This window comes from Lagenorhynchus albirostris, chromosome 9 (assembly GCF_949774975.1).
Source record: "Lagenorhynchus albirostris chromosome 9, mLagAlb1.1, whole genome shotgun sequence".
Taxonomy (NCBI): domain Eukaryota; kingdom Metazoa; phylum Chordata; class Mammalia; order Artiodactyla; family Delphinidae; genus Lagenorhynchus; species Lagenorhynchus albirostris.
In genome coordinates, this window is record NC_083103.1 from 23961800 (window position 1) to 24032942 (window position 71143).

Consider the following 71143-nt stretch of genomic DNA (forward strand, 5'->3'; position numbering starts at 1 on the left):
GTCCAGTGGGTCCCACAGCTATGTTTTTGTTTTTTTGCTTGTGTTTTGAGGTTTTGTTTTGTTTCTTATTTTGAATTAGTTGCCTTATTTAAAAATCAGGAGATTTACAGACAAATCCAGATTACCAATTTCTTTTTGAAAATCCCATCTGGTACCACTAGTTTCTCAGTGCCTGTCACAGTAATTTCCTGGACCTGTGTGGAAGAGCATTTGGTCACCACTTCATGCTGCCTCACACGCTGAACTTTGTTCTTGCACTGTTGTGGTTGGTTTGAGGGTTTTCTTTGTTGTTTTCTTTTTAATACAATTTTTAAAGGTTACACTCCATTTACAGTTATTACAAACTATTGGCTATATTCCCCATACTGTACGGTACATCCTTGTGGCCTATTTTACACCCAATAGTGTGTGCCTTCCCCTCCCCCATCCCTACCTTGCCCCTCTCCAACCAGCAACCACCAGTTTGTTCTCCACATCTCTGAGTCTGCTTCTTTTTAGTTATATTCACCAGTTGGTTGTGTTTTTTAGATTCCACATATAAGGGTATCATACAGTATTTGTTGTTCTCTGACTTATTTCACTAAGGATAATTACCTCCAAGTCCATCCACATGGCGGCTAATGGCAAAATTTCATTCTCTTTTATGGCTGAGCAATATTCCATTGTATATATGTACCACATATTCTTTATCCATTCATCTGTCGATGGACACTTAGGTGGCTTCCATATCTTGGCAATTGTAAATAATGCTTCTTTGAACACTGCAGTGTATGTATCTTTTTTTTAACATTTTTATTGGAGTATAATTGCTTTATGATGTTGTGTTAGTTTCTGCTGTATAACAAAGTGAATCAGCTATATACATACATATATCCCCATATACCCTCCCTCTTGCATCTCCCTCCCACCCTCCTTATCCCACCCCTCTAGGCGGTCACAAAGCACCGAGCTCATCTCCCTGTGCTATGCGGCTGCTTTCTACTAGCTATCTATTTTACATTTGGTAGTGTATATATGTCCATGCCACTCTCTCACTTCATCCCAGCTTACCCTTCCCCCTACCCGTGTCCTCAAGTCCATTCTCTACGTCTGCGTTTTTATTCTTGTCCTGCCCCTAGGTTCCTCAGAACCATTTTTTTTTTTTTAGATTCGATATATATGTGTTAGCATACAGTATTTTTTCTCTTTCTGACTTATTTCACTCGTATGATAGGATCTAAGTCCATCCACCTCACTATAAATAACTCAATTTCGTTTTTTATTTATGGCTGAGTAATATTCCCTTGTATATATGTGCTACAACTTCTTTATCCATTCATCTGTCAATGGATACTTAGGTTGCTTCCATGTCCTGGCTATTGTAAGTAGTGCTGCAATGAACATTGTGGTACATGACTCTTTTTGAATTATGGTTTCCTCAGGGTATATGCCCAGTAGTGGGATTGCTGGGTCATATGGTAGTTCTATTTTTAGTTTTGTAAGGAACCTCCATACTGTTCTCCATAGTAGCTGTATCAATTTACATTCCCACCAACAGTGCAAGAGGGTTCCCTTTTCTCCACACCCTCTCCAGCATTCACTGATTGTAGATTCTTTGATGCTGGCCATTCTGAATGGTGTGAAGTGATACCTCATTGTAGTTTTGATTTGCATTTCTCTAATGATTAGTGATGTTGAGCATCCTTTCACGTGTTTGTTGGCAATCTGTACATCTTCTTTGGAGAAATGTCTATTTAGGTCTTCTGCCCATTTTTGGATTGGCTTGGTTTATTTTTTTGATATTGAGCTGCATGTGCTGGTTGTATAATTTGGAGATTAATCCTTTGTCAGTTGCTTCATTTGCAAATATTTTCTCTCATTCTGAGGGTTGTCTTTTGGTCTTGTTTATGGTTTCCTTTGCTGTGCAAAAGCTTTTAAATTTCATTAGGTGCCATTTGTTTATTTTTGTTTTTATTTCCATTTCTCTAGGAGGTGGGTCAAAAAGGATCTTGCTGTGATTTATGTCATAGAGTGTTCTGCCTATGTTTTCCTCTAAAAGTTTGATAGTGTCTGGCCTTACATTTGGGTCTTTAATCCTTTTTTTTTTTTTTTTTTTTTGCGGTACGCGGGCCTCTCACTGTTGTGGTCTCTCCCGTTGCAGAGCACAGGCTCCGGACGCGCAGGCTCAGCGGCCATGGCTCACGGGCCCAGCCACTCCGCAGCATGTAGGATCTTCCAGGACGGGGGCACGAACTCGCGTTCCCTGCATCAGCAGGCGGACCCTCCACCACTGCACCACCAGGGAAGCCCCCTTAATCCATTTTGAGTTTATTTTTGTGCATGGTGTTAGGGAGTGGTCTAATTTCATTCCTTTACGTGTAGCTGTCCAGTTTTCCCAGCACCACTTATTGAAGAGGATGTCTTTTCTCCATTGTATACTCTTGCCTTCTTTATCAAAGATAAGGTGGCCATACGTGCATGGGTTTATCTCTGGGCTTTCTATCCTGTTCCAATGAGTTATATTTCTGTTTTTGTGCCAGTACCATACTGTCTTGATCACTGTAGCTTTGTAGTATAGTCTGAAGTCAGGGTGCCTGATTCCTCCAGCTCCGTTTTTCTTTCTCAAGATCACTTTGGCTATTCACAGTGTTTTGTGTTTCCACACAAATTGTGAAATTTTTGTTCTAGTTCTGTGAAAACTGAAATTTGTAGTTTGATAGGGATTGCATTGAATCTGTAGATTGCTTTGGGTAGTATAGTCATTTTTCACAATGTTGATTCTTCCAATCCAAGAACATGGTTTATCTCTCCATCTGTTTGTATCATCTTTAATTTCTTTCATCAGTGTCTTATAGTTTTCTGCATACAGGTTTTTTGTCTCCTTAGGTAAGTCTATTCCTAGGTATTTTATTTTTTTTTGTTGCAATGGTAAATGGGAGTGTTTCCTTAATTTCTCTTTCAGATTTTCATCATTAGTGTATAGGAATGCAAGAGATTTCTGTGCATTAATTTTGTATCCTGCTACTCTACCAAATTCATTGATTAGCTCTAGTAGTTTTCTGGTAGCATCTTTAGGATTGTCTATGTATAGTATCATGTCATCTGCAAACAGTGACAATTTTATTTCTTCTTTTCCGTGTGTATTCCTTTTATTTCTTTTTCTTCTCTGATTGCTGTGGCTAAAAGTTCCAAAACTATGTTGAATAATAGTGGTGAGAGTGGGCAACCTTGTCTTGTTCCTGATCTTAGAGGAAATAGTTTCAGTTTTTCACCATTGAGAATGATGTTTGCTGTGGGTTTGTCATATATGGCCTTTATTATGTTGAGATAGGTTCCCTCTATACCTACTTTCTGGAGAATTTTTATCATAATTGAGTGTTGAATTTTGTCGAAAGCTTTTTCTGCATTTATCGAGATTATCATATGGTTTTTATCCTTCAGTTTGTTAATATGGTGTATCACATTGATTGATTTGCATATATTGAAGAATCCTTGCATTCCTCGGATAAACCCAACTTGATCATGGTGTTTGATCCTTTTAATGTGCTGTTGGATTCTGTTTGTTAGTATTTTGTTGAGGATTTTTGCATCTATGGTCATCAGTAATATTGGCCTGTAGTTTTCTTTTTTTGTGACATCTTTGTCTGGTTTTGGTATCAGGGTGATGGTGGCCTCATAGAATGAGTTTTGGAGTGTTCCTCCCTCTGTTATATTTTGGAAGAGTTTGAGAAGGATCAGTGTTAGCTTTTCTCTAAATGTTTGATAGAATTCACCTGTGAAGCTACCTGGTCCTGGGCTTTTGTTTGTTGAAAGATTTTTAATCACAGTTTCAATTTCAGTGCTTGTGTTTGGTCTGTTTATATTTTCTATTTCTTCCTGGTTCAGTCTCGGAAGGTTGTACTTTTCTAAGAATTTGTCCATTTCTTCCAGGTTGTCCATATTATTGACATAGAGTTGCTTGTAATAATCTCTCATGATCCTTAGTATTTCTGCAGTGTCAGTTGTTACTTCTCCTTTTTCATTTCTAATTCTGTTGATTTGAGTCTTCTCCCTTTTTTTCTTGATGAGTCTGGCTAATGATTTATCAATTTTGTTTATCTTCTCAAAGAACCAGCTTTTAGTTTTATTGATCTTTGCTATTGTTTCCTCCATTTCTTTTTCATTTTTTTCTGATCTTATCTTTATGATTTCTTTCCTTCTGCTAACTTTGGGAATTTTTTGTTCTTCTTTCTCTAATTGCTTTAGGTGTAAGGTTAGGTTGTTTATTTGAGATGTTTCTAGTTTCTTGAGACAGGATTATATTGCTATAAATTTCCCTCTTAGAACTGCTTTTGCTGCATCCCATAGGTTTTGTGTCATCGTGTTTTCATTGTCATTTCTTTCTAGGTATTTTTTGATTTCATCTTTAATTTCTTCGGTGATCTCTTTGTTATTTAATATGTGTAGTTTAGCTTCCATGTGTTTGTATTTTTTACAGTTTTTTTTCCTGTAATTGATATCTAGTCTCATAGCGTTGTGGTCGGAAAAGATACTTGATACCATTTCAATTTTCTTAAATTTACCAAGGCTCGATTTGTGACCCAAGATATGGTCTATCCTTGAGAATGTTCCATGTGCACTTGAAAGTGTATTCTGCTGTTTTTGGATGGGATGTCCTATATATATCAATTAAGTCCATCTTGTTTAATGTGTCATTTAAAGCTTGTGTTTCCTTATTTATTTTCATTTTGGATGATTTGTCCATTGGTGAAAGTGGGGTGTTAAAGTCCCCTACTACGATTGTGTTACTGTCGATTTCCCCTTTTATGGCTGTTAGCATTTGCCTTATGTATTGAGGTGCTCCTATGTTGGGTGCATAAATATTTTCAATTGTTATATCTTCTTCTTGGATTGATCCCTTGATCATTATGTAGTGCCCTTCTTTGTCTCTTGTAATAGTCTTTATTTTAAAGTCTATTTTGTCTGATATAAGAATTGCTACTCCAGCTTTTTTTTTTAAACGTCTTTATTGGAGTATAATTGCTTTACAATGGTGTGTTAGTTTCTGCTTTATAACAAAGTGAATCAGTTATACATATACATATATCCCCATGTCTCTTCCCTCTTGCATCTCCCTCCCTATCCCACCCCTCTAGGTGGTCACAACTCCAGCTTTCTTTTGATTTCTATTTGCATAGAATAGCTTTTTCCGTCCCCTCCCTTTCAGTCTGTATGTGTCCCTAGGTCTGAAGTGGGTCTCTTGTAGACAGCATATATACAGGTCTTGTTTTTGTATCCTTTCAGCCAGTCTATGTCTTTTGGTTGGAGCATTTAATCCATTTATATTTAAGGTAATTATCAATATGTATGTAAGAAAATTACCATTTTCTTAATTGTTTTGGGTTTATTTTTTTAGGTCTTTTCCTTCTCTTGTCTTTCCTGCCTAGAGAAGTTCCTTTAGCATTTGTTGTAAAGCTGGTTTGGTGGTGCTGAATTCTCTTAGCGTTTGCTTGTCTGAAAAGCTTTTGACTTCTCCATCGAATCTGAATGAGATCTTTGCTGGGTAGAGTAATCTTGGTTGTAGGTTTTTCCCTTTCATCACTTTAAATATATCCTGCCACTCCCTTCTGGCTTGTAGAATTTCTGCTGAAAGATCAGCTGTTAACCTTATGGTTATTCCCTTGTATGTTATTTGTTCTTTTTCCCTTGCTGCTTTTAATACTTTTTCATTGAATTTAATTTTTGATAGTTTGATTAATATGTGTCTTGGCATGTTTCTCCTTAGATTTATCCTGTATGGGACTCTCTGCGCTTCCTGGACTTGACTATTTCCTTTCCCATATTAGGGAAGTTTTCAACTATAATCTTTTCAAATATTTTCTCAGTCCCTTTCTTTTTCTCTTCTTCTTCTGGGACCCCTATAATCCGAATGTTGGTGCATTTAATGTTGTTCCAGAGGTCTCTGAGACTGTCCTCAATTCTTTTCATTCTTTTTTCTTTATTTTTCTCTGTGGTAGTTATTTCCACTATTTTATCTTCCAGGTCACTTAATCGTTCTTCTGCCTCAGTTATTCTGCTATTGATTCCTTCTAGAGAATTTTAAATTTCATTTATTGTGTTGTTCATCATTGTTTGTTTGCTCTTTAGTTGTTCTAGGTCCTTGTTTCTTGTATTTTCTCCATTCTATTTCCAAGATTTTGGATCATCTTTACTATCATTACTCTGGATTCTTTTTCAGGTAAACTGCCTATTTCCTCTTCGTTTGTTTGGTCTGATGGGTTCTTACCTTGCTCCTTCATCTGCTGTGTGTTTCTCTGTCTTCTCATTTTGCTTAACTTACTGTGTTTGGGGTCTCCTTTTCATAGGCTGCAGGTTTGTAGTTTCCGTTGTTTTTGGTGTCTGCTCCCAGTGGCTAAGATTGTTTCAGTGGGTTATGTAGGCTTCCTGGTGGAGGGGACTAGTGCCTGTGTTCTGGTGGATGACGCTGGATGTTGTCTTTCTGGTATGCAGGACCGCGTCCAGTGGTGTGTTTTGGGCTGCCTGTGACCTTGTTATGATTTTAGGCAACATCCCTGCTAATGCGTGGGGTTGTGTTCCTGTCTTTCTAGTTGTTTGGCATAGGTGTCCAACACTGTAGCTTGCTGGTCGTTGAGTGGAGCTGGGTCTTAGTGTTGAGCTGGAAATCTCTGGGAGAGCTTTTGCTGTTTGATACTATGTGGAGCCAGAAGGTCTCTGGTGGACCAATGTCACGAACTTAGCTCTCCCACCTCAGAGGCACAGGCCTGACACCCTGCCAGAGCACCAAGACCCTGTCAACCACACAGCTCAGAAGAAAAGGGAGAAAAAAAGAAAAAGATAAAGAAAATAATAAAGTTATTAAAGTAAAAGTATTTTTTAAATTATTAAAAATAAAAAAATTAAAAGTAATAAAAAAAGAAAAAACAAAAACAACAAAAAACAGGCAGACAGACCCTAGGGCAAATGGTAAAAGCAAAGCTACACAGACAAAAATCACATGAAGACGCATACACATACCCACTCAGAAAAAGAGAAAAAGGAAACATACATATATATATATATATACACATATAAAAATACATATATATACACATATAAAAATACATATATATATATACATATAAAAAGAGGTAGATTGCCTATTTCATCTTCATTTATTGGGTCTTGTAGGTTTTTACCTTGCTCCTTTGCCTGTAACATTTTTTTTTTTGTCATTTCATTCTTTTTTTTTTTTTTTTTTGATGGGTAGGGCTGTATTCCTGTCTTACTGGTTGTTTGGCCTGAGGCATCCAGCACTGGAGTTTGCAGGCAGTTGGATAAAGCTGGGTCTTGGTGCTGAGATTAGGACCTTCAGGAGGTCTCACTCCAATTAATATTCCCTGGGGTCTGAGGTTCTCTGTTAGTCCAGCAGTTTGGACTTGGAGCTCCCACCACAGGAGTGCAGGCTCGACCTCCAGCCTGGGAACCAAGATCCTGCAATCTGTGTGGTGTGGCACAAAAAAAAAAAAAAAGGAAATAAAGAAAGAAAGAAAAAGAGGAGCAGTACAATATCAAAGAAGAAAAAACAAAATAAAATTAGAAAGATAAAAAATATATTAGGAAAAATAAAAATATAATTGAAACAATTGCAACAAGGTAAAATAAAACCACAATAGAGAAAAGAAAAAAAAGGGGGGAGGGGTGCAGAGGGAACAAAAGGAGAGAACAATAACAAAGTATAAAGAATAAAATAAAATTAGAAAAATAAAGATTTATTAGGAAAAATAAAAATATAAATGAATCAACAACAATGTAAAACAGAACCCCAGTGTAAAAGAGGGAAAAAAAAGCCTTGCAGGCAGAGTTTAGGTGGAAGGGGAACTTAGGCAGGGGTGGGGTTTAGGGTGGGGCGGGACCTAGGCGAGTGGGGGGTGACGTTTGAGCATGGGGCGGGGCCTCTGCTTAGGACCTGTGCAGAAGGGGAGGGGCAGCAGGTGGAAAGGAGGTGCTCTGGAGTGTGGAGTTTGGAGGCGAGGCCCTGAGTGAGCATGTGTGGTCGGGGTTAGGCCCATTGTGTTGGAGGGGGTCTCAGAGGGGGTCTCCAAGGGTAGAGATTGGGCCCTGGCCGGGGTGTGGGGTGGGGCCTGGGCTCTGCATGGCAGCAGGGAGGCTCCGAGGGCAGAGGATTAGGCCTGGGAGCCCAACTGGCTCCCCGGTGCCTAAGTGGACAGGGAAAGCCCTGGTCCTTTTCCCTTCTGTTCCTTCGTGCCCCTCCCCCACCGTCTCCCCCAGGGTCTCCCCCGTCCCTGCTGGACCCCTAACTGTGGGTGGGTCCTGCTGGGTGTAGGAACTCCTCCCCTCCCCCAGCCACCCCTCAGGGATACGGTCCCGCAGGTCCGGCCTTTACTTTCGCTCCCCCTTCCCTCCCTCCCACTCCCTCAGGACCCGCGTGGCTGGAGGGGGCCTAGGTGGGCAGAGCATCAGGCCCGGGATCTCAGCAGGTTCCTGGGGACCCAAGTGGGCAGGGGAAACCTGGCCGCACTCCCTTTTGATCCTCTGTCCTCCCAGTGGTCCCCAATCTCCCCCTTTGGGCATGGAATCCCTTCCCCTCCCCCAGCCGCCCTTCAGGGGCTCCATTCTCGTCCCACCTCCACTTCTCCTCCCCCTTCACTCCCCCCATGCCCCACGTCCTACGTGGTCATGGGGGTTCCTCCTGTCCCCTTAGGTGTCCGTGGTCCCCCACCGGTGCCTGGTAGGTGCCCCGCTTGTGAGGAGACGCGAATTCCGTGTCATCCTAGTATGCCACGTTGACTCCGCCCTCCACGTGTATCTTTTTGAATTACTGTTTTTGTTTTTTTCATATCTATATGTAGGAGTGGAATTGCTGGGTCACATGGTAGTTCTATTTTTCGTCATTTTGGGAAACTTCCATACTGTTTTCCACAGTGGCTGCACCAATCTACTTTCTGTTTGGGGTTTTTTGTTCTTGTTTTTCATGCATCCAGAATGCTTCTACATTGTGAAATGGGGACCCCTGTCCCGGCCAGGTGAAGAGGGAAGTACCATGTTGATGGACTGGATCAAAGCTCACAGTCCAGCTGAAAGAAGAGACTGTCCAGGAAACTGGAAATTAGCTAACAGGAGGGGAGCTGGGAGCTTTCAGGCAACGAGCTTGGCAGTGAAGAACCAGAACCAAGAAGTTCCGGGGGATGGCAGGGACTGAGGTGGGGGCAGGGCAGGCAGCGGTGGACGGTGATGAGGAGTCACTCACTACCTAAGAGAAGCTGCCCCCGACCCAGAGAGGGCCATCAGGCGATTCAGAGAACAAAAAAATTAATCCCTCTGCTACTCAAAAAGTTTTCATTTTATAAAACCATTAAACTAGCATCCTCTTTCTATGAGTTTCCAGGGCTGCCCAAGTCACCAAATGTGGTGGCTTAAAACAATGGAAATTCATTCTCTCACAATTCTGGAGGCTGAGTCCAAAATCAAGGTATTCCAGGGCCATGCTCCCTCCACAGGCTCTAGGGGAGAATCCTTCCTTGCTGCTTCTAGCTTCTGGAGGCTCCAGGTGTTCCTTAGCTTGTGGCTGTAAAATTCCAATCTCTGCCTCAATCTTCATATGAGCTGCCCCTCCTCCCCGCCTTTGGTCTCTTAGAAGCACACTGATCTTTGATCATCCCAGATGGTCTCATCTGGAGACACTTGCAGAAAACTTTTTTCCAAATAAAGTCAACTTCACAGCTTCCTGAGGTTAGGACATGGACATATTCTTTTAGGGACCATCATTCAACCCACTATACTCTTTAAAATGTGAGTTTTACTTAAACATATAGTTTCATAATGCAATTCATTCCAGAGCAGAAAATACAAGGACAATTTAAAATAGCATACTTTAAGCAAACAATAACAAAGCAAAACAAAAATAAAGACGACAATGCAAAATTCACTTAACAGTCAATGAGAGAATAAGTATTTCCTTTGCAAAGAGTGTCATAGTCGAGCTTTCCACATGTGATTGATTAAAATTTTCAAAAACTCAAAAGTAGGGCTTCCCTGGTGGCGCAGTGGTTGAGTCCACCTGCTGATACGGGGACATGGGTTTGTGCCCCAGTCCGGGAAGATCCCACATGCCGCGGAGCGGCTGGGCCCGTGAGCCATGGCCGCTGAGCCTGCGCGTCCAGAGCCTGTGCTCCGCAACGGGAGAGGCCACAACAGTGAGAGGCCCGCGTAGCGCAAAAAAAAAAAAAAAGTATACGTAACTTTTTGAGTTCACCTCCACCAACCTTTCACATCTTTAAAACTCTGATAAGGATTTTAAAGCCTTCAATTTGTCTTATCAGATCACTGAAAATAGAATTTGGCCCTTTGCCTTTATCATGAACTAAGAGGCAAAGACATGGCCAAGCAGTTTGCCCATTGTTTTTCTTTCAGAATAGCAAGTGCTAAGAAATTCTTAAAAGTCATTTCTGTAGCAGAGATTACAAATTAGAGTGATGCCCCTTTATATGGGAAAGGAAAAAATTAATGTTTTTAAACTGAAATTCTACATTGAATTTGAAAGCAACAAGGTAATCTCTCAGTGTTTCTCTAAGCCCAGACCAAGCCCTCATTTTAGAAGAATAGTAGATTTTAAAACACCAGGAGTCGATTCTTACAGAGCAGTGTGCCAGAAGATGCGTGAAGACGCATTTTAAGAAGGTGAGAATGTGAGAAATGAAAAGACATGTGCACACAAGAACACGCACACAAATACTCACAGCAGCATTATTCACAATAGCCAAAAAAGTAGAAACAACCCAAACATCTACCAACTGATGAATGGATCAATAAAAAAGCTTATTCATACAGTGGAATATTATTTGGCAATAAAAGGAAATGGAGTACTGATCCATGATACAACATGTAAGAATCTTGATAACATTATACTAAGTGAAAGAAGCCAGTCACAAAAGATCACATGGTGTATGATTTCATTTAAATAAAATGTGTAACATAGGCAAATCTATAGACAGATTCGTGATGGCCGAGGTTTGCAGGGCAAGATTAAGGTGGGGGAATGGTGAGTGCTGCTAATGGGTACAAGGTTTTTTGGGGGGTGACAGAGATGTTCTAAAATTTATTGTGGTGTTGATTGCACAACTCTGTGCCTATACTAAAAACCACTGAATTATACACTTTAAATGGGTGTATTTTATGGTATGTGAATTCTATCTCAAAAAAAAGCTGGGTTGTTGTTTTTTTTAAAAAAGGTGCCAATGATCAAGTGTTTTAAACACTGCTAAGAGGCCAAGCAAGGTGAGTATGAGAATGGACCACTGGGCTTTGTGTGTGTGTGTGTGTGTGTGTGTGTGTGTGTGTGTGTGTGTGTGTGTGTGTGTGTGTGTGTGTGTGTGTGTGTGATGTGTGGTAAATTATACATAAAATTTACCACTTTAACCATTCTGAAGTGTACAGCTCAGTGGCAAATACATTCATGCTGTTGTGCGACCATCACCACCATCCATCTCCATAATTTTTTCACCTTCCCAAACTGAAACTCTGCACCCATTATATAAGAATTCCTCATTTCTCCCTTCCTCCCACCCCTGGCAACCACCATTCTACTTTCTGTATTTGTGTATTTGACTATTCTAGGTACCTCATAGAAGTAGAATCATACCATAGTTGTCCTTCTGTGTCAGACTCATTTCACTTAGCATAATGTCTTCAAGGTTCATCCATGTTGTAGTGTGTGTCAGAATCTCCTTCCTTTTTAAGGCTTAATAATACTCCACTGTCTGGATATACATTTTGTTTATCCATTCATCCATCAATGGACCCTTAAGTTGTTTTCACCTTTTGGCCCTCGTGAATAATGCTACACATTGTACACATATCTCTTCAAGTGTCTGCTTCCACTCCTTTTGGGGATATACCCAGAAGTGGGATTGCTGGATGGAACCATTGGATTTTAGTGGCATGGAAGTCATTGGTGACCTTGGCAAGGGCAGTCTGCTTGTAGGTTCAAGAAAGGACAGAAGAGAGTGAAGATAGCAAGTAAAGGTAATTCTTATAAGATATTGGGGAGAAGAATAAAGGGGGCAAAGAACAAGAGAGGCCTATGAGATCAAGAGAGGATTCAGGGAGACTTACAAGAGCAAGTCATTCTGAGAAGAATGATACAGAATTCCAGAGCAGGCAGAAGGGCATGGACCAGCGCACGTATAGGGGGCTAACTTTCAATATGAACCGAACTCATCTGTGTCAACGGGAAGGAAAAAAGAGCACGTGGATGTCAGTGCTGGCAAGATGGAGGACTTCGGTGGAGGAAAAGATAAGGAAGTTATCCTATCCTTGATGAACTAGGAGCAGAGGGAGTAGGAGAGTTTACTGAGGAAGGAAAGTCAGATTTCCAGGCCTGCTGAGGGCCCACTTGAGGTCGTGGTCAAATTTGTAAAAGCCCACTTCGTAGGGCTGTGTTTTGCTCCTGCCACAGTCATTTCCAGTGTAAGAAATGAATAAGTGAGAGGCCTAGTTTACCAAGGCTGGGTTCTGGAGTAATTACAAAATCTAAACAGGGGAAGTAAGGACAAGAAGAGGGTGACGACCAAGGGAAGTTGCTAGTAGTGTTGAAGAACTGATGGGAGGGGAGGCCTATGGGAAATTAGGTTAATGTCCAGATATGTTCACACACACACACACACACACACACACACACACACAATTGGCTCTGTGGGTACAGTACACTGCCTCACCCTTTGACTTGGGCTTAACCATGTGACTTGCTTTGGCCAATGAAATATTAGTGGGCATGATATGAACAAAGGCTTGAAAACGCACTTGTGCAATTTGAATTGCAATCCCGATTTCCTGAGAAAGGAAAAACAGGTTTCCTTTTCTTGCATTCTTGCACTTTTGCCGTTATTATGAGCTAGCCATCACCATGGGTCCTGTGTATCTTAATGTCACTTAAAAGTAATATCATTAGATAGTAACTCCCAGGAAGTAAAACCCAAAAGGAATAGTTAACTTCATCAGTATTTATATTTGAAAATTACAAAATAGGTCTCCAGAGTAGAACTGGGGACACTTCCATGCAGATTTTTACATATGGAAACATGTTAGATACATGTAATTTAACTACCAGCTTATTTTTAGACTACAGAATAGAACAAGCAGAAAATCAGCTCAAAAACACTGTGTTTATAACCAATATTTAAATAAATAACCTCCTTCCCATCATCAAAGTATATTAATTTTTATGACTTTATCTTATATATTTAATAAAGAGATGTAACTATATAGTAAAGTTACTATATTGAAAGTATTCACCATTGGGTACAAATGGATAAATCTGTTTTCCATGTCTACAAATATAACAGTTTTCAGGCACATTCAAACACAGGAGGGATTTAAGCAGGAGAGTTTTGACAGGAGAGTAAAGGAGTTTGAGCTAAAAGATTGAGAATTTGTATCTACTAGTGTCTAATGGTTTCCTGACGCTCAAGATCTGATTCCTAAGAGTAAGCACAAACTGGTTTTGAAGATCTGAGATGAAGGGAATAAGAATTTTCAAGGAAACAAGTTTTCAATTAGCATTCAGAACTCATTTTTAAAGTGTTCCCCTTGAGTTTCAAGCACGATAGGCAAATACGGGTTAAAAACAAATGAAAAAACTTGAGGTTCTGAGCCCTATTTTAAAAATTCATAATCATAAGACTACAATGAATTCAGTAAAATTGCAGGATACAAAATTAATGTTCAGAAATCTGTCGCATTTCTATGCACTAACAACAAACTGTCAGAAAGAGAAATTAAGAAAACTATCCCATTTACAGCTGTATCAAAAAGAATAAAATACCTAGGAATAAATCTAACTAAGGAGACAAAAAGCCTGTGCTTAGAAAACTATAAGACACTGATGAAAGAAACTGAAGATAACACAAACAGGTGGAAAGATATACCATGTTCATGAACTGGAAGAATTAATATTGTTAAAATGACCATACTACCCAAGGCAATCTATAAATTCAATGGAATCCCTATAAAATACCAATGGCATTCTTCACAGAACTAGGACAGATAATTCTAAAATTTGTGTGGAAACACTAAAGACCCAAAATAGCCAAAACAATCTTGAGAAAGAACATGGAAGCACCATACTCCCTGATTTCAAACTATACTAAGAAGCTACAGTAATCAAAACAGTATATCACAAAAACAGACTTATAGATCAATGGAACAGAACAGAAGCCCAGAAATGAACCCACACCTATCCAGGTAGTTAATATACAACAAAGGAGGTAAGAACATACAATGGGGAAAACACAGCCTCTTCAATAAATGGTGTTGGGAAAATTGGACAGCTACATGCCAAAGAATCAAACTGGACTACTCTCTCACACCATGCATAAAAATAAATTCAAAATGGATTAAAGAGTTAAATGTAAGACCTGAAAGCATAAAACTTCTAGAAGAAAACAGGCAGTAAGCTCTTTGGTATTGGTTTCGGTAATATTTTTTTCGATCTGTCTCCTCAGGCAAGGGAAACAAAAACAATAATAAATAAAATGAGACTACATCAAACTAAAAAGTTTTTGCACAGCTAAGGAAACTATCAACAAAACAAAAAGGCCCTACTCAATGGGAGAAGATATTTGTAAATGATGTATCTGATAAGCAGTTAATATCCAAAATATACAAAGAACTTACATAGCTCAATGTCAAAAAAACAAACAACTTGATTTAAAAATGAGCAGAGGACCTGAATAGACATTTTTCCAAAGAAGACATACAGATGGCAATCAGGCACATGAAAAAATGCTCAACATCACTAATTATCAGGGAAATCCAAACCACAATGAGATACACTTGTCAGCATGGCTAATGTCAAAAAGACAACAAATAACAAGCGTTGGCAAGGATGTGGAGAAAAGGGAACCTTCGTGCAGTTGATGGGAATGCAAATTGGTGCAGCCACTATGGAAAACAGTATGGAGATTCCTCAAAACTTTTTTAAAAGATTACCATATGATCCAGCAATTCCCCTCGTGTGTATTTATCTGAAGAAAATAAAAACACTAATTCAAAAAGATATACACACCCCTATGTTAACTGCAGCATTGTTTACAATAGCCAAGATATGGAAACAACCAAAGTGCCCATCAACAGACGAATGGATAAAAAGATGTGATATATAACGGAATATTACTCAATCATAAAAAAGAATAACATCTTGCCATCTGCAACAGCACAGATGGACCTAGAGGGTATTATGCTAAGTGAAATAAGTCAGAGAAAGACAAATTCTGCATGATTTCATTTACATGTGGCATCTAAAAACCAAAACGAACAATCATAACAAATTTCCCAGAGGAGAGGGTGGTAGGGGGAGGAAAGAAACAGGTGAGGGAGATTAAGAGGTACAAACTTCCAGTTGCAAAATAAATGAGTCATAGGTATGAAATGTACAGTGTGGGGAATATAGTCAATAACTACGTAATATTGTTGTATGGTATTATACATATCATAACCAGACTTATAGCGGTGATCATTTTTAAATGTACAGAAATACTGAATCACTACGTTGTATAACAGGAACTAACATCGTGTTGTAGGTTATTTATACTTCATCAACAAACTAAGAAAAAGAGATCAGGAACTTCCCTGGTGGCACAGTGGTTATGCAGGGGATCCGGAAAGATCCCACATGCTGCAGAGCACCTACGCCCGTGCGCCACAGCTACTGAGCCTGCGCTCTAGAGCCCGCGAGCCACAACTGCTGAGCCCGTGTGCCACAACTACTGAAGCCCACGCGCCTAGAGCCCACGCTCCACAAGAGAAGCCACAGCAATGAGGAGCCCGCACACAGCAACGAAGAGTAGTCCCCACTCGCCGCAACTAGAGAAAGCCCGCATGCAGCAACAAAGACCCAACGCAGCCAAAATTAATTAATTAATTTTTTTTAAAAAAGAAAAAGAGATCGGATTTGTGGTTACTATCAGGTGGGGGTAGGGGAGAGGGGAACTGGAAAAATGCAGTCAAAAGGTACAAATTTCTAGTTATAAGATAAATAAGTACTAGAGATGTCATGTACAATAAATATCATTAATGCTACTGTGTGTTACATATGAAAATTGTTAAGAGAGTAAATCCTAAAATTTTTTTTAGGATTGGAAAAATTTTTTTCCAGTTCTTTAATGTCGTACAGTATCTATATGAGATGATTAATGTTAACTAAACTTATTTTTTTTGTTTGGCCGCAACATGCAGCTTGCGGAATCTTAGCTCCCCAACCAGGGATCGAACCTGGGCCCCTGGCAGTGAGAGGACTGGGTCCTAAACACTGGACCACCAGGGCATTCCCATTAACTAAACTTATTGTGATAATCATTTCATGATATATGTGAGTCAAATTTATACAGTGCTGTATGCCAATTATGTATCAATAAAACTGGGAAGAAAAAAAGGAAAAAATTTTAATTAAAACTCATAATTAGATAAAGAAGTGAGCTAATGAACAAGAGATCTAAGCAATTTTCAAAGCTGGGAAATTTGCTGTTTTCCCAATAGAATAAAGTTCTGGTCCCCTGTATCTCAGAGGCTATGTCTAAAGGCTACTGGTTTAAATAAATAACATACTACCCTCGTGAGGCTGATATTTTCAATTAACGGGTAAGTATCTGATAACAGATGACACTCAGATTCAGAGTCTTGAGACATTCCAAGTTATATATGGAGCCTAAAGAAATCAAATACCAGTCTTCTATTTTTATTTACAGATTATTTTATTGTAAAAAGATAAGCAATTACAGATCAGCCTGTTGCAAAATCAATACTATATTAGCATAAATGTAATTCCAAGTTTTAAAAAATCTGATCAGTTCCAAGCAGGAATAAACATTAAGCCATGATGGTACTGAAGTTATTTTCAAAAGACACCACATTGTGCTTCCTATAAGGAACTTAGAAAAATTTAAATTTCTGAGTGGATTATCTTTATCTTTTCTTCTTACATAATTACAGCCATATTTTTATATAACAGGCCATGAGATGATATGTAAACATATTAATTTCACCAAGATTTCTTCTTATCAAATAAAATCGTATTTCTGCTAGAAACTTTCATTCTAGTCATTTTAAGTAAATAATCAGCTGTCAAAAGCAAATACACGTTTCTTTCAAATGATTGTTAAGCTCTAACGTTCACTTACCCCTAGGAAGATAGCATTAAAAGCCATTATTACGTTATTTGCTATAGAAAGCTGGGATTATCATTTTACAGACATAAACTTGCATCTGTATGTCTGGCGCGGAGAATCTTCCATCCAGCGATGAGTGGGCATGTGTGTCAACATTATGCTTTGCTTCATAGGCGGACGGACGACCCTCACAGATTAGCTTTCTCCCTTGCAGCCAAGTGAGACCCAGGATTTACATAGGTGTGAATCGCGCTCTGTTTCGAAAGACCAAGACCAGCAGATTACTTAACTCACTTGGGCAGCAACTCAGTATTTATCTTAGCTTTAATCTGTGCTCAAATGAAAATAAGTATTCAGAATTTGTTCACCTTCGACTGTCTTATACTGCCCAGGGCTAAAACAAGGAGCATGTGCTTTCCAGGTGAGTTCTTTATATCTCAAATGAGATTCTGAACAGCTGCTTAAGAAACGGAATAGCTGTCCCTGAGGAGAATCATCATAAAAGGAAACCCAACTACGCCCATCCACGACACACCCCCTCTGCCACAGCCAGGATGCTCTGGGCTCACCTTAGGTTTCTCAACGTTGTATTTATCCAAAAGAGCCTGGATGCGGGCCCCATAGTCAGGATGGACATCGCTGAAGTTCTTAACCTGTAACCAGGTGAAAATAATGTAAACATTAGCCTAGCCCTCACTACACCAGTCCCCAGAGTCCCCCTCACAGGGTCAACTCCAGAGGGGAGGACGGATGCTTCCACGAGAGGCAGAACCACACAGCATTTACCAACAGGGAGGAAGGCTTGCGTCCTGGACATATACTGGCTGGGCAACCTTGCCTAAGTCACTCATCTAAGCTTCAGTACCCACTCCTCATGAAATCAGTGAGATAACTAAATCTACCTCATACAGTTCATATCCGCTCCCCAGAAAAATAAGTGGGATGATTAAATCTACCTCGTAGAGTACCGTGAGAAAAACGCGTTATGAGGTGAGTTACATTTACAGCAGGTAAAGAGCTGACCTCGGAGGAACGCAAAAAGTTACAGCGATTTGCATTAAGAAACAGGCCCAGACACTGCCTGAATTTAAAGTGAGATGTACAAACACTGGCCCCTGCTGGGCAACTAAGCATACTTCAAGCAGGAATTCCTGACCGTGGGCTGATCCTGAGGTGGGACATCAAGAACCCACAGGGGGCCTTGCAGCTTCAGCATACGTGAGAGGAGAAGGCCAAGGGTTCAAGCCCAGTTCTCTACTTACAAACGGTCTTATTCATTCTTATCAGTGAGATGAGAAAATACCCACCCCACCTATCTCACAGAGCGACTGTCAGGCTCTCTGCCCCAGACAGCAAGAACTATTAGCGCCCAGGGACTTAAAGGGTTATCTTTCATACACGCCCTGGTGAAACACAGTTATAGAACCTTGCCTGCAGATAGAGCACCCAGCCTGCTGGTACATATCTCCGGGCCTTAGAACACATCCCAGACAGCTGCCCCCATGAACAGAGAAGCGGCAACCAAGAGACAAAGAAATAGCCGGGGTTCCTAAATCTACAAGAGGCTAACTCCCCTGCGGCAGGCCGGGAGACCACAGCAGAGCACACAACACGACGAGCGACCATCAGAAATACCCTGGCGCCTCAGCTCAAAAGTTCAGCCTGAGGCTTTGGAAGCAGCTCAGTTCTGACCCCAGAAAACGTGCAAGTTTCTAGTTTCTTCCGAAGGAGGGTCAGGCATCATAACATCAAGTAGTCAGGCTGACTTCAAATCACAAAAATGTAATCTGTATTTCTTATCACCTGAAGTCGAAGCAAAATTGTGGCAGGACCCACATTTTGACATTGGACATTACTCTCCTACACAGAACTTGGCTGCAGTCAGACTGAACAGCATAGGAGACCATTCACCCTAAACTCAACTAAATTATTATACACTGGACAAAGAGCTAAGGATCAATGGATATGGCATATATACTGGAGGTAAAACACAGAGAGAAAAGAATCAGAGGTTGATTGGGGATTCATACTAGTTTTTTTAAGTGTGCTTAGCTCAAGTGAAATAGAAATGACACTTCCATGGAAGGGTTTTCTCACACAGCTGCACTCTCTTCTCCTGCCAGCAGGTGTCACCCTTCGGCTTACAAAGTATCACTCACCGCTTTCTTCTGGATAAAAAGTTGTGCATCTTTCAGATGGCCCGCTATGTTCTCACACAGGCGTTTCCTCTGCTCCTCATTCAGTACGTTCAAATAGAAAGCCCGCACCTGCTCATTGAAAATAGAGTGCAGGGAATCAAATAACCACTTGAGCACCAACAAAACTCACCCAAACACCACTTTTGAAATGAAGATGCAAGATTTCTCATTGGTATAAGAATGAAAAAAGGTTTTAGAATTTAAGAATAATTTAAAATTATAGTTGAAACTGTCACGTGTTGAGTTCCTCACTTTATTTTATTTTAAGCAAAACAGGAAGATAATAGCTCATAACTTCTTTTTAATAATGTCCTTTGCAGTCACTGCTTATAAATCTCTTATAAATAGAAGGCAGTGTTACCTACAATTAAAAATGCCACCACACCTTAATACTGACAAGTGCAGAATGTGCAAACCATCATTAAATGTAAGCTTAACGCAATACAACCTTTGTTCAATTCACCCAGAACCAAAGGGGAGGAAAATACCCTAATTTATTAATTAGGTCTTTAGTTATCCAGAAGCCAAGATTTCTTGGAGAAAACAGATGTTAATAGTGATATTTTGCTTAGATTATTGGGTTTAACCTCTAAAATGACTATCAAGAAGTTAAAATAAAAAGTAAGAGCTTAGTATTAAGTATATGAGTCCTAACAGCCTCTGCTCATTCCTGAAATTAACCATTTCTAAGTTATGGCTATGATTCTATTCTACATTTCTTTCATTCACTCATTGAGCAAATACTTATTTCTCATGTACCTATAACACACCAGGCACTACTCTATGTACTGTTCTACTAATGTTTATAAAGTCCAAAAATAACCAGTTATCCAAAGTAGCAAATTCATAAAATATCAAATATTCATAATTTTTCTGTTATCAAATATCAGAATATAATAATATTTCTTAAAATCTGAGCAAAGTCTAAATATAAGGGACTTCCCTGGTGGCGCAGTGGTTAAGAATACGCCTGCCAAGGCAGGGGACACGAGTTCAAGCCCTGGTCTGGGAAGATCCCACATGCCGCAGAGCAACTAAGCCCGTGCGCCAAAACTACTGAGCCTGCGCTCTAGAGCCCACAAGCCACAACTACTGAAGCCCGCAAGCCACAACTACTGAAGCCCATGCACCTAAAGCCCGTGCTCCGCAACAAGAGAAGCCACTGCAATAAGAAGTCTGCGCACCACAGCGAAGTGTGGCCCCCGCTCGCTGCAACTAGAGAAATGAGACGGGGTCTTCTCATTGTGGTGGCTTCTCTCATTACAGAGCATAGGTTCTAGGTGCTTTACCCACTCCAACACTTTTACCACAGACCTTTAAGAGCAGGACCAAATTCCTCTAAAAGGAAAAGTGACATTTTTACTAGTCTATACAAAGTTAGAGAATGATTTTTTTCTTTTTAAGTGTAACATGCCTACAGTAAAGGGTACTAAACATAAGTGTGAAGTTCAATGATTTTTCAGTGGACACAAATGTGTCACAACCACCCAGATCAAGACAGAACATCACTCACACCCCAGAAATCCCCCTACCATACTCCCCCACCCAGTCATTATCCCCTTTCCCCAACTGCCTCCCCAAGGGCAAATTTTTTTGACTTCTAATATTATAAACATTTTTTACTTCTCTTTCAAATGTACACAAATGGAATCATACAGACTATATTCTTGTTCTTTTGCTCAATGTCATGTTTGTAAGGTTCATCTATGGTAATGTTTGTTGGAATACTTCTTTAATTTTCATTGCTGTACACTGTGGGAATATACTACGGTTTATTTATCCAAGCTTTTGTTGATGAACATTGGGTAATATGAATAAACAGTGCTGTACATGTCTTCTGCTGCTCATATGTACACATTTCTATTAAGAATCTATGTAAGAAAAAAAAAAGAATCTATGTAAGAGTGCACTTACTAGGTCAAAAGACACGTACATGTTTACCTTCAGTGGATATTGACAAACAGTTCTCCAAAACACCTGAACCAATCTACACTCAGGTAAGAGTTAGAGTTGTTTCTCGTTCTCGCAATACTTGGTACACAGTCTTTTTCAGTCTAGTCATTCTGGTGTGTATGTAGTGGTATCTCCTTTTAGTTTTATTTTGCATATCCCCGATGACTAGTGAGATAAACTACTCTGTGTGTTTTTCAGTCATTTGGATATTTTCTTTTGTGAAGTGCCTGTTCAAGTCTTTTGCCCATTTTTCTATTCATTTGTCTGTCGTTTTCTTATTGCTCTGCAGGAGTTCTTTACGTGTACTGTATATGAGTTGTTTGTTAGTTGGAACCGCTAATATATTTTCCCACTCTGTGGTTTGCCTTCTCAATCACTAATTGGTTTCTCATAAGAAAGAGAAGTTCTTTTGCTCTCTCTTCATGACTGAGTCTGATAACATCTACTGCTCTATCTGCCAATTCAGTAATCTTCTCTTCGGCCATATTTAATCTCCTTTTAAGCTCATTTACTAAATGCTTAACTTTAGTTGTTGCATTTTCCAGTTCAGTATGTCCATTCAATTCTTTTTCATTTTAATTTAATTTTATTTTATTGGCCGCATTGCACGGCATGCAGGATCTTAGTTCCCCAACTAGGGATGGAACCTGTGCCCCCTGAGTGGAAGCACAAAGTCTTAACCACTGGACCACCAGGGAAGTCCCCTCCATTCTTTTTTGACAGATTCAAGTTCTCTTATTAAATTCTCCATGTTGTCAACTGTTTTCTGTTTTCCTGAACACATTATTTGCAGTTATTTTAAAACCTATATCTGACAATTCCACTATCTGGATCTTCAGTAGGTTTGTTTCTATTGCCAGTTGTGTTTTTTTATCCCCCTCTTGCTTTTTAGGTATAAGGTCTTATGTGTTGGGTATGCCTGATAATTTATTACTGAATGCTGGGCATTTGCATATGAAAAAATACAGAGATAATTTGAGGCTCTATTTTCCTCCAAAGCCTTATGTTTGCTTCTGGAAGAGAGGATAGAGGGAGATCATCTTAATCCAGTCTGAGATTGGACTGGTATAAAACTGAGTCTCATTTTTTGTAAAGGCAAGTTGATTTCAGGTTTGCCCTTATTTCTAGGATGGCCCTTCAGGGATCCAACTGAGTGCCTGGGATGTTAACTACAGGCCCTCTTCCTTAGCAGGTCCTGAACTCCAATTTTTATTCCCTCCAGACCCATGAAAGCACTGTAAACTCTGCTCAGCATGTTGGCCAATACTTACAAAGTAATAAATGCCTCATGAGAAAAGAAGAACAAATATCAAGCTCATATCTCTGCACTTCTTTTCTGTTCAAAATCTTGGCCCCTCAAATTCTTGCTGCTTTTATAGCTCTCCACAGCCTTTTTGTATCTTATCTAGCTTTCCAATGTTCTCCATGAGAGGACAGGTCTGACACAAGCTTGTCTGTCATAAGCCAGAAGCATGAGTCCAAGTGAATCATTTTTAAGAGTATAAACCTGGATCTTCCTATTTATATTCCATGTGACTCTTACAGTTACAGGATTATGCTATGAAGCTATAAACAGAATCTTGACTGCTTAAAAACTTGAGTTCTATATAGTGATAAGAAAATCTCTCAAAATAAGAATGATCATACAGTAAATTTTAATGTGTGAGCAACAGCCTCATTATCTAAATTAATTTTTACAGAGGTTGTATTAGCTAGCTTAACACTGGAATAGACTTCAGGTAGGTAAAATTTTATGAGAAGGAGGAATTGTATTGTAATATATTGATACTTGGTAACCTACATCACCAAGAATAAGGCAGTTACTATAAAAGGCTTTTTGGAGACATTTAATTTCATCTAAAAATGGTTTATAAGGTACAATAAAGTAATTTCTTTTTTATATACTTGTATACACGTAAGGGCCTTTCAAATAACGGTATCTTCATAGTGAATTAATTTATGTATTTAAGTATATTTTACTGGGAACACACATTTACAAATTGAAAAGCTAGAATAGGTCCCATTCTAATTTAAATATTGTTTAACACCAACTACCCAAGCAGAGATCTAAGACAACTATACTTTTTAACTTTATCCTTTTCTTACGTGTGGTATAAGTTGCACTGGGCACATTAATGAGGTGGCTGCTCTTCAGAGTCAAAGGGCCTCTTCCATGGCATCTACTAAAAGAACAGCCCCCAAGCAGCCACAGGTGATTAGAAAGAGGGTGGGCACTTGACCCCGGGCAGTTAACTAGAGGCTGGCCAAAGGCCAATGAGGCAACCCACAGTGAAAACATTAGTCCATTCAATCCAATTTCCTCTCTCCAGAATCTGACTGTAGAAGTATTGAAAGAAGGAGTAAAAAAGGACCAAAAAAAAAAAGTAATACATGGAGAAAGAAGCCATAAAGAAGAAGAGTTAGGCCATGGTCATAGCAAAACCACAGCAATGTTAAAACACAAGCTATGAGGCAAAGAGGAGAAAAATAGGGAAGGACATGGTAAGAATGAGTAATTGGTATTGGAGAGCAACAGCAGACAGATGGAGAGTAGCTGAGTCACATGAATGGGGTGCCGTGCAGTGGAAACACCCACACCTTTGCTACTGGGCCTCCTAGTGCTATTCTGAATCCAGTTCTAGTCCCTTAAATCTGGACTGCCCTTCTCAGATTCTTAGATTCAGCTGTACTTAAGCTTTACTTGCCCATTTCTTAGATTTCCACGAGATCACTGCTTCCCCAATGGCTCCCACTTACATCCCGTCAATAAAATTTGGAGGAACTGAAATGAGTCTCCAAACCTTGGACTAAAAGGGCATAGTAACACAACTCTTCAACTCCATTTAATACAGGCACTGACTTATGAATAGAGATGTTGTCCCTGAATTCAAGTTAAGACATATTAGACACTTTAAACGGGGGAATATATGCAGACATTGACAAGGAGAATAACCAAGCAACTCGCACCGCAGACAAAGGAGCCATTACCTGAGTGACATTATCATCGCTGGCACTGTTGAAGCGCTGCACATCCCCAGAACAGTGGGTCCTGTGTTCCAGGGCAGAAAGCTGCTGCTCCGGAGCACCAAAGCTGTTGGGGTAATAATTTGGAGCTCCACCTTTAACAGAAAACCACACAGACTCACTCGGGGAGATGAAACATGAAGGAAGTCTACAAACAGCCAACAAAATAAGAAATAAATTCAAGTGACAATTATATTTATACATACGTGCATACACACACATACACATGCCATGCACATATCATTTTTAACACCCCATATTTAGCTACAGGCAGTACTTGGATTCTTAGAGAATATGCCATCTGCCAAACGCTTGCGGTGGCTGTCTCACTCTGCATCTTAACGAAGATATCTCAAATTCCCTTTGAACACTTCAGACGGCCTCATCTCTACAATCTCCTGATGCCTTCCGGTACGAATATATTTATATGAGCTTGGTTTGGTCCCCATAGAAGAAGAGACTCAAAGACATATTTCAGGTTGGAGGGTTTCACTGGGGCTTGGGCTCAGTTCAAAAACAGAATCACAGGGCTTCCCTGGTGGCGCAGTGGTTGAGAGTACGCCTGCCGATGCAGGGGACGCGGGTTCATGCTCCGGTCCGGGAAGATCCCACATGCCACGGCGTGGCTAGGCCCGTGAGCCATGGCCGCTGAGCCTGCGTGTCCGGAGCCTGTGCTCCGCAACGAGAGAGGTCACAACAGTGAGAGGTCCGTGTAACGCAAAAAAAAAAAAAAAAAAACAAACAAAAAAACAGAATCACAGAATTCTTGGGAGCAACTCAAAGTTCTAGCTCTGCTCCAGCTCTGCTCCTTCAATCGCCAGACAAATGAACAGAGCCCTGAGATGTTCACTGAGTGCTGCAGGGTGATGTGGTGGTCAGTGGTGGATCCGGGATCTGGGATTTTTGTCCTCTCCATTCCAGCACGTACTACACTCCTATCACAGGATTCTACTTCACTATTTATTTCTTAATGGTGTTTTAAGATTCTCGGGATATCTATCCTTCTTATTGACCAAGACTTTATTCAGTTCTAGTTTCACTTTCACTTCTCTCTACAGATAAATTTTTAAAAATTTTTTCTAAAATTTGATATTTCTAGTATGTCAGCACCCATTCATTTGGAATTAGGAAAAATAATGACAATGCGATCAAAACATTTATTAAGATTTCTGGAGTAAGTTATGAGGCTCTTTTTTCCTTTTGGCATGTTCATTTTCCCAACTATACCCTGCTTCGGCTGATGTTAGCAGAAGCTTGCATTACCTGAGTACGTGCTGCCTAAACAGAAAGGATGGCCTGGAAGCACAGTAAGTGGTTTGAACAAACCAGTCAGGATTAGAAGTTTACCCAGCTCACTGCCAGAATAGATTATTCTGGGTGGATAAGCAGGAGATGCCTGTACATTACATTGACGAAGGAGCCAAATGCATGTAGGAAGAGAGGGGGCACCCGACTACCATGGAGCCCAGTTATCCACCTAAGAAATTCATTCCAGCTCAGCCACGTCCATGCGAAAAGCAAAGTGCTCCAGTAACAAGCCATCACAGTGGTTTTCTGCACTAAGAATTAACTCTTTGAAATGTGCCAATTGAGTAATTTTAAAATTTGATTTCCAAATTATCTCTACCTTTACTCAAAGTCGCAGCTGTCTTCAAGTCATTGACTACTGGGGACAATTAAGCTCTTTCATCAAACTGCAAGGGCACAGCCCAAATGGTCTACTTTTAAAATTAGGCAAAAGGTGTGTCAAAGTAGTGTTTTTCATACATATGCCACTATAATAGTAAACAAGAATGGTAAACACAAAGCATTTACTTATTAATGACGTTCCAAAATATACATGAACTGCTCTGATACAGCCAGTCTCAATAATGAAAGGACCGAGGGAGATTAATGGAAAAAAATCACTTTAGAATGAAAACGCAGAAGACAGACACAGAAGTATCAGTTACTTTGGGCAATAACACGCTCCATACCTTTGTAAACCTCAAAGAGCAGAAATATGGCAACAACACAATACAATCATTCAGTGAGCATGTAAACTTGTTAAATACTTGGAAAAGGCTTAATGATAATGGTAACAAAATGCAAGGCACAAAACTATATATACAAACTAATATTAAATGTATAACAAGTATTCACAGAAAATACTGGAAAGAAATACAGCAAAATGCAACAGTTCTGGCCTTTGGATACTGTGACTATATATGGGTTTTTCTTCTTTCTTCTCTTCTTTCCCTTATATTTTCCAAATTTCCTTTAAGGTACATGTATTATTTTTAGCATAGAAAAATAAACTTTGTTTGAATATAGACATCTATGGCTATAAATATAAATCATCAGTAAAATTTCTGAAGGGATCATGTGTCCTTCAGACACATGTAATATGGCATGTGTATGGCAACTCTTGGCTTTTGCATTTCCAAGAGGCTAAGTCCTGGTGACTTAAGAGTGATTTCAGGAATCGTCCACTTTGTGAAGAGTCTTTAAAACCCACTCCCTAAGTTGGATGATACCCTACAACAGCCAGTGTGGAAAAACCTTTCCCCCTGCCTTTCATAGTCAGATGCACAGCAAGTAAAATCTGAGGAGGGAACTCTCCATAAAACATATAAAATAGACGAAAGTATGGAGAGTCCTCAGACAGTTTAAACCTTCATTGATGGGCAACAAATAGGAGGTTGGCAGGAGCGGCTGCGGGGCCTCCACAGAGCAGCAGATGCCTGGGGCAGCCTGACGACCCCTGGGCTGGCGGGGCCTCCCACGCCCTGCCCAGCAGTGCCCTCCACACCCGCGGGGTGAGCCACGGTCCCAGGCCTACCCTGATTGTCCAGCACGCACATGGGGCCGTCACGTTGGTAGCTGGCCACTCGAGCTCGGAAGGGACAGTTCACAGGTATCTGAAGGTAGTTGGGTCCCAGGCGGTGGCGGTGAGTGTCGGGATAGGCAAAAAGGCGGCCCTGCAGTTACAAATGAAACAGACTTTGATGGTGTGCAGTAACATACGAAAGAGGAGTGGCCCGTGAACATCACTGTAAAGTTTCAGGCACAAAGCATCACAAAGCCCTGCCTGTCCTCCCAGTAAAGAGCAAAGTCTCTTCTCTCTCATGAAATGAGTTCTCCCTAACTGAACGGTCCTTACTCTTCCACCCCTTGGGGCCAAACAGCCACATATCTTCACATCTGTTCTAGGTCATAACTCCTTTTTTCCTCAAGTAACAAGTTAGTGCCCAGGCTTGAATGATTTCCTACTCCCAAGGACACATTACATTGTGAAATAAGTTTGCTGGAACCCAACTAACTGGAATCATGAACTAATTCCACTCCTCCCTACTCTCTCACTCTAGGGGAGGGGTCAACCATTTGCTCTTAACAAAAAGAAGATTTCTACAAAACCAACCGTACGGGAAATCATTCCGAAAAAGCACCTCCCATGTTGCATTCTGGTGTATGTCAGATACACTTTGAGCTCTGAGACTTCCTAGATTTAAACAAAATACTACACAAAGAAAGCCACAGTGCAAAACGATGGCCCTACATTGCCACAAGGTCCTGAGTCAAAGATTAAATTACATATTTACCAAGGCAGGAGGTTTTGCCTCACACATATTTACCAAGGCAGGAGGTTTTGTAATTTCTTTCAGTTAGTGTTGAAACAAAAAGCTTTATGATTAACTCCCCATCAATCTTAGTATCCAATTATTTAAATATTCCCATTATTCAAAGCTCTATTACATAAGCAGAGAGAGTAGGAGTAGTTTTCTTTCATTACCTTCATTACTGGCCTTGAATCTGAATGAGTATTCTTATGTCCCTAATTCTATGGGCCAAAATACAAACCAAGTTGAACAGGACAACTGATGTGATTATTTTGTACCAAATCACGGAGGCCAACGTGCTCAATCCCGTCTCGCCATTCTGTCAATAATTTGCTCTGGGCTGAGCGACCCTGCCTCCCATAATCATTTCAGATAGCCCCTAAGGTAACGTTCAGATGACTGGTCATGCAGCCGTGCCCAAGACCACCTACACTATGGAAGCTGGTTGCCTCCTTTTACCCAAAACAGACTAACTTGTGCTCTAACTTTACCAACAGGACAGAAGATACAGCTGAGCCAAGAGCAGCTCCTGGATATAGCCTCATCATGTAATTCTGGTCTTGTGTCACCTTAGGTTTATAAGGCATCACTACCCCACCTGTAGGTGGAGACCTTCAAAGCTAAGGCTGCGAAATGGGCACAGCAAGGCCATACCCTGACCCCAACTTGAATGCAGGCCTTACCCAAGGCCCTGTGCCCAAGCTCCTTGCTGGGCCGGGGTGAGAAAGCAGAGCAAAGCTCTCCCACTCAATCAGTCAGGCCAACTTCTCCTCTCCCAGTAAACTGCAGAGTGTGGGAGTGAAGAACAGCTGCACCTGCATCACCAGGTACTCAGGGGACAGTCTCTGTGACTTGCTATTATACTACTGCCTGCTTTTCACCATGGTCTGGCTTACACTTTGGATCCCAAAGTTTTAAAAGTTAATAATCTGACCTGGTTGAAAGGCAACTGAGAACACTGTTCGTTACTGTACAACCACTACCACCTGAACATGCATTAGTTCTCATCAGGGTAATTTCCAAGCCCTCCGAACAGGCTCTCCACTTCCAATCCCTCCTCCAACGACATCCTACATATTCCTGCCGAAAGACTCCTCCTAAGGTCCCATGCGGATTCTATTACATACCTACTCAAAAAAGCTTGGACAATTCCTCACTGGTCACCAAATGGCTAAATAAGTACAACAGTCCTTCCCTACTGTATGGCCTCCTATTTTAGCAGCCAGGACAGTCTATCAATAGATAGGTATTCAATTTATAGTAAACTAAAAACTAACATAAACTTACTTTCTATAAAAGGTTCAAATGTTCCCAATGTCAAAGCAAAAAGTTGTTAGTTAAAAAACAAAGGAAACAGCTTGCCTCCACGGAGAGTGACACCTGAACTGGAATCAGACACTTACATAAGAAAACAGCTGTCAGTCACTGTGGTCTTTAAACTTTGTATCATGGTCAGTCCAAGAACATGAAAGATTGATTTACTCAATAATTATTAAGCCAGTTATTTTCCTATTAATTTCTGATCCAAATAAGAGTTTTTCTCTCTTTGTACTCCTGAAAAAGCATACTGGTGAGTGGTGAAAAAATACTGAATGCCTAGGAACATTACCAAAACAAATGGTTAAATTAACCCACTGGCTTTAATCAATGGAAACATAAATTGAGTTTGTAAAAATCATCTCTGGGGGGCTTCCCTGGTGGCGCAGTGGTTGAGAGTCCACCTGCCGATGCAGGGGACACGGGTTCGTGCCCCGGTCCGGGAAGATCCCACATGCCGTGGAGCAGCTGGGCCCGTGAGCCATGGCCGCTGAGCCTGCGTGTCCGGAGCCTGTGCTCCGCAACGGGAGAGGCCACAGCGGTGAGAGGCCCGCGGACCGCAAAAAAAAAAAAAAAAAAAAAAAATCATCTCTGGGTCTCTTTCTACATGTGGCAAAATTCAAGCATCACCATAGAAGAGGAAATGAATAAAGTTATGCTGACCAAGTGTTACAATCAATTAGTGACAGTCCTCCATCCCAATGATTACAAATTGAAAAAGAATATTTTACCCCACAAATACCTAAGGTATTTCTACTATAACTTCTTTTAAATTAAGAGCCTAAATGTCAAAGTCTTACCATATTGAGGGACCTACAATGAAATTTGTTTTACACTGTAATGCTCATTTAAGGATGTTTCAGTCAGTCCCACAGGAACTAAGGACCCAGACAAAAGTTTAAGTGATGTTCTAGTTAATTCTTCATATAAAGGTCATGCCAAATTACACTCTGCGCGTGCACATGTGCATGCGCGCACACACTCCCGCCTCAGAACCTCTCAATCGACCAGGTTTACCTGAAGCATTTTGTCAGGGCTGGGCTCAATGCCAGGCGGCATGTTGCTTGGGTCAAAAGCCAACTGTTCAACCTCAGCAAAGTAATTAACTGGATTCCGGTTTAAGACCAGTTTACCAACTGGGATAAGAGGGTAGTCATTGTGAGGCCAAACCTAAAAATAATGCCATATTCACAATTACCAGACAACCAACAGAAGGAAATTAAAGTACCCATAAAAATATCAGCTTTCAAATACAATGAAGCCAATGATGATAAGTGAAAATAACATTTTTGAATCCAACAAAATGATAAGAACTTAAGGTGAGTGCATTGGTTAAAACTTTCACAACAGTAAACAGTAAACATTGAGTCTTTCCCTGGGCAAAAGTACATCAGTTCATCAAAATTTGTTCCCTGCTAATAACAATATATCAGGCCACCCAGATGAACTTAGTAAACTCATCAAACAGGAACTGGAAGGGAAATGCTGGTGAGCCCTCATGCACAGGCTAGGAAACTCTTAAGTGGTACCACTGTGTTTTGTATACAACTTACGAATGCTTGACCACAATTTTTTTTAATTAGTTGCAAAGACACTTAAAAAAGAAAACAGTTTAGTTGTTAACTGACTCACCTTGGTAATATCAAATGGATTAAATGGGAAAGTTTCTGCCTGTTTAAATGTCATGACCTGGATGTAAAAAGTCCAGGAGGGGTAGTTGCCTGTGGCAATGGCATTAAAAAGATCCCGGAGGCCATAGTCAGGATCTTCCTGGGCAAGTCTTGCTGCATCTTCAACAGAAAGGTTTTTGATGCCCTGGTCAGTCTACAGAATGAAAGAAAAGAAGCTCAAACTGAAACTTATTAGCAAAGTTATCAAACTTTAATCAATAATTCATTGAAGGATTATGAGTAACACCAACCAAAGACTGGATTTTCCTCGTAACAGTAATCCTACTGTTCAAATCTGATACAAGTATGAATTTATCACTAAGAAATTCTACTTGATTATCCTGATTCTTCTCAATGTCCAGGGAATCTGTCTACACATTTTATATTTAAAATTAGTCTCTTTCCCTTTATGTATTCTATATTATTTGAATTTTTTAAATTGTTGACACAGTTTATTTTCAATTTTCCACTCATAGAGAATGCTACATTACTGTCTTCAGACAAGCTAAAACAATTTTTGCTATAAAATATACATAACAAAATTTATCTTTTAACCATTTTAAAGAGTCCAATTCAGTGGATTTCTTTGAGGACATATCTTAAAATGGAACTGTTGGGTCATATGGTAATTCTATGTTTAAATTCTTGAGGAATTTCAAAACTGTTTTCCAGAGCAGCTATTATTTGAATTTTTATACTCATGCTATTTTCAGATCAGAAAAAAAAATTAAAATATAATTTTTTTTTTTTTGTCTGTGTTGGGTCTTCGTTCCTGCACGCAGGCTTTCTCTAGTTGCGTCGAGCAGGGGCTACTCTTTGTTGCGGTGCGCAGGCTTCTCGTTGCGGTGGCTTTTCTTGTTGCGGAGCATAGGCTTTAGGTGCCCAGGCTTCAGTAGTTGCAGCATGCGGGCTCAGTAGTTGTGGCTCACAGGCTCTAGGGCACGCGGGCTTCAGTAGCTGTGGCACATGGGCTCAGTAGTTGTGGCGCACAGGCTCTAGAGCACAGGCTCAGTAGTTGTGGCGCAGGGGCTTAGTTGCTCTGCGGCATGTGGGATCTTCCCAGACCAGGGATCGAACCTGTGTCCCCTGCACTGGCAGGCAGATTCTTAACCACTGCGCCACCAGGGAAGTCCAAAATATATCTTAAAAATAAGCAAATGATTAATGAAATTAAAGGACTTTCCCTTTTTTTTTGCATGAAGTAATTTTTTAAATTCCGTTTTATAATAGCACAAGTCAGTTACTGAGATTGTGCTGAGCTAGTATCCCTCCACCCCAACTGTCTTCCTTTTTTCTTTTTTTTAAGAAATCACAGAGTCACAGTTTGTAGAGCTGAAAAGAACTTCAGTACAGCCGCTCTAAAGCAGTTCTCTGAGTATGAGCAACCAAAATCAGTATTCTGACCTTCTAAACAAGCCATTAAGATCCAAAGAAGTTAAGTCACTTTCACAAGCGCTCCTATTATCATCCCATTCTGCTCTTCAACAGAGTTCCCACCGGTGTCTTATTCTGAAAGATCCCCAACAATTCAGGCACCATGGAAATATTTCTTTAGCAAGTCAACTCTGGAAGGCTGGTCTACTTCTACCACAGAAATCCCAACTCTTTCTAGCCAGTGGGAAGGTTTTAACTCTTCTTACTATTAGATCTTCAGGATTAGAAAATGGAAGTCACCATCTGCAGATCACCCAGCTAATATGGTAAACTGTGCAATAATATTTCAATACCTTTCTGATTTTAACTGAATCCCCTGGGTTTAGAAAAGAATAATCTTAGGTCAGAATAATCCAGATTGATGAATCTATGTAGATCTCATGCTACCTCAGAGCCCTCTGCTGAACAGACCCATAAGGAATCCAATCTTTCCAGGACCACTGACAGCTGGGACTATTACCCAACTTTACTGTGACAGAACTGGAGCTCAGAGAACTTTTTTTTTTAATAAATTTATTTATTTATTTTTGGCTGTGTTGGGTCTTCGTTTCTGTGCGAGGGCTTTCTCTAGTTGCGGCGAGCAGGGGCCACTCTTCATCGCGGTGCGCGGGCCTCTCACTATCGTGGCCTCTCTTGTTGCAGAGCACAGGCGCCAGACGCGCAGGCTCAGTAGTTGTGGCTCACGGGCCCAGTTGCTCCGCGGCATGTGAGATCCTCCCAGGCCAGGGCTCGAACCCATGTCCCCTGCATCGGCAGGCAGACTCTCAACCACTGCGCCACCAGGGAAGCCCCCCAGAGAACTTTTAATAATATACCAAGTCACAGTTATCTAGAAGAGGGAAGATTTGAGTTCAGATTGTTTTAACTACAAAGCCACAACATGCTAGCTGTCTGAGATACAATCATTTAGTTCTGCTCTAAGTGACACTGTGCTGCTCCTTTTGGCAATTACAAGCCAATGGGTCAACTGTTTCCTGCAACCGTTCCTTGCCAAAGATTATAGATCCGAGTCATAAGTATAAAGACAGGTGACAGTTTTCCTGTTTGATATACCCACATAAGTTGTTCAGATAACAATTAAAACAGGACAGAAGAAAATAGGTCTTTGGGATATCATTAAGGGGGAGCCTATATTTGTCATGCATCCACTTCTGTCTCTGCTTATTTTAGCAGTAGTATTTGGAAACAAGTTCTTAGGCAACCAGAGGATTTTTAATAACCTTCTAGAGTTCTCTGGCAATATTACTTATTCTAACCAATGCCAAGATCATACTAGGAGAACCCTTTAAAACACCTCAGTTAATTAAAAGATTCTCAAAAACTTCCCCAAAAGTAACTGATCTGATCTGATTGTATGAAAGCACATGAAAAAAACAAATTTGGGGCGGGAGGAAAGCAGCAGCCAGGCAGGCCAGCACACCCCTCCAACCCCCCACTGCTGCCATGATGCCCAAGAGGAAGGTCAGCTCTGCAGAGGGGTCAGGGAATGAGGAGCCCAAGAGGAGATCTGCAAGGCTGTCAGCTAAACCCGCTCCTGCAAAAGTGGATATGAAGCCCAAAAAGCCAGCAGGAAAGGATAAATCTTCAGACAAAAAGTGCAAACAAAAGGCAAAAGGGGGGTTTCCCTGGTGGCGCAGTGGTTGAGAGTCTGTCTGCCGATGCAGGGGACATGGGTTCGTGCCCTGGTCGGGAAGATCCCACATGCCGCGGAGCAGCTGGGCCCGTGAGCCATGGCCGCTGAGCCTGCGCGTCTGGAGCCTGTGCTCCGCAACGGGAGAGGCCACAACAGTGAGAGGGCCGCGTACCACAAAAAAATTAAAAATAAAAAATAAATTAAAAAAATAGAAAAGGCAAAAGGGAAGCAAAGGGAAAACAGGCCAAAGTGGCTAACCAAGAGACTAAAGATGATTTACCTGCAGGAGACGGAGAAACTAAAAACGAGGAGAGCCCAGCCTCTGATGAAGCAGGAGAGAAAGAAGCCAAGACTGATTAATATCACACACCTGGTCCTATCAGTGGTCCCTGTCTCCCTTCTTGTGCAATCCAGAGGAATATTTTTATCAACTATTTTGTAAATCCAAGTTTTTTAGTAGCTTTAGAAACAGTTTTAAGAAGGAGGAAATCCCACCTCATCCCATTTTTTAAGTGTAAACGCTTTTTTTAAGAGGTGAAATCATTTGCTGGTTGTTTATTTTTTGGTACAACCAGAAAATAGTGGGATATTGAATATGGGAGGCATTGATTGTCTCAGGTGTCAGCTTAACATTCCATAAATGGGGATAGCTTTTATATCCTATAATACAAAGCATACCAAATGGCAATTTGGAGTCAGTTGTGCATTTAAACGTCTTGAACACTTTAAATTACGTCTTTTCCCATGTTGTTTTTGGTAGAATTGTTTCCTAAAGCAAACCACTCCTTGATCTTGGCTCTCCTGGTCAGAATTTTATGCACTCTGCTACATCTTTGGTCGTGGTAGTCCAGTTTTCCTAGTAACTTCATTAACATGCTATAAACAATTGAAAATTCGAGTACATAGTGTATATATGATATTAAATCGTGAATTAGTGGGACTTACGATGTAACAGCACATCAACGTTGGAAGATATTGGTACTTGATATTCCGTTAAGGAAAATTTGCCTCCAAATTTTAAGCTGGAAAGTCACTGAAATAAGTGACTCTGTGTAGTTGTGATTTTGTTTAGAAAAGAATCACAACTACATGATTTTTGTAGATTTTTTTGTACATATGTTAAAAACTGTGTACAAATTGAAATGTCTGTGTACTGATCCTCAAAACAACGAATAAAATCTCAATTATGAAAGAAAAAAGCAGAATTTTTGTTTTCTGACATTTGTAACTGATTTTTCTTTGTGCCTTGTTCATGATATATCCTCAATAAATCCTTAAAAATGGATGGATGGGACTTCCCCTGGTGGTGCAGTGGTTAAGAACCTGCCTGCCAATGCAGGGGACATGGGTTAGATCCCTGGTCCGGGAAGATCCCACGTGCCACGGAGCAACTAAGTTGTGTGCCACAACTACTGAGCCTGCGCTCTAGAGCCTGCAAGCCACAACTACTGAAGCCTGTGTGCCTAGAGCCTGTGCTCCGCAACAAGAGAAGCCACCGCAATGAGAAGCCCACGCACCGCAAGGAAGAGTAGCCCCTGCTCGCCGCAACTAGAGAAAGCATGCGCAGCAATGAAGACCCAACACAGCCAAAAGTAAAATAAATTAGAAAAAAAATTATATCAAAAAATAAAGTTCTATTTAAAAAAATGGATGGATGAATTAAAAAGTTAGGAGAAATGTTTTTGGAAAGATAGCATCAGATGTTGAAAAGGAGAGTGAGATTGGTATTACAGATAGAAATGCCCCAATTCTGTCTTAATCCCCTCCTGAACCCCAAAACCATATATGCTCAGAACAATGTACTCAGGGCTAGGAAAGGCAAAGCAATATAACACTTTACTGTTTGCTAACACTTGACTCTAAACTCCAACAAAGAATTCTAGGCTAAACCAGGTAGGAATTTCCTTTTACCTAGCTTGGAGACCTGTATTATCTCTTTTTTTTTTTTTTAAATAAATTTATTTATTTTTGGCTGCGTTGGGTCTTCATTGCTGTGAGCAGGCTTTCTCTAGCTGCGGTGAGTGGGGGCTACTCTTCGTCGGGGCGCGCGGGCTTCTCATTGTCGTGGCTTCTCTTGTGGCAGAGCACGGGCTCTAGGCGCACAGGCTTCAGTAGTTGTGGCACGTAGGCTCAGTAGTTGTGGCGCACGGGCTTAGTTGCTCCGCAGCATGTAGGATCTTCCCGGGCCAGGGCTTGAACCTGTGTCCCCTGCATTGGCAGGCGGATTCTTAACCACTGCGCCACCAGGGAAGCCTTCTCTCTTTACCTTTGATCTAAAACCTTAGATCTTCCTTCTCCAGAGAGAAAATAATATCAACGTGCACCTGCCGGCACCAAAAATATTAAACCAGAGAGCAAGCACAAAACGAGCACTTTCCCAAATATTTATGGCAGAGCTCCCAGGGTCCAGAAGAAGAAAGCTTCATTGCTGACAGTAGCTGTGAGCTATTACCCTCGAGCCACATGAAGAGACCAAAGAAAGACTACACACAGTTCTTCTAATTGGGCAGCGTGAGTCTATTCACTCAAGCTGTGGTCAACACAACAGTCATGGTCCTACTCAACCAGATCAATACTTGTCATCCTTGAGGGTAGAGGTATGGCTAACGTGGGGGAGGCCTTGATTCTTGCCCAATCCTCAGAAGAAGTAAGGATACGTGGGGGGTGGGAGCCTTCCACCACCCTGCCCAAAGGCAACATGTACCTTATAATGGAATTTGCAGTAAACAGCCTTCCCATGCGCATCAACCAGTTTGAAAGTGTGCGACCCATAACCATTCATGTGCCTGTGTCCGTCTGGGATCCCTCGGTCGCTGAACAGGAAGGAAACCTAAGGAACAGAAAAGTAAAGTGTAAAATTTTTCAGTTTAAATCAAAACATCTTGTATTTTTAAGACATTCCTAAGTTTCCATAAGAATCTCCTAATGACATGGAACATACTAGCCAAGTGCCCACAGGAAAGGTTACCATTTGTAAAAGATGACAAACAGAAGAATTTTAAAGCAGAATGATAATATAAATCATTAACCTCATGGCTCAAAATTCTATAAAGAAACGTAAAAAAAATCTGAAAACTAGCCTAACTTGCTATTCAAATTTTAATTTAATAGAAAATTTGTTTGGTATTACTTTCCCCTCATTTCCCTAATACAAAGAACTTTACTCCCTACTAGAAACTTTAATCCCTAATATTGCTAAATATCAATTGATAATGATTCTAGAATCATGTAAGGTCTAGGAATGGGGAAAGATTAAGAAAATCAATCATTATAAAACTCTTCAAGGATCAAGAAATCTGAAGAAGCCTCCCAAAAAGAAAGTCAAAAACCAATTCTGATAAAATAGCCCAAACTGGAGAAAAACGTATGAGGCATAATTAAGAGTTCCATATCAGGTGATATAACATAGTGAAAAAAGAGGTGTTCCCACCTGATGCAGAGACTCAGGACGCAGGCTCCAAAAGTCCCAGACCATGTCAGGATCCTTTAGGTGCGTTTGAGGGTTTCTCTTTTGGCTGTGGATAAAGGATGGAAACTAAATGGAAAAAGAGAGAAAAAAAATCCAAAAATTAAGTTTACAGGAATTATGGTATCTTATACATTGCTTAACGCTAGGTTTACAGATTATAATTTTGAACAATGTAATCCTAGAATTTTAAGCTGCAAAACCCTAAAATGAAATTTGCCCTCTACATGTTTCTAGGGCAAATTGCCTCTTTTTATTCATCTTCCAAGCTCTGCAAGGAAAACTGGACTATTCCCATAACATCAGTGAAGCCCGAAATGCCAAACTAAGACCAATGATAACTGTTGTTATTTGACCTTATAAAAAGATATTAAATACAGGAAAAATTTTTAAAAAGGCAATCTAGCCAAACCAAATTCTCTTCTTTCTGCTTTTCCCAGGGCTCTTCCTCAAATGCCAATCTATACAGAGTATTTGAAATCAACTTAAATCAACAAATATCTGCGGAGTGCAAAATACTTCATCACCTACCAATATGGCATCCCTGATGAAGAAAATGGGGGTGTTATTTCCAACAAGATCCCAATTTCCATCCTCCGTGTAAAATTTCACTGCAAACCCTCGAGGGTCACGAACTGTGTCAGCTGAGCCCGATTCTCCAGCTAGAAGATTCAAACGAGAAAAAGGAAGCCTCCACAAGAGTACTTTGCATCCAAGAAGCCTAAAGTCATAAAGAAACACTGGGATCTATCCTTTCCAATTCATTTTCTAGAAGTAAATTAGGTATTTAAGTGCCTGGGTTATTATTTCTACTACCCACCAGCTATCTCAGACTAAAAAGTAAACAAAAGAATTAACTGAGAGAAATGAGAGAGTGTATGTAACAACAGCTGAAAAGATTATCTACTTAACATAAAAAGATAGCTTTGTTCAAACAAGTAATTTAAATTAAGGGAAGAGAATAATTATGAAGATTAAGGTAGTGAACAAAGAGAATAAGTGAGTGTCAAAATTATGAGGTTAATACTAAGAAAATGAGTCAAAACATAAATTCTTATTCTTAATTTCATTTACTTTTGCATTCCACAGTATTTTAAAAATGCACAAATTCATGCAGAAACAGAATTAATCAGGCATTGTGGTGTGTTGAGATGCAGTTTGATATCTCTAACTCTTACTAGCTCTGTAACATGAGGAAAATCACTTACTCTCTCTGAAATAGAAAGAACCCCACCTTGCAAAGGACATCTACAGACTATAAACAATGTCAGTAAAGCACCAACCATGGATGGCATAGAGTTAATTCTCAATAAAGGGCAACTGTTATCATGGCTACTGAGTAAGATTCCCACTTCATGCAACAACTTGTAGGAAAAATTCTTTCCAAATGTCACAGAATTGCAGAGGCGGCCTCTGCATAAGTATGATTTCCTAAGACCTCAACAAACAGAATTATAAGTAACTTTCTACATGTCTTAAAATATTTTTTCTACTGTAAAACCTTGCTATCATTTGAAGAAGTGCTTGTTTTCTATTGTCTGGTAAGTTTTTTCTTGAAATTAAGTTATAAATGCCCCACATAAGATACACGGTTGAGTTAAGCAACACCAGCAATGCAAACAGACCAACTTACCAACAGTGGAGAAGCGAACTGCAATGGGCGTCCTCTTTCCAATGTGCTCAAACACCTTCGCCTTGGAGTATCTGGTAATGTCATGCGTGACCTCAAAGTAGCCAAAAGCCCCTAAGGAAAAAGACACAGAAATCCTCATCACAAGACCGTCACTCAGGCCATCAGGCCCTCAATAGGCATCTGCATGAGAGAGAAACTGGTGGCTTAGCACTGGCCTTCTGGGAGCTTCCAAGATGATGGGAGAAGGGGAGACAACCAAACACAAAATGATGAGAGCAAAATGCAAAGTCCTAGGTCACTTAGTGCTAAGCTGAGTGCTACACAGCTGGAGCCAAAGAGGAGGAGGAGATGGGTGGGATCAGAAGGAACGAGCCAAGGTTGCCACAAGGACACAGGGCCTGAGAGGCCCCTGAAGTAGAGGCAGGACCTAGGAGAGAAAGAACAGGGTGGAGAGGAGGAGAAAACACAGGGAGAGAAGGATTGAGCACGTACAAAGGTCGCCACAGAGCCAAACAACAAAATGAACAGCATATCAAAATCATGAGGGAAAAGACACGCAAAAAAAGCTGGAGAAGATGGAAGAGCAAATAAAGAAATTGGGAAATCCTAACTGGGAGTCCAAGTAAGCAGCTAAAACAAAACAACTTCTTCCTTTCTATCAAGCTTTGTTTTTCCTATTGAGTTTTTAGCTTTCTTTTAAACACCACCCCCATCTTTTGTTTCTCTAATAAAAGCAAGATAAAAGCTTTACAAAAGTTTTCAACAAAAAGGAAAAATCACCACAAACCCACCACACTAACACAACCGTCATCGATTTTGCCCAGTTTATTCCAGTGTTTATCCAGTTAAGTGCACCATCTAAATCTAATTATAATTACAGTATGTCTGTGTCGGTATTTCCACATTTTTACTTCTTCACTAAACTGCAAGATGGACTAAAAGGAAGATTACTTTTATTTTCAGTAAAAAATATTTTATATATAATGTGAAATCCAGGGAAATAACCATCATTTAATTATTGACTCCTCTATTGACAGACATTTTTTCCCTTCCCCCTGGAATGGAGATTTGGCACTTCTATTAAAGGAGCTCTGATCCTTTGAGAAGTAATTTTTAACCCAGGTGTTATGAAACAGTCCTTTTACAACAAATGAACACAGTTCTCACCTGCTCCTTTGGCGTGCACGACTCTCTCAGGAATTCTCTCCCGGTCAAAGTGAGCCATTTCATCAGTGAAAACCACATCCTGAACAAGAAGGGGCCCACGGGGCCCTGCTGTAAGAATATTGAGTTTGTCTCCTATCGGATTACCCGCTCCGGTGGTCAAGACATCAGGTTTCTAAGTGAACATAAGAGGAGAAGAGTGCAAGAGAGTCAGTACAATCACACACTTAATTTCTGCTATCACAGGGCACATCGTTTTGCATTTTTTATACCTTCTACCCAAACTCTTTACATTTCCTGTGTCAAAAGTACTGAAATACTTTTGAAATACAATTGCCTGAAATTTATAGTCAGGTCACAGAAATCCTAAGAAATCTGCTCTGAGCAGCAGGAAGATGGCTAAATAACTCGCCAGCTTGCTCCACCCCTGCTCCAGCTACAGCCGCCGGGCTCCACACAGGAAACCCCAGATACGGATCCTCCCAAACAGATCATATGTGCTGAACGTGGAACGTCCAAACTAATAGTGAGACGATGGTCCCCACAGAAGCTATGCCTGTAAATGCTTTCCTCAATCTTATAAACTCTTCCTGACTGCTGCAGAGGTCAAGGCGGGTCAGCCTGTACAATGCATTCATTTCTCTCAAGCAGTGTGTACCAGCTATTTGCAACATCTCTTTTCAATTCCAAAAAAAAAAAAGTCAGTGGCTTTTGTTGTCACTGATAATAAACAATTATTGGTAAGATGGATTATAGTACTCATTTTCTTTTAAACTTCTTTTATTAATTTATTTTATTTATTTATTTTTGGCTGCATTGGGTCTTCGTTGCTGTGCGCAGGCTTTCTCTAGTTGCGGCGAGCAGGGGCTACTCTTCCTTGTGGTGTGCAGACCTCTCATTGTGGTGGCGTCTCTTGCTGCGGAGCACGGGCTCTAGGCGCACAGGCTTCACTAGTTGTGGCGCATGGGCTCAGTAGTTGTGGCTCACGGGCTCTAGAGCGCAGGCTCAGTAGTTGTGGTGCACGGGCTTAGTTGCTCCGCAGCAAGTGGGATCTTCCCGGACCAGGGCTCGAACCCGTGTACCCTGCGCTGGCAGGCGGATCCTTAACCACTGCGCCACCAGGGAAGTCTCTATAGTATTAATTTTCTGAAGATGCCAAATGTCTCTGAGATGAGATAGGCTGTTTTACGGTAATAAAGAATTAGTTTTCATCCACCCAATTCTCCCATTTCCGTTACATCAGAAGCCTCCCAGCTGTCCCTTCTCTAGAGTGAGGACAGCACTTTTAAGCCTCACATGATCCTGGGCAGCTCCCAGCTGTGGTCACACTCTGCTTTTGACTACAGCCAACTGCCTCTCCCATGACCTCCCCTGGTCACTAGGAAATCAGGGGAGATGCAGAGCTAAGCCACCTCCAACTGGGTGGGTCCAACTCCCAGCCCTGCCAATTACCAGATGTGTGGCTACTAGCAAGTTACTTAGTATTTCTGAGGTTATTTTTCATCTGAAAAATGGACAAAAAATAACTACTTCCCAGGGTTAACACATGGATTAAGAGAACTGAATGTACACAAGATAAGGCCACACACCAGGCAAATACATGTTACTGCTGTACTGGCCATGAGAAAGTGACCTGATACCAGAAACAAAGCATTTCTGGCTTTATTTTTCTAGAAACCATGACAGATGTGTAGGTATCCATCTAGACTCTCTCACCCTATCCCCTACCCATCCGGCAACAAACCCTTCCAAACTATATGAAAGTTTACGTGTCCAGTCTGTGGTTACCACCCAATCACACCACCCTCTTTTGAAGACACACATGCGCTAATAAGTGTGACACTGTATACTTGTTTAAAATCTAAACTAGAAAATGAATCAGAAAAAGAAAGAGTGAAATTGCACAACTTCACCTTTAGTTTAAACCTAAAATCTTGATTTTTCAACCTTGGCTGTCACTGGAATCACCTGGGAACTTTAATTTTTTTTTTTAATTTATTTTATTTTATTTATTTTTGGCTGTGTTGGGTCTTCGTTGCTATGTGCAGGCCTTCTCTAGTTGGGGCGAGCGGGGGCTACTCTTCGTTGCGGTGCGCGGGCTTCTCACTGCAGTGGCTTCTCTTGCTGCGGAGCACGGGCTCTAGGCACGCAGGCTTCAGTAGTTGTGGCACGTGGGCTCAGTAGTTGTGGCACACGGTCTTAGTTGCTCCGCGGCATGTGGGATCTTCCCAGACAAGGGCTCGAACCTGTGTCCTCTGCATTGGCAGGCAGATTCTTAACCACTGTGCCACCAGGGAAGCCCACCTGGAACTTTTTAAAGCACTCGGATGCCTGGCCATGCCCCCTAGAAATTACTGATATAATTAGTCTAGGTGAGGCCCGGGCATCACTGCTATTTTTTCGAGCTCTCCAGGTGATTCCTAAGTGAGGCCAGGATTAACCACCACTAACCTAAAGCTTTTGGATGGTCTACAATTAAAATTGTAAAAAAGTCTGAGTAAACTAAGTCTGTCCACCCTTTACATGTTCTTTTCATCATATAATCAAGGAACTAAAGGAAACCTAAAAATGGCAGAGGGGGGTGGAGGGGAGGAATGTCCCATAAAGGAGAAGAGTATGAGGGAGAATACCAAGCTTGGTAAAAGGAAATGTAAACAGGTCAGAGTGTCATTTACTTTTCTGCATCCCTAATACAGGAAGGAGTTGCTGCTGAGAAACCAATGAGACCACACCACAAGACCCTTCCTCATGACCAGGTCAGTGTGATAAAGTCAAGAATAAAAACCATGCCCAAAGGAGGCAGATGCAGAGTAAGCCGGATGAGCGAATGAACGAGTGAAGAACTAAAGAATGAGATGGTTTCGCCTGGTGACACTGAATCATGGAATCTTCGCTTGGCAATGCTGGAACGTTGCCACCACTGAGCCTCCCTCCCCCCAACGCAGGAATCTCCTCCACAACACCCAGCCCCTGGAGAAATGAAACCTGGGTTTGTAAGTTACAAATGCAGCATTTGTCATCTCTTCTTATTCCCTGGTCTAATAGATCAATTGTTCTCACTTTTAACACCTTTCCTCACACATGCTAATGGATATGTAATTTGCCTTTAAAACAAGTGTGGCAGGGAAAGCTTCAACATGGTCAGCAAGACAGAAGGGAGGCCAGTGGGCAAAGACTAGGGAGGAAAAGATCCCCGACGTCAGGGGGTGCTTAGGGCAACATCAGATAAGACAAACTGACTTCGAGCACAGATAAGAGTATTTACTAGAGGAGAAGGACTCAGTATGTTCGCTGAGATGGAGAGAGTTAACGCAATGACGCTTTACTGAAAGTGAGGGTGGAGCTGGGAAACGGACCTGGAAAGCAAATTTTTAAAACTCATTTCTGAAAAAAAGCTAGCTCCATGCAGCGAGCATTGTGATCAGCCCCAGTGTAGACACAATTTGTTTTTATTTTCGTTTGAGCCAAACTTCCAGGAGTCTCAAGCATTTAGAATAATTCTGAACTTGAAGCAGAAAGCGGTGAAAATCAGCCCTCCAGGGCTGCAAGCAATGACAAAAATGTCCTGGAACGGCAAAACTTGGAAGATGATACCTCCTGCTTATACGAGTACAGTCCGATGAAGCCACTCCCTGCACAAGCTGAGAAGGGCAGAGGTGACGGGGGGGGGGGGGGGGGGGGGGGCGTGGATAAGGGAGGGAAGAAGAGAAAAAATGAAAAGTCTACAAACAGCAAAGGGAGCAACCATCTGGCAGCGATGATAAGAGCAACAGCGAGGCAGATTTCAGCCAGAGGCTGGGAGAGAAAGGGCTGGAGGGAAAAATAACTCAGAGCTTGTCTGCAGGTCAAGGACACAAAAAGCAGCCACAGCATACCTGGGTCACATTAGAAGTTCAACAGTCCCAAGGTGGACCCCTCTGCAGGCTGGATGGTGAGGAGGGCGGCGGCAGGTGGCAGGGGAGCGGGGCATGTGGATTTAGAACAAGGGCCCCTCAGGCGACTCATCTCAACACTCACTCATTCACCAGCCAGGGTCCCTGTCCTCCCCGTCGCCACAGACCACAGAGGCTGGCAAGAAGCATCCCTGTGTCCTGCACACACAATGCTATGGGTCTGCAGTCTTGGAGGAGGGTGGACAGAGGGCTCCTGAGGGCAGTGAGCGCCAGGAAAACCGTAATACAACCATGTCCTGTAGCCTGCGCCCCTGTTTTTCACAAGCATCAAACAAAAGAAACAATATCCCATGACGCAAGCTCTGGGCTTTTTCTAGGAATATGATGGAGTGTGGTTACTGCTGGTCCAAAGCTAATTAGAAAGGACAAACACAGAATCAATGCAGTTGACAGAACTGCATATGTTCTGTATATATTCCTCATTTCCCTCTGTAACTACCATTTCTCAAGCACCTGCCATACACAAGGCCTTATCCTAGCTACCTTCATTCAAGCCTCCCAAGAACCCAGTGAGATAAATGTCATCACTCCCATTTAATGGGTGATGCCACATGCTCAGAGAATTTAAGTAACTTTACACAGATTTCAACGTGGCAGCACACGCTTACCTGCAACATACAACAAGTATGGAAGGGCAAAGATGTACCTGCCTACTTGCTGATTATTGGGGGTTTTTTGTTTGTTTGTTTTTTAACTCAGTGCAAGGTCACTTTACAACTAGAATTTTTTTAAGACAGAAGAGCTTTTCTGTTGCTGGACAATTCTAAGAGCTCCCTCTCTAGAAAAGCAGCATCAGTACCTGTTAATGTGTTTACATCTTTCTGGCTGCCAATTCCTCATGACATTCATACATGCTTCTCCTGGACCGCTCTTCCTGCCCCACCCATGCCACCCCATGAGCTGGGCCAAGGGCAACTTCTTGTGCCCCACAGAATAAATATTATAATTGTCTGTGTACTTCACAGTTTTTCCTCTCTAGACAGCACACTCCTTTTGCATCTATAGCCCTGACACCTGCCACAGTGCTCGGTTACCAACAAGTGCACAACCAAGGCTGTGGATCCAACATGGGAATGAATTAAACTATGGACCAATATGAAATGGCCAAGAAGGATTATTTCTAAAAAGGAGGAGGATACAACAATAGTCTATGCCTCTCCCTGCACCTCCCCTCCAAAAAATAAAAGAGAAATATTTGAACTTATAACTTCATATTCTGATCAATCACCTTCAGACAAACTTCTTATAAAAACTGCTGCAGAAATTGGCAAAGAAGTACTTTGGCCTGGCTAAAAACTGGCACCACGATTAGAAAGAAGGACTCAAAGTTAAAGTAAGGGCTTCCCTGGTGGCGCAGTGGTTGAGAGTCTGCCTGCCGATGCAGGGGACACGGGTTCGTGCCCTGGTCCAGGAAGATCCTACATGCCGCCGTGTGGCTAGGCCCGTGCGCCATGGCCGCTGAGCCTGCGCAAAGTTAAAGTAAAATTCCACTTTGGCTTTGTTGTTTGTATTTTTTGGCTCAAACTAAGACACGGATGAAGAAATTTTCCTGGGAGGAGTCACGTTGGCTTTCTCTGATGAAATATTTTATCAACCTAGCTTCCACTGATTAGTGCCCACTGCTGACACAATTTCCAAGAACTTGCTACCCATCTTAGTTTTCCTTTTTTAAATTGAAAAACAGTGGTCATGCAAACCATCCCCAACTTTCAATCCCAACAGAGTCATAACGACAGCTTCATTTTCCCAGAGATCAAAACAGAATATACCTAGTATTTCGAGCAAATCACTGTCTATGACACACCCGTGTACAGAAAACCAAAGACAGTCCTGGTCCTCAGATTTCTTGGTGCTCCAGGCCTCTGTCCCGATCCAAAGAAGAGGGGAGACTTCCCCTGATGGGGCAGTTTGGGAAAGGGACCCAGGCCTACACAGGGCTCCACTCTCTCCCCTTTGGAAACCAATGGCTGCAGGCAGCAGCCACTCCTCTGGTCATCTTCAGAGCTGCCTAAATACAAGGGGTAAATAAATTCAGCTCAGGACAGCGGTCTCAGCAGGCCCTCTTGGCCAAAACTCCTAAGCCACGTTCTCCAGTCAAGCCTCTACCGATAATAAAGGTGATTCTGGATTCCTCTCATGCCACCGACTCCCTGCTTCTCTGTCAGCTTAGGTGTGCAACGTGTACGTGAGAGGCCTAACCTACTAGACGCGCTCAAGCCTCAAAACAACAAACAGCAGCTTGCTCTGCAGGCGTTGTTCTAAACTCTTTACTCAGTGATCACATTTAATCCATCTCTCCGAGGTAAGGACTATAATAATCTCCATTACACAGAAGAGGAAACTGAGGCACCACGAAGTTATACAACTTGCTCAAGGCCACCCACCTAGAATGGGACAGAAGCAGAATTTGAACCCAAGCAGACTGGCTCGAGGACCCAAATCTTACCGACACGCTATAGCACCTCTCAAAGCAACATAGCTAACGTCTCCTGCACATATTCTTCAGGCTGGGTAACTGACATGTATTCATCTACACACACGTTTTAGATAAATGAATTCTCACAGCAATACTGCAAAGTAAGGAGAATTATTATTCCATTTTCAATATGGGAAACCAAAGAGGAGGGAGGTGAAGTAACCTGGCCGGTGGTCAAGCCTCAATCTGAACCCTGTCTGACTATAAATCCTGACCCCTCACTTGACCCCCTAAAAGTTTAAGCCACATAAACTTCGTTTACAACCACCCTAGGGAGGAGAAAGACAGACTTAAGAGACATATCAACCAATGTAGTGTGTGAACGTTATTTGCATCTGACTTTGAACAAAGTGTTAAAAAAAGAGAGACGGACAGTGTCAGGGGTCCCCAAGACCACCCCGGGTTCAGTGATTCCCTAGAACTCACAGAACTTAGCATCTAGGCATACTCAGGCCGTTATTTATTACAGCATTTAAGTACAAAGCAAAATAAGCAAGGAGAAAAGGCACAATGAAGTCCAGAGGAAACCAGCACAAGCTTCCAAGAATCCTCTCCCAGAGTCATGCAAGACATGCCTAATTTCCCCAGCAAGCTGTGGCAACTCCCGTGAAATGCTGTCTCACAGGGAAGCTCGTTAGAGACTCGGCACCCAGGGTTTGTACTGTCAATGGGCATTTAGGTTGCTTCCATGACCTGGCTATTGGAAATAGTGTCTCATAGAGACACCCTCTGACTCCCGGAAGGAGAGCAGGTGTTCAGCATAAACCACACTGTTTGCACAAATGGCTTAGGCACTGGGAGCCACTCTTACCAGTTAGGGTGGTGGGAACCCTCCAGAAAGCCAAGGTCCAGATGCCAGCTAACCTTGCCAAGAGGCCTTTCTAAGGGCAGCAGTCTCAGGCCTGCATGGAAACTCTTTTCTGCACAGAGACAATCTGGGAAACTGATCATGCTACTTGGAAATGTGAGGATGTGAGGTATTACTGTTCATTTTGTAGATGTGACCACAGTATTATTAAAAAAAAAGTCTTATCTTTTGGAGATATATCCTAAAATATTCACAGATAAAATGATACAGTGCCTGCTATTTGCTTCAAAAATGGGGTGGGGGGGAGTTGGTGGGATAGAAATTCATTATTGAAGCTGAGAGACAAGGCACTTGGAGGTTCGCTAAACTATCCTCCCTATTCAGTTCTGGTTTGAAATTTTCCACAATATAAAGTTTTGGGTTTGTTTGTTTGTTTTTCCATGAAGAATCAAAGAGAAATGTCTAAGAAGAGAAATGAGGGAGAAGTTGAAGCAAGGGAGAGGAATAGGGGACCGCATCATACATGAGTGGTAGCCCTGAGCAGGCAGACTCAGCACTGCACTCAAAATATACAACAGACCAGGTGATGAACGCTGGCTCCTGCCCAGACAGGGCTTACTGTCACTAGAAAAAGTGGAAAACCCTAACTTCCATGTAGGCCACTTACTCCTCAACTCTTGATTAAGTCTGATGTGCTTTTCATTTTCAGCATCAGAGAGTGACTCACCTCAACACCACATCACACTGAGGGGGTTTTCTAGCACACAATCAGTGAACTGACAACACTAGGAAATTTTTCTGACTGCCTGAAAGGCTGAAAACTACGCTTTCTGGGCTCTAAGTGGACACTTCATCACTGGGATATACTTCATTTTGTAAGTTGACTTCATCATGGTTAAGCCACTAAGGGTCTCAGTATAAGTCAAGAACAGTTGGTCATTCTAAGCTCAAGAGGCGAGAAGGAGTTTTCACTCTACTTTACTAATTGCCTAAGTTATTCTATACCATCTGCCTGGAGAACTGCCATTCAGTAAAATACTAAGTAATACATAATGGAAAAAGTGAAATCCAATAAATGTAAGAAAAGACCAAACTGTGTTTTTCATCAAGAACCAAATGGGTCCTGTTGGTACTAAACAAAGTATACTAAAGTATCACTGAAGTGACAACAGGCCATCTTAGCAGTGTGCTAACTGGTATGGGATACGGCCTTAGGCTGACAACAATACACTCACTGCTCAAGGAACAATAGGATCTCACAGGCGTAAGTGGCGCTGAGAAAACCGGACAGCTGCATGTAAAAGAATGAAATTAGAACACTCCCTAACACCATACACAAAAATAAACTCAAAATGGATTAAAGTCCTAAATGTAAGACCGGACACTATAAAACTCTTAGAGGAAAACACAGAAAGAACACTCTTTGACATAAATCACAGCAAGATCTTTTTTGACTTGCCTCCTAGAGTAATGGAAATAAAAACAAAAATAAACAAATAGGACCTAATGAAACTTAAAAGCTTTTGCACAACAAAGGAAACCATAAACAAGATGAAAAGACAACCCACAGAATGGGAGAAAATATTTGCAAAAGAATGAACGGGCAAAGGATTAATCTCCAAAATATATAAACAGCTCATGAAGCTCAATATTAAAAAAAAACCCAATCAAAAAATGGGCAGAAGATCTAAATAGACATTTCTCCAAAGAAGACATACAGATGGCCAAGAGGCACATGAAAAGATGCTCAACATCACTAATTATTAGAGGAATGCAAATCAAAATGCATTGATGCAATGAGGTATCACCTCACACCAGTTAGAATGGGCATCATCAGAAAATCTAGAAACAACATATGCTGGAGAGGGTGTGGAGAAAAGGGAACCCTCTTGCACTGTTGGTGGGAATGTAAATTGATACAGCCACTATGGAGAACAGTATGGAGGTTCCTTAAAAAACTAAAAATAGAATTACCATATGACCCAGCAATCCCACTACTGGGCATCTATCCAGAGAAAACCATAATTCAAAAAGACACATGCACCCCAATGTTCATTGCAGCACTATTTACAATAGCCAGGTCATGGAAGCAACCTAAATGCCCATTGACAGACAAATGGATAAATAAGATGTGGTACATATATACAATGGAATATTCCTCAGCCATAGAAAGGAATGAAACTGGGTCACTTGTAGAGACGTGGATGGACCTAGAGACCATCATACAGAGTGAAGTAAGTCAGAAAGAGAAAAACAAATATCGTACATTAACACATATATATGGAATCTAGAATAATGGTACAGATGAACCAGTTTGCAAGGAAGAAACAGAGACACAGATGTAGAGAACAAACGTATGAACACCAAGGGGGGAAAGTGGAGGGGGTGTGGTGGGATGAATTGGGAGATTGGGATTGACATATATACACTAATATGTATAAAATAGATAACTAATAAGAACCTGCTCTATAAAAAAATTAATAAAATTAAATAAAATAAAAAAGATCTCACAGGCAAGCAAAGAACTGCCTGTCCTTGAACTGCATGGGGGAAACAGGAGCAAATGCCTGAAGAAAATAAAAAATTATTCCAAGGATTCCAGGGAAGAAAACTAGTGGGTAGTGTTTTTTCTTGTTTAATTAATTAATTTATTTATTCATTTATTTATGGTTCGTTGCGTCTTCCTTGCTGCGCACGGGCTTTCTCTAGTTGTGGCAAGCGGGGGCTACTCTTCATTGCAGTGCACGGGCTTCTCATTGTGGTGGCTTCTCTTGTTGTGGAGCACAGGCTCTAGGCGTGCGGGCTTCAGTAGTTGTGGTTTGCGGGCTCTGGAGTGCAGGCTCAGTAGCAGTGGCACACGGGTTTAGTTGTTCCGTGACATGTGGGATCTTCCCAGACCAGGGCTTGAACCTGTATTCCCTGCACTGGCAGGCAGATTCTTAACACTGCGCCACCAGGGAAGTCCCTAGTGGGTAGTTTATTTTGTTCTTTTTTTTTTTATCGGTAGATATTAATCCAATGTTATCAGTAATCACTTTTTTTTAAAGTAGGTCTGGATGGACTCCATTGACTGTGCTTTTTTAAAAAAATTTTATTGAAATATAGTTGATTTATAATATTGTGTTAGTTTCAGGTATACAGCAAAGTGATTCATATATATATATATATATATATATATATATATATATATATATATATACAGCACCTGGCCCATACATGACTGTACTTAAAATATGGGCTATGAATTAAGGATAATAAGACAAACAATCCAATGTTTTAAAGGACAAAAGATTCGAACAGATACATCAAAGAAATATATACCAATGGTCAAATAAGCATATGAAAAGATGCTCAGCATCACTGGTCATCAGAGCAATGCAAATACCACTTCCTACCCACCAGAATGGCTTAAATTAAAAGAATGACAATACCAAAAGATGGCAGGATGTGGAGCAACTGGAACTCTCAAACTCAGCTGATGGAACTGTAAAATGGTACAACTGCATTGGAAAAAGGCTTACGAGTTTCTCACAGGACACTCAATTACCTTATTCACTTACCCAGCAATTCTACTCATAGGTATGTTTTAAAAGAAATAAAAGCATATGTGTACAAAAAGATTTATATAAGATTCTTTATAGAACCTTTATTCATAACAGCCACACGCTGGGAATAGCCCAGGTGCCCAGCAACCGGATAAACATGTGGTGGTCTAATCATACAATGGAATACTACTCGGCAATAAAAGAACCATGGATACATGCAATGACGTGAATGGAATTCTAAAACATTTTTTTAAATCTTAAAACATATTTGCTGAATGAAAGCAGCATTACACAAAAAGTACATAAATCGATGGTTAAAAAAGAAAATCAACATGGTTGCCTGAGGCAAGACTGCAGGGGTTGCAGGAAAAGACTGGAAACAGCATGAGGGAACATTCCAGGGTAATGAGAATCTTCTGTACCCTAATAAAGGAACCGGATGCACAGGTGTTCATATTTATCAAACAGCAGAGAATGGTGCACTTAATATTTGTATATTTCCTTGTATATAACAATGGTGCACTTAATATTTGTATATTTCCTTGTATATAAATTTTGCCTTAAAAACATAAATAAGCATTGAATTCTGTTAATTTGCATGCTTACTGTTTAGGGGTCAAGTCTGCTGATGTCTACAACTTACTCTGAAATGCACCTCCAAAAAACAGGTTAAAAGATGTATGAAGGGACAGACAGATGGAATAACATGTAATAAAAAAATATACAGCAAAAAAAAATGTGGTGGATATATGGGCATACACTACACAGTTCTTCCCACTTTTCTGAATGTTTGAAAATTTTCAAAAGAAAGCACTGAAAAATTACAAAGGCCATGTGACATATGCAAAATTCCATTCGGTGGGGGGAGTCACCTCAAAGAAATAAGCAGTTTTCACTCAGAGCAGCTCAAGTAAGAAACAAGACATCAATGTGACTGCCAATCAGGACAATGTAAACAGTGCACTGAGATGCATGGGCAGAGGAGACAGCAGTATTTCAACTAGAAGTACCCAAATTATAGATGCGCTTTGCGAGCCAGCTGTTTCTCACATGGGTGACCAGGTAGGGTAAATCACCAGCGAGGTCATAATGACTTAAAAACAGTTAATGATTCTCCCAAACAGTGAAGAGGCAAGCTAGTCTCAGGGGAGTCCTTTAAAGAGAATAAATTTTGTTTTATGAAAAACTCACTACATTGTCCATATTTTTTTCAGTTCACCAAGTATTCATGAAAACCTCCATGTGAACAAGGATGCAGCAAACACTGGGTATGGAGAGAGTCCTGGCTCCAAGAAGCTGAGTTCTAACCTTGACCCTGCCACTAACTAGCCACCTGTCCTTGATTGATAAGATGCTAAGTCTCTCTGGGTCACTTTGACTAAGAACTCATGAAAAACTAAATACCCTAGTAGCATATAAGGAGCAAAATGATAAATTTTCCAGGCTCTTAGAAGAGAATGGCAGCCTTCTCACAAACAGGGAACTATAAGGCAATCCATGGGAACTCAGCATTAATACTAGTTCATTAACACTAACCTGGTTTTAAGAAAGAGCGCTAGACATGACTCTAGTCCTCTCTCTGCCATTAACCAGCCACCATGGGAACTGGGCAAGTAAGTCCCTCAGACTCTCTGGGCCAATTTGACAAAAGAAGACTCAAAACAGAAGTGCAGAAACTAACACAGTATTGTGAAGCAATTATACTCCAATAAAGATCTATTAAAAAAAATAATAAATGCTCTCATTCCATCCAACCTTCTCAGAGATGCCCTTCAAGGCTCTGCACCCCAGGGTACAGGCCAGGAATGCCTAGCCCACCACCACTGGGCTGAAATCCTACTCATCTTTAAAGCACTTGTTCAGATGTCACCTGCTTTGAGAAGCCTGCCAGCCCAGTTGGTCACTCCCTGTACACTCTGCAATTAACCTATATTAGCGCCCTCACCACGTTGGATGGTAATCATTTGTTTATCTGTCTTGTCTCCCAGACTGGACTTGGAGCTTCTGTGTGGTGCAATTCTGGCCTCATTGGAATTTGTACCACTCACCCAGCACTGTTCCTAGCACATGCTGGCACTCAAAGCATATGTGTAAATAAGCGCATTAATTAATCACTAAGGTCACTTCTAGCTCTAAAATGCTAGACTTGGTGTTTTTAAGTGCAAAAGAAATCATGGGTGTAAAAATCTTTTTATTTAGTTGTTTAATGCTGTGTGTACGGTGCTGCGGACGTCGACATGATAAAACACGGTTCCTGTCCCCCTGGTCCCTGGTACCCCACAAATATGAAAGCTGGTAGTCAGTGAGCAAGGGCAAAGCTAGAGCCTGTTCCGACTTCCCCCCTCACTTCCTTTCCCGAAGCTGCAGCTCTCTGCCTCTTTCCACATGAGCCGTCACCCCTGCCTCAAGCTGCGACCTCTGTCCCAGCTGGCAAAAGCGCAAAATTATAAGCCAACCACCCGCGACCTGCGGCCCACGACAAATCCTGCACACACACACACACACACACACACACACACACACACACACACACACACACACACACACACACACACACACACACACACACACACACACACACACACACACACACACACACACACACACACACACACACACACACACACACACCCCCGCCCGTTATCTTGGTACAGCCCTACCGAACCGCCCCGCTGGAGAAGCAGGGGCGGTTACTCGCGGACACCTAGCTTTCTGCGCGGACCGTAGGGCCGTCTCAGAGAGCGCAGGGTGTACCTGCACGGCTCGCTGCTCCTTCCAGAGCTTCATCTGGTCGCTAGCTGGATCCCGGCTGTCCGCCATTATGTCTGGCGCTGCAAAACGCTGCAGGGTACCTCTACTCTCGCGTCTCCAGCCCCGCGGCTAAAATTGGCTACTTCAGACTCCGCCCCTCAGCTCCGGCCCTTGTCCCGCCCCCCTTGGCGGGACCGCCTTCTGATTGGCCGCTCGAGCGCCAGGCGGGATGGGATTGGAAACCAAATAGGGGCGGGGCTGGAACTCGGAGGGGAGAGGTTGGGGAGGGGTTGGTAAAGGTGGGGAGACCCGCGGCTCAGACCCCCTAACCTCGGGATTAAGGAACCTAGGGCCGGGGCCCCGAGTACCAGGACGTGACTCTCTCCTCGGTTCATCAGCATCCTTCAGGTTGCCCTGGGACGCAGCGGTTGGTGGACTGCCAGTTTTGTTGAGGGAAAGCTTAGGTCCTGCTGGGTGTGGCTTTGAACTGTGTAAATATGCTCTCAGCTCTTAAAAAAAAAGAAAAAGAAATTCTGGGTTGAGTTCATCTGTGCAAAATGAAGTTTTGTCATGTTCTAATGTTAATATTGTTTACAACTGAAGGATTGATGGAATTTGGAATAAATACATACACTGATTCTGCATTTAAGTATGACCAGTGGTCACACTCTCAAATGTTGCATTATTTCTTCTTTGTTACAGATTATGCACAGAAAGACATGCCTTTTTAAAAAACACAGAAAAGCAAAATATTGGCAAGTTCTAAATGATCTTAATAGTCTAAAATACATAGGAAGAAAATTCAACCTTTTAGACTCCCTTTTTGGTTCAGAAGCTCCCCATTTTTGAGTGTCTACTATGTGCTAGACACTGCTGATGGTTGCCAGACTCTATCACTTAATCTTCACAACAAAACCAATGAAGTCTCCCCACCATGACAGTATAAACAAGCATCAAGAGGTTGGCTTGCTCCTGATGTAGAATAATTAACTAAGTTAACTAAGATGCTCAAACCCACTATTTATTAGTAGAAATGCTGGCATAGAGTTTAGAAAATCTCTTCAGTAAGTTAATGGGGCTGATTTTTGAGGTGTTCGAGCAGTGCATTTTAATAAGTGAAATAGCAGAATATATTTTGTGATATTCCGGAAGAAAGTTGCTCAAGAGTTCAAAGATGCAAACAAGTTCTATGACTTATTCTATGAAAATATCTTCAGTTGGTGTTTTACTCATGTCAAGATGCTTAATTAGATGAAGTGTGAAAGGAGGACTTGCTTGTCCCCAGCTAGAGAGATTGTCTACAAAGTTGGAGACAACTGCCTTGGCATAATAAAGCTAGGGAAAAAATGGGACTCCTAGACCTCAACAGAGATCTCTACTCCTACAACTTCTCATCCTGAGGCCACATCATAGATTTTTCTTCCACTCTGTGAACCTCCCACTCATAGGGCATCACACTTATTCTTCAGATCTTCCCTTCCCTCAGTTGTTTCCATCCTCGTGTGGTCAGGGATTGCCTTATTCCAGACAGGCTGTCACTCTTTTCTTTTACTTGTGGGTTCATATCACTTTTTATGCTTGAGCTTATCTTTGAAATGTTAGCATACTGTTAGGACTCTAGTTCAGTCACATTTGTATGAAAAAGGATTTTTGTGAATAGAACGAAATCTAACCACTGTTTATAACATTATTTGCATGAGAATAAGTCTTTCAAGTTTAAATTAAGTGAAAGGAGCTAGGGAGGGCTACCAAAACGTTTTGCCAAGTCACATTACGATTACCAGACCTATTAGAAAACCCTAAAGTAAGAAATAAAAACACAGGGCCCGTAGACAACTTCCAAGTATTCAATAATGTACATGATTTCTCCAGTGGTTCTGTGTAAATCTCATCTTCTGTACCCACTGATGCATATGTCTCCTTATTTTAAAGGCCCTTTGTTTCCTGGACCTCAGCTGCTCAGCGGTAGGACTTTTGATTCTTTCCAGTTTTCACCATGAGTTGAATCAAATGCAATTCCCTCTCCAGATCATCGCTTAACTTATCTGCTTCTCTTGAAAAGTAGGCATTTTTTTGTTTGCCCCTCCAGATCCACTCTCCACCCTTCTCGATCCTCATCTGTACTCCAGGAATCTTGATTTTTATCATCCACTTGTCCCCATGATACCCTGCCTTCTTGTTGAGTTCAGCCAATGGTGGGCCGGCACGAGATGGGAACTTAGGAGGAGAGAGGGGCCAAAGTATTCATTACATCAGCTCCAAAGTCGGATTTACCACGAAGTTAATGAAGATTAAATTTTAGAGTTCCTCACCTACACACGTTCCTTCCAAACTTCTGAGAGGTGTCCTCACAATGTGCTTACGTGCAATGTGTTTTCATAAAATTAGAGTGAGATATTTAACCATGATTGAATATGACCTCAGTCTCTTTTGATTCTGAATTCCCCTCCATCACACTACCTCTCTTATCAGGTGTCATTGGAGTGACTAGTGATTTTTGGCATTCTGTTAAGGAGACATTGAGCTGGAGATTCATTTAGTTGGGTTTAGTGGAATACAATTAAGTGACTTGCAGTCTCTTCCATGTATAGTTAGTTATTATTCATAAAGTTTCACAGGCTAGAGAGTGGCAGAGTTATGTCTGACTCTGATACCAAGTATCTGTGTGGCCTTTTCTCTGTCTGGTGAGCCTCACTGAGCCTTTGATTCCTCTATCTAAAGGCACAGTAGTCCATCCTCAGCCTCTTGCCAACGTTTGACACTTTTTTCACCTCCAGCACACTTTGTTGTCTTGTCACTTTGTCTTTATCTCCCACCACTGCCCTATCTGTACTCCACACTCCACTAAGCTAAGATTCTTGACTTTGTTGACCCTTGCACTGCTCATGCTCTTCCCTTGGCCAGAAATGGTCTTCCCTAATCACACTTGCTTAGGTTCCTATTAATTTCTTGCTGGTTTGACATTAAAAAAATGATGGAGCTTCCCTGGTGGCGCAGTGGTTGGGTGTCCGCCTGCCGATGCAGGGGACGCGGGTTCGTGCCCCAGTCCGGGAAGATGGCACATGCTGCGGAGCGGCTAGGCCCGTGAGCCGTGGCTGCTGAGCCTGCATGTCCGGAGCCTGTGCTCCGCAACAGGAGGGGCCACAACAGTGAGAGGCCCGCGTACCGCCAAAAAAAAAAAAAAAAATTTTAGAGATGTGTCAGACTGTTAATGAAATATTATGCTATTTTGGGGGGATTCTGTGATGTGTATGGTACTTATCAGATTATTCAAGTTTGTAAGTTGTGATTTCTTTTACCATTGTAAATGAAGGTTGATTTTTGTGCCTAAGTATATGTTCTTTTCCTTAAAGAAGCAGTGCAAATTATATAAGCTTTGTATCCCACAAGATCGGGATCCATTCCTACCAAGCTCACCGCCGGCCTACCCTGCCATGATTCCTTGATTTCTTGGAAGCAGCCATTTCCTACAGCTACAGGTATAATTGGTTCCAGAAACCACTCTTTTTCTTTGCCTCTTCAGACCCAAGAATTGCACAGCCTACCTGACAGTCACAGGTGCTTCACCCTTTTTGTACAGTCCCTTCATGAAAATTTCCACACTTTTCCCTTCAGAGTGTGCTATTTTTTGCAGGAATTCTGACTGATACAAATCATAAAAAGCAAAATAATGTGATACATCTTATTTATTTATTTTTTATTGAAGTACAGTTGATTTACAATGCAGTATTAGTTTCAGGTGTATGGCAAAGTGATTCAGTTATATATATATATATGTTATTACAAAATATTGAGTATTGTTCCATGTGCTATATAATAGGTCCTTGTTGGTTATCTATTTTTTATACAGTAGTGTATATATGTTAATCCCAAACTCCTAATTTATCACTCCCCCCCTTTCCCCTTTGGTAACCATAAGTTTGTTTTCTATGTCTGTGAGTCTACTTCTCATCTGTAAATAAATTCATTGGTATCATTTTTTTTTAGATTCCACGTTAGTGATATCATATATTTGTCTTTCTCTGTCTGGCTTACTTCAACGTGATGCATTTTAAAGGACACATTCTGTAGATATTACAGCACTGTGTTGGACAATACTTGTCCAACCAGCACGGTACAGGGCAGTAGTTCTCAAACTTTTGACCTTAGAACCCATTTACACTCTTAAAAATTATTGAGGACTCCCAAGAGCTTTCTTTTGTTAATGTTAGAAATTACTGAAGCATCCAAACAGAAGAACTAAGAATATTACTAATATTAAAATCCTTTAATTTGTAATTTGTTTATGAAAAGAAATAATAGCTGTCTTCGAGTCACTTTGGAAGTTAGCTAATGAGATGTCAGTATGGTCCACGTGAATGTTAATAGAAGCCAAGTTCCATGGTGTTGAACCTCACTTCTGAAGGCACATATCAGAAAAATAAAGAAGGAAAAAAATGACAATATATCTAACTATGACTTATTTATTGAGAAATTAATATGCATATTGGAACTCTCAATCTCAACATTGCCAAGATAGAAGGTGATTATGATGAGGCAAGCTTCCTTGGAAAATTGCAGTGGTTTCCAACTTTCCATTGGCTAGGAAATGAAAGAATTGCAAACCTCAAAGATACTTGACATGAATATTTTGAGCTCTAAAACAGAAAATTGTGAACAAAAAAATATTATTAAATACTGAGGGCCGAAGTCCTCATAATTTTGAGAACTGAATTTAGAAAAAACAATCCCTCTGCTGCTTACTGGCTGACCTGAACTAAGGGCAGGGATGGCTTTTGTAACTCTCCCCACCCTTTCTGGAACATGACCAGCCCATTGGGCAGTCTTATTATAGAACACACAGTTAAACTGGCTCCCTGGGGGTGGAGCTGAGGCTGCACTTTGCCAGTCTGAGAGTAGTGTGCACCAACAACACAATCCCTGCCTTTCATTAGTTTTTCCTGGGGCTTGATCTTCAATCTGAACCCACAGAAAACTGCCACTGGCACGGGAGTGGTGATGGTGGTAGGTGCCAGGGGGAAGGGGGAAGAAAAAGCATCAGGATCCACTGGAGAAGCCAGTTATTTTTAAGTGGGACAACATTAACACAATAGACATCTGTTCCATTGAGAAAAGACCTTTGTTTAACGTATGGAGCTTTCAGTATAAATCACAAAATGATCTAACCTGTAGATGGTAGGCTGGAGTATTGGAATCCTCATGCCTTACATCAATGGGAGCTGTCATTGCAGAATTTAGTTCCCTCTGTGGTTCCCCCAAATGTGCACTAATTATTAACTTTTAGACTTATAGCTTAAGAGCTGTAAGTAGAGCTAGCTCTGAATTGAAAATCGAATGCAGCCAGCTAGTAAGCCCTCAGTTGTTCAACATTCAAAAGGTTTTTATTTGGTATCAACCTGGGCAGCCTCTAGGTTTCAACAATTCATAAATTGTTATGATCCCTGCCCTTTGGACCCTATCATCTAGTCTTTCTCAAGCTAACAAGGTCACAGATTCAGGAATTAGTCAATCAACTGTTCCCGAAGGACAATCGACTAAGCTGGAAGGAACCAACCAACCCCTACAAATTAGCAATTTAAAAATAAGAGGTTAAAATCTAAAATGCATAAGGAACGCCTACCACTCAATAGCAAATAAACAAACAAAAACAACAAAAACAAACAAACAAAAGCAAATAAGCCAATTAAAAAATGGGCAAAGACCCAAATAGACATATTTTCCAAAGAAGACCTACAATTAGCCAACAGGTATAGAAAGAGCTGTTCCACATCACTAATCATCAGGGATGTGAACATCAAAACCACAATGAGGTATCACTTTATACCTTTTAGGATGGCTATTATCAAAAAGAGAAGCAATAATAAGTGTTGGAGAGGATCTGGAGAAAAGGGAACCCCTGTACACTATTGGTGGGAATGTAAATTGGTATAGCCATTATGGAAAGCAGTATGGAGGTTCCTCAAAAATTTAAAAAGAGAACTCTCATATTATCCAGCAATCCCACTTCTAGGTATATATCCAAAGGAAATGAAATTAGTATCTCCAAGAGATGTCTGCAACCCCATGTTCATTGTAGCATTATTTACAATAGCCAAGATATGGAAATAACCTAAATATCTGTTGACAGATGAGTAGATAAAGAAAATGTCGTGTATATATATATACACACACACAGTGGAATATTATCAGCTCTATGTAACCACACACACACACACACACACACACACACACACAAAGGGAAATCCTGCCATTTCCAACAACATGGATGAACCTGGAGGACATTATGCTAAGTGAAACAAGTCAGACACAGAAAGACAAATACTGTAGGATCTCACTGACATGTGGAATCTAAAAAGGTCAAACTCATAGAACCACAGCATAGAATGGGGTTGCCAGGGGCTGAGGGGTGGAGGAGATGAGGAGATGTTGGCCAAAGGGTACAAACTTTCAGTTATAAGATGATTAAATTCTGGAGATCTAATGTGCATCATGGTGACTATAGTTAATAATATTGTATTATATACTCGAAGTTTGCTAAAAGAGTAGATCTTAAGTATTCTCATCATGCACGAAAAATGGCAACTATGTGAGGTGATGGATATGTTAATTAACTTGATTGTGGTCATCATTTCACAACATACACATATATTAAATCATCTCTGTTTACACCCTAAGTATATACAATCTTTATTTGCCAATTATACCTCAATACGACTGGAAAAAAAATAAATAACTGAGGTCCTCATAGATTATTATATCCATGCATCTGTAGTTCAAAACTAGTTAGAAACCAGGACTAGAACCCAGCTCTGCGGACTCCCAGACTTTTCCTCTTTGGCGATGTTTACTTTCCTTCCCACTTCCCCACACACAAAAAAGCCTGGTTTCACGTTTTAGAATCCTTATACCAGTAAATATCTGAAGACACACACAGGAAATCAATGGCCATTGACTCCTGGCCATATTGCAAAAGCAATATGTTGTTTGTCTTGTATATTTGCCAACTGCTAGAGTACAGTTGTGACATAAATTTGTTTTTCATGAAACATTCTCTATTTTTAAAACCAAAGTTCAGCAGAAAGCTGATCACATGAGAAGTACGTCACATATAACTTTGGTTGATAGATGGACTTAAATGATAAATATTAAATAATGGCATTAATCTCTGCTTCAGTAAAGTCCCATCAAAGCTTACCTTTCATAAACATGTACTATTCCTTTAAGTTGGCTTTTCAGATTTCCAAAAGGATTTAGCATAACCTTTGTCATAGTGATTTTTTTTTCTTTAAGATATATTTTTAATTAAGCAAGTAATTCATGAGTACTTTATTGTGTTAAAACAATCAAACTATACAGAGGTAACTAGTTAATGAAGTCACTTACAAGTCAGTATGTAATAGTGATTTTTTTATGTAATATTGATTTTTAAAATATGCTAGACTGAGGAAAAGTTGTGAAATATATTTAGGAGTGGAAAGGCAGAATAAAGTTCCCTGTTTCTTTCTTCTTCTTTCAGGCACCCAGTGGGTTCAATGTCCTTTACCTCAGTGTACCACGTAGAGTAGTTAACAACTGTTCATAAGAAAATTGTCAAGTAGTTAATGTTCTAGTTATCACCTCAAACAATTCATTTAAAAAAGAAGACCCAGGAAAAACACTATCAATACAAAGTATTGAATGCTTATAAGGAATTTAGGCAACACCCAGAAAGTGTATTTTGCAGGGGTAGAGGGGTTGGAGGGAGGAAAAAGAGAGAAGTGGGGAGATGGGAAAGAAGTACAGAATAAAGGGATCTACCATATGCACAGCACTGGAGTTACTTCTACAGGTTGTCAATCCAGTTGGGGAGGATACTGATAACATTCCTCAATCACGGACAAGGAGACAAAGTTTGCATTTGTCACTTGCCCAATGTCAGATGACCAGAAGTACAAAGCCTGATCTGATTTATATTCTCTTTATTATAAATCCCATGTGTTTTCCACTACCCTGGCATTGCTGCTCTATCATTGTGCCAGGCGTGGCATATACAATGCTATGTTTAATTCTCACAACAACCCCATGAGATAGATATTGTTCCCAATTTCAAAATTAAGAAATTGCCTCAGAGAGGTGAAGTCATTTTGCCCAAGGGCCCACAGTAAAAGAGAGAGCATTTAGTAGATAGGTGAGTGCAAAGCTATGCCCTAGTATTTCAGTGTTTCTCAAACAGACCATGAGAGTCTGTGAACCTATTTTCAGAGGCCTGAAGAGCCTTTTCAAGAACTTTTAAATTTTCTATTTTTGGGCTTCCCTGGTGGGGAAGGGATCCGGGAGGATCCCACATGCCGCAGAGCAACTAAGCCCGTGCGCCACAGCTACTGAGCCTGCACTCTAGAGCCCTCGAGCCACAACTACTGAAGCCTGCGCACCTAGAGCCCGAGCTCCGCAACAAGAGAAGCCACCGCAATGAGAAGCCTGCGCACTGCAACGAAGAGTAGCCCCTGCTCACCGCAACTAGGGAAAGCCCGCACGCAGCAACAAAGACCCAATGCAGCCAAAAATAAATAAATAATTTTTTTAATTGTATTTTTATTTTTAAGATAACATTTAAAATTTAATAGAAACATATTTTGTATAGCCAATGCAGGGGAGGAAAACTTTTCCCTTCTTCCTTCTATGTTCTTTGGCTGGCCTAATAATTAAATTGACATAAAACAGATTAACAGGAGAAAAACAAATTTAATTTCACAAGTACAGGAGCCCCCCCCAAATGTGTGGCTCCCCAGCAGTCTGGCAGTTAAGGCTTATACACCATCCTGAGCTAAGAAGAAGGGGGTAGGGGCCTGGCACTTGAAAGGGGAAGAATGCAATTCACAGAAAGATGGGAAGAGCAAATGTTTGGTAGCTAAATGTGTGCTGGGCCTCGTAGATAGGTCTTCCTGATGAAAAAGGTTATCTCTGCTAATAGCTCTTTCTCTGGTACAAGCCTCTTATCTAAGAGATAAAAAGAGATAAGAGATAAAAATCTCTCCTTGAGTCTCTTGAGCCTTGATCGTCTTCAGTTTGAAATCATCCACATGCCAAAGTGACAGTTTTGGGTAGCCTGCCCTGAGCCCCATCACCAAGTAATGCAATGACATTTCAGTGCAGGCATTTATATTCATATTTATAATCATCATAACCTTTAAAGTCTTGGTAAACATGTTGAGTTGCCACTGGATTGGTGTGTCCTCATGTCCAAATGGCAACTCTCTTTCATTGGTACATAGAGTTCATTTTTTTGCAGTTATAAGACCATATTTCTTTTCTGCAGTGATAATTCATAACTGAAAAATTATTAAAACATTATCTGATATATCAAGACTGTTGCAGCTCTGCAGTTTCTATGTAGGAGAGACTTTAATGGCTCTAGTGGGTTGGAATTAGGAGCAACAAGAGTTGTCTTGAGGCTTCATTGACAAGGGAGTGATTTTCTTCTCTTTTCTATTTTTTTTAATAGATCTTTATAGGAGTATACTTGCTTCACAATACTGTGTTAGTTTTTGTTGTACAACAGAGCAAATCAGCCATATGCATACACGTGTCCCCATATCCCCTCCCTCTTAAGCCTCCCTCCTATCCTCTCTATCCCATCCCTCTAGATCATCGCAAAGCACCGAGCTGAGCTCCCTGTGCTATGGTGCTGCTTCCCACTAGCTATCTATTTTACATTCGGTAGTGTATATATGTTGATGCCACTCTCACTTCGTCCCAGCTTTGTCCTCCCACCCCATGTCCTCAAGTCCATTTTCTATGTCTACCTCTTTATTCCTGCCCTGCAACTAGGTTCATCAGTACCTTTTTTTTTTTTTTTTAGATTCCATATATATGCGTTAGCATATGGTATTTCTTTTTCTCTTTCTGACTTACTTCACTCTGTATGACAGACTCTAGGTCCATCCACCTCATTACAAATAACTCACTTTCGTTTCTTTCTATGGCTGAGTAATATTCCATTGTATATATGTGCCACATCTTCCTTATCCATTCATCTGTCAATGGACATTTAGGTTGGTTCCATGTTCTGGCTATTGTAAATAGTGCTGCAGTGAACATTGTGGTACATGTCTCTTTTTGAATTATGGCTTTCTCGGGGTATATGCCCAGTAGTGGGATTGCTAGGTCATATGGTAGTTCTATTTTTAGTTTTTTAAGGAACCTCCATACTGTTTTCTCTAGTGGTTGTATCAATTTACATTCCCACCAACAGTACAGGAGGGTTCCATTTTCACTACACCCTTTCCAGCATTTATTGTTTCTAGATTTTTTGATAATGGCCATTCTGACCGGCATGACATGATACCTCATTGTTGTTTTGATTTGCATTTCTTTAATAATTAGTGATATTGAGCATATTTTCATGTGCCTCTTGGCCATCTGTATGTCTTCCTTGTTGAAATGTCTATTTAGGTCTTCTGCCCATTTTTTAACTGGATTGTTTGTTTTTTTGATGTTGAGCTCCATGAGCTGTTTGTATATTTTGGAGATTAATCCCTTATCTGTTGTTTCATTTGCAAATATTTTCTCCCATTCTGAGGGTTGTGTTTTTGTCTTGTTTGTGGTTTCCTTTGAGATGCAAAAGCTTTTAAGTTTAACTGTCTCATTTTTTTATTTTGTTTTTTTTTTTTCCATTACTCTAGGAGGTGGGTCAAAAAAATCTTGCTGTGGTTTATGTCAAAGAATGTTTTTCCTATGTTTTCCTTTAAAAGTTTTATAGTGTCTCGTCTTACATTTAAGTCTTTAATCCATTTGCAGTTTATTTTTGTTTATGGTGTTAGGTAGTGTTCTAGTTTCATTCTTTTACATGTAGCTGTCCAGTTTTCCCAGCACCACTTATTGAAGAGGCTGTCTCTTCTGCACTGTGTACTCTTACCTCCTTTGTGGTAAATTAGGTGACCATATGTGCGTAGGTTTATCTCTGGGCATTCTATCCTGTACCATTGATCTATATTGCTGTTTTTGTGGCAGTACCATACTGTCTTGATTACTGTAGCTTTGTGGTATAGTTTAAGTCAGGGAGCTGGATTCCTCCAACTCTGTTTTTCTTTCTCAAGATTGCTTTGGCTATTCAGGGTCTTTTATGTTTCCATATGAATTGTAAAATTTTTTGCTCTAATTCTGTGAAAAAAGCTATTGGTAGTTTGATAGGGATTGCATTGAATCTATAGATTGCTTTGGGTAGTATAGTCATTTTCACAACATAGATTCTTCCAATCCGGAACATGGTATAGTTCTCCAACAGTTTATGTCGTTTTTGGTTTCTTTCCTCAGTGTTTTATAGTTTTCTGAGTACAAATTTTTCACCTTCTTAGGCAGGTTTATTCCTATGTATTTTATTTTTTGTTGTTGCAGTGGTAAATGGGAGTGTTTCCTTAATTTCTCTTTCAGATTTTTCCTCATTAGTGTATAGGAATTCAAGAGATTTCTGTGCATTAATTTTGTATCTTGCAACCTTGCCAAATCCACTGATTAGTTCTAGTAGTTTTCTGGTGGCATCTTTAGGATTTTCTATATATAGTATCATGTCATTGGCAAACAGTGACAGTTTTACTTCTTCTTTTCAAATTTGTATTCCTTTTATTTCTTTTCCTTCTCTGATTGCTGTGGCCAGGACTTCCAAAACTATGTTGAATAAGAGTGACGGGAGTGGACATCCTTGCCTTGTTCCTGATCTTAGTGGAAGTGCTTTCAGTTTTTCACCATTGAGTATGATGCTTGCTATGGGTTTGTCATATATGGCCTTTAGTATGTTGAGCTAGGTTGTCTCTATGCCCATTTTCTGGAGAGTTTTTATCATAAATGGGTGTTGAATTTTGTCAAAAGCTTTTTCTGATTCTATTGAGATGATCATATGGTTTTTATTCCTTAGTTTGTTATTGTGGTGTATCACATTGATTGATTTGTATATATTGAAGAATCCTTGCATCCCTGGGATAAATCCCACTTGATCATGGTGTATGATCCTTTTAGTATGCTGTTGGATTCTGTTTGCTAGTATTTTGTTGAGGATTTTTGCATCTGTGTTCATCAGTGATATTGGTCTATAATTTTCTTTTTTTGTGATATCTTTTTCTGGTTTTGGTATCAGGGAGATGGTGGCTTTGTAGAATGAATTTGAGAGTGTTTCTCCCTCTGCAATTTTTTGGAAGAGTTTGAGAAGGATCGGTGTTAGCTCTTCTCTAAATGTTTGATAGAATTCGCCTATGAAGCCATCTGGTCCTGGACTTATGTTTTTTGGAAGATTTTTAATTGCAGCTTCAATTTCATTACTTATTATAGGTCTGTCTATATTTTCTAATTCTTCCTGGTTCAGTCTTGGAAAATTGAACTTTTCCAAGAATATGTCCATTTCTTCGTGGTTGTCCATTTTATTGTCATATAGTTGTGTGTAGTAGTCTCTTATAATCCTTTGTATTTCTGCAGTGTCAGTTGTAATTTCTCCTTTTTCATTTCTAATTTTATTGATTTGCATCCTCTCCCTTTTTTTCTTGATGAGTCTGGCTAAGGGTTTATCAATTTTGTTTATCTTCTCAAAGAACCAGCTTTTAGTTTTATTGATATTTGCAATTGCTTTCTTCTTTTCTATTTCATTTATTTCTGCTCTGATCTTTATGATTTCTTTCCTTCTACTGATTTTGGGTTTTCTTTGTTCTTCTTTCCCTAGTTGTTTTTTGGGTTTTTTTTAATAAGAAGATGTTGGGGGTAGGAGTTTATTAATTTATTTTATTTATTTTTGCTGTGTTGGGTCTTCGTTTCTGTGCGAGGGCTTTCTCTAGTTGTGGCAAGTGGGGGCCACTCTTCATTGTGGTGCACAGGCCTCTCACTATCGTGGCCTCTCTTGTTGCGGAGCACAGGCTCCAGATGCGCAGGCTCAGTAGTTGTGGCTCACGGGCCTAGTTGCTCCACGGCATGTGGGATCCTCCCAGACCAGGGCTCAAACCCATGTCCCCTGCATTAGCAGGCAGATTCTCAACCACTGTGCCACCAGGGAAGCCCTCTCTAGTTGTTTTAAGTGTAGGGTTACATTGTTTATTTGAGATTTTTCTTGTTTCTTGAGGTGAGATTGTATTGCTATAAACTTCCCTCTTAGAACTGCTTTTGCTGCATCCCAAAGGTTTTGGATCATCATGTTTTTGTTGTCATTTGTTTCTATGTATTTTTTTATTTCTTCTTTGATTTCTTCAGTGATCTCTTGGTTGTTTAGTAGCACACTGTTTAGCTTCCATGTTTTTGTGTTTTTTACAGTTTTTTTCCTGTAACTGATTTCCAATTTCACAGCGTTGTGGTCAGAAAAGATGATTGATACGATTTAAATTTTCTGAGGCTTGATGTGTGACCCAAGATTTGATCTATCCTGGAGAATGTTCCATGTGCACTTGAGAAGAAAGTGTATCCTGACACTTTTGGGTGGAATGTTCTATAAATATCAATTAGATCTATCTGGTCCATTGTGTCATTTAAAGCTTGTGTTTCCTTATTTATTTTCATTTTGGATGATCTGTCCATTGGTGTCAGTGGGGTGTTAAAGTTCCCTAGTATTATTGTGTTACTGTCCATTTCTCCTTTCATGGCTATTAGCATTTGCCTTATGTGTTGAGGTGCTCCTATGTTGGGTGCATAAACATTTATAATTGTTATATCTTCTTCTTGGATTGATCCTTTGATCATTATGTAGTGTCCCTCCTTATCTCTTGTAACAGTCTTTATTTGAAAGTCTATTTTATCTGATATGAGTATTGCTACTCCAGCTTTCTTTGGATTTCCATTTGCATGGAATATCTGTTTCTATCCCCTCACTTTCAGTCTGTATGTGTCCCTAGGTCTGAAGTTGGTCTCTCATAGACAGCATATATATTGGTCTTGTTTTTGTATCCATTCAGCCAGTCTGTGTCTTTTGATTGGGGCATTTAATCCCTTTACATTCAAGGTTATTATCAATATGTATGTTCCTATTGCCATTTTCTTAATTGTTTTTGAGTTTGTTATTGTAGGTCTTTTCCTTCTCTTGTGTTTCCTGCCTAGAGACGTTCCTTTAGCATTTGTTGTAAAGCTGGTTTTGTGGTGCTGAATTCTCTTAGCTTTTGCTTGTCTGAAAAGCTTTTGACTTCTCCATTGAATCCTAATGAGATCCTTGCTGGGTAGAGTAATCTTGGTTGTAGTTTTTTCCCTTTCATCACTTTAAGTATATCCTGCCACTCCCTTCTGGCCTGCAGAGTTTCCACTGATAACCTTATGGGGATTCCTTTGTATGTTATTTTTTTGTTTTTCCCTTGCTGCTTTTAATACTTTTTCTTTGAATTTAATTTTTGTTACTTTGATTAATATGTGTCTTGGTGTGTTTTTCCTAGGGTTTATCCTGTATAGGACTCTCTGTGCTTCCTGGACTTGATTGACTATTTCCTTTCCCATGTTAGGGAAGTTTTCAACTATAATTTCTTCAAATATTTTCTCAGACCCTTTCTTTTTCTGTTCTTCTTCTGCGACTCCTATAATTCGAATGTTGGTGCGTTTAAGGTTGTCCCAGAGGTCTCTGAGATTGTCTTCAATTCTCTTCATTCTTTGTTTTTTATTCTGCTCTCAGCAGTTATTTCCACCATTTTGTCTTGCAGCTCACTTATCCATTCTTTTGTCTCAGTTATTCTGTTATTGATGCCTTCTAGCCTATTTTTCATTTCAGTTATTGTGTTGTTCATCTCTGTTTGTTTGTTCTTTAGTTCTTCTAGATCTTTTTAAAATATTTCTTGTATTTTCTCAATCCACGCCTCCATTCTGTTTCTGAGATTCTGGATCATCTTTACTCTCATTACTCTGAATTCTTTTTCAGGTAGATTGCCTACTTCCTCTTCATTTATTTGGTCTTGTAGGTTTTCATCTTGCTCCTTCATCTGCGATATATTTTTTTGCCATCTCATTTTTTTTTTAATGAGTGGGATTGTGTTCCTGTCTTACTGGTTGTTTGGCCTGAGGCTTCCAACACTGGAGTTTGCAAGCTATTGGGTAGAGCTGGGTCTTGATGCTGAGATGAGGAACTCCATGAAACCTCACTCCAGTGAATATTCCCTGGGGTCTAAGGTTCTCTGTTAGTTCAGTGATTCAGACTCGGAGCTCCCATGGCAGGAGCTTCGGCCCGCCCCCGTGTTTGTGAACCAAGATCCCACAAGCCACCTAGGGAGGCAAAATAAATAAATAGCAAAATAAAAAATAAAATTAGACTAGGAAACTAACAGATATGTTAGGAAAAATATAAAAATAAAAATATAGATGAATCAACAACTGGAAGGTACATTAGTACCACAATAGTAAAAAAGAGGAGGAGGGAAAAGAAAAAAAAACAAAAAAAGGGCGGGGGGGTGGTCCTTGGCTGTGGTGGGCGGAGCCTAAGCAAGGGTGAGGTTTGGGCAGTGAGTGGGGCCAATGCTCAGAATCCACAGGGCTGTGGGGGGGTGGGGGGTGGGGCTTAGGCTTAAGGAACAGAAGGGGCCCAGGTGTGCCCCCCACCCCTGGTCTCAGAGGGCAGGGGACCTCACCTGGGAGCTCAGCAGGCTTCCTGGGCTCAAGTGGGCGGGGCAAACGCCCTCCTCTCCTCTCCTGCTCCTCTGGCCTGGGACGGCCCCTCCCGCCTGCCTCTCCTGATCTCCCCGGCCTCCCTCCGATGCCTCCAAGGACCCACGCGGCCTGGATGGGGCTTTGGATAGAGGGGAAGCGGCTTGGGAGCTCAGCAGGCTCCCCTGCCCGAGTGGGCCAGTGGATCGCCCTCTGCGCCTCTCCCACACTTCCCGGAGAGTCCCTCCCACCTGCGTCTCCTGATCTCCCTGGCCTCAGGGGTGCCGATCCTGTCTGGCCTCCACTTCTCCTCCCCTCTCAGTCCGCCTACGTCCTACCGGTTCACTTTGGGGTTCCTCCCGTCTCCTTGGACATCAAAGTCCCCCACCAGCGGCCAGCAGGCGCCCTAGTTTTGGGGTGACGCTAACTCCACTCTTCCTACACTGCCATCTTGACTCCGCTTTGGGAGTGATTTTCTACAAATAAATTGAGCCCTCTACAGAGCATAGTTCTCTCCAAGAAACTCTTCTAACATTTTCATAAAATGATCATTATTCAATTGCTACATGTTTTTCACTCTTGCACTTGTTTAAAATAAAGTGCCTTTCCTCCAGAGCCTTATGTAATTCCTTTGCTAGTAACTTTGTACCTTTCTTGATTGCTTAATTTAAATGTAAGAAACTCTAAAAATTCTTAACCATGGGACATGGATATAGCGCTGATCAGAGCTTGGCTCTCAGTAGTTAAATCAGCATTGAGTCTGGACTGCCAAATGGATTAGGAATAGTACAGATTTTAATGGCTAAAGTCACAGTTAGCTATGTAGACCTTTTGATTTCAGCACTTTAACACACAAGTTCCTCTTGTTATCCAAATTCACTCTCCAAACTCTCTGAACACAGGAACTGAATTCATTTGGATCACAAGGAATAATTTTATAACGAATAAAACATGCCCCCCAAAGTTCTTTGTCCTTAGAAGTCTCACCCAAGGAACCAAGAAACAATACTGACTGATGTTATTCATTCCATAAGAAAACAGAGATCAACATTTCCTCCACAGGATCTTTTTGTGCCTCTTTAACATGTCTTGAAAACAAAGAATCATTTGGCTCTGAAGTGAGAAAAGAAGACATCTATACCAATGGCATTTAAAAATAGTGTATCTAGAAATGCAATTAAAATTAAGGACTATAGCAGAAAACCATGTACATATATGAGATTCAAAAGTTGAGCATATTACCAGTACAAAGAGGAGGTTTTAGCAATTAGATGTATGTTTAGTGATGAATGATTGTAAGAAAAAAATATTGCAAGCTATGAAGACATGGTTAATTTGAAGAAGTCTCTACTCAGCCTTACCTAGTGGAGGGGAAAACAATTAGTATTCAAAACCTTAACTAACTGTCCTCTCTTTTGTCTGCTAAGATTGTTGTGGGGAGGCACAATTTATATCCATGAATTATAATATGAATGATTCTATCTCTATACCACACCCATGCACTTGCGGACAGTAACAGGAAGAGAAAACCCAGCCTAGGGTTTAGGAAAGACATCATTGAGTCCTTAGCTAAGTATTAGCATCCTGCAGCTGAGTTTGGGGGCAGTGGAGTGAGCTGCATAGTAAAGCAAAAGGGATTTTAAGTTGTTGAGGTACAGTGGTATGGGGGTCAGAAGGGAAGAGTCCTAGAAATCACCAAGGGAATTTTGAAGAACAAGAGAATCTGATTCCGTTTTGTTATGGGCTGGATAGAACTGCAGCATAATCCTCCTTGCCCCTTTCTCCAAAACTTTATACGTCTGATTCTACAAATGACT

General features: G+C 40.8%; 2 protein-coding genes across 2 annotated transcripts; one reads left to right on the forward strand and one right to left on the reverse strand.

Annotated features, from left to right (window-relative positions):
- Nucleotides 1–16700: 16700 nt before the first annotated feature.
- On the reverse strand, nt 16701–53902 carry CAT (catalase). The gene is made up of 13 exons (XM_060159429.1): nt 53766–53902; nt 40233–40404; nt 39066–39176; nt 37964–38094; nt 37397–37501; nt 36671–36796; nt 30862–31053; nt 30247–30399; nt 27135–27273; nt 24278–24408; nt 19298–19405; nt 17708–17791; nt 16701–17392 (listed from the first exon to the last, which is right to left on the reverse strand). Exons 1-13 carry the CDS (start codon nt 53829–53831, stop codon nt 17327–17329), a joined length of 1584 nt encoding a protein of 527 aa, XP_060015412.1. The 5' UTR covers nt 53832–53902; the 3' UTR covers nt 16701–17326.
- LOC132525891 (non-histone chromosomal protein HMG-14-like) lies at nt 33780–34326 on the forward strand. The gene is made up of 2 exons (XM_060159462.1): nt 33780–33928; nt 34179–34326. Exons 1-2 carry the CDS (start codon nt 33780–33782, stop codon nt 34324–34326), a joined length of 297 nt encoding a protein of 98 aa, XP_060015445.1.
- Nucleotides 53903–71143: the final 17241 nt, after the last annotated feature.

What these genes read in the sequence shown, in the direction of transcription:
- CAT (XM_060159429.1), bottom strand. Translation starts at nt 53,831, where the DNA reads ATGGCGGACAGCCGGGATCCAGCTAGCGACCAGATGAAGCTCTGGAAG. An exon ending in GCGATGATAATGTCACTCAG is followed by an intron (nt 19,406 to 24,277) that starts GTAATGGCTCCT and finishes TTCAATGAGCAG; the next exon opens with GTGCGGGCTTTCTATTTGAA. An exon ending in ACAACGTTGAGAAACCTAAG is followed by an intron (nt 17,393 to 17,707) that starts GTGAGCCCAGAG and finishes CTTTCGAAACAG; the next exon opens with AGCGCGATTCACACCTATGT.
- LOC132525891 (XM_060159462.1), top strand. Translation starts at nt 33,780, where the DNA reads ATGCCCAAGAGGAAGGTCAGCTCTGCAGAGGGGTCAGGGAATGAGGAG. An exon ending in GATAAATCTTCAGACAAAAA is followed by an intron (nt 33,929 to 34,178) that starts GTGCAAACAAAA and finishes TTAAAAAAATAG; the next exon opens with AAAAGGCAAAAGGGAAGCAA.